General features: G+C 38.6%; 1 protein-coding gene and 1 pseudogene across 3 annotated transcripts; both read left to right on the forward strand.

Moving 5' to 3' along the window:
* Positions 1-23,253: 23,253 nt before the first annotated feature.
* On the forward strand, positions 23,254-60,652 carry LOC309857905 (ankyrin repeat domain-containing protein 26-like). 2 transcript variants are annotated; one of them, XM_082750624.1, is made up of 13 exons: positions 23,254-23,583; positions 25,546-25,660; positions 25,810-25,983; positions 28,540-28,646; positions 30,334-30,471; positions 32,560-32,627; positions 43,101-43,137; positions 48,566-48,641; positions 51,160-51,217; positions 51,325-51,524; positions 56,283-56,406; positions 56,708-56,766; positions 60,164-60,652. In XM_082750624.1, exons 1-13 carry the CDS (start codon positions 23,339-23,341, stop codon positions 60,392-60,394), a joined length of 1,632 nt encoding a protein of 543 aa, XP_082606750.1. In that variant the 5' UTR covers positions 23,254-23,338; the 3' UTR covers positions 60,395-60,652. The 2 variants fall into 2 exon arrangements, with proteins under 2 accessions (XP_082606750.1, XP_082606751.1); XM_082750625.1 differs by lacking the exon at positions 23,254-23,583 and adding an exon at positions 24,086-24,151 and having other exon boundaries at positions 60,164-60,651.
* On the forward strand, positions 43,190-44,574 carry LOC309857906 (RAD51-associated protein 1 pseudogene; annotated as a pseudogene). Its single transcript has 2 exons — positions 43,190-43,214; positions 43,481-44,574. The product of its transcript is annotated as an RAD51-associated protein 1 pseudogene (transcript).
* Positions 60,653-64,286: the final 3,634 nt, after the last annotated feature.

The raw sequence follows: 64,286 nt of genomic DNA on the forward strand, positions 1-64,286 counted from the left end.
GTAAGTGGAACTCTCTCTGGCTGGGGCCCTTGGCACTGAGCAGTTCCAACTTGAGTGGTGAGATGATGCAGGCAAAATGAAACGTTCTTCTTTTCTTGTGTAATTTTCTCAAGTGTTTTTGCTTTACTGTGTTACTAAAATTTCTTAAGAGGACTCCTGAGCTCTCCCAGAGCCATTTATATTCATGGATAGCTTTCTGATTATTGATCTTTGTGCAGGGATGGAGGTCTCCTACATTGATATTTTGGTGATGTCACTCCCAACTTTCCCAGATTTTTAAATTCAGTCCAAAATTTGTGAATCATTGTGCTATATAGTAACAGAGGGAGAAGTCAAGAACCATGTTTTATTGATCCATAGTTAGCACAATTCCTTATATTGACAGTCATTAAAAATTTACATTATTTACTTATTATCACTGTTACCATTATAATTAATTTTGGAAATTAAAGCTATACTATTTTTATTATTTCCTTTATCAAGCTCTAGAAGGCCATACCACAGTCTGAGGAGTCATCAGTGGCATCGCTGTCCATCAAAGTCAGCTAGCTTATCACCAGACCATCTCAGAAGAGCAAGAGAGGCCCCTGCAGAGCATCTATTTGACTCATGTTGACCCATTAAGAGTACAGTACAAGACTCACAGCATGGGGATGTCTGCTGGAGATCCCACTAAAGTGGAGACCTTGGCAAACACCATTGGAAGAAATAAGCAACAGGGGACTCCTGTTCTGAAGGTGGGTCAGTAAAAGGCAGCAGTGGCCACACCGAATCTGCATTGGGAATAGTGGGCCTCATTAAGCTACACTATTTAAAGATCCTTCCATATTTGCACTATTTAGACAGTGCCAGCAGCATAAACACTAAGAGTTTGAATCTGTCCATTCCAGCAAGACTGGAGGCTTGCAAAGAGTCCCAAGAATTTATCAGGGGAGCTAGGGTTAACAATTTTAGATTTGGGGGGAACCAATGTTCATGTTGTCATTAGATGGTTGAAGCAGTAATCTTACGAAGCTAAATGAAACATTTCTACCATCTATAGGTTCCAGGAAGTCCCCATAGCTCCCAATGGAAGACATGGCCAAAGAATTTGGATAGATCCTTAATTGGCCATACTTTTATGAAGGTTTGAAAACAACTCCCATAGGTTATCTAAAGTATTGGTTTGGTCAAAAGAATCTCAAGACTTATTTAAAAATTCTTCAGTTGTAGCACAAAAGTAAAAGGGGAAAGTGCAAAGATCTGAGGTAACAAAGAAATATATTTAAAAAAACCAAATATATGGATATATAGTAGAAAATGAAATTGTAAACTAGATCATACAGGGTGCTTTGTAGACTATCTTTAAAAATTTGTGTTTTAAGTATGATAGGACATCACTCAAAGATTATTTTAAGATTTTATTTATTTATTTGAGAGGGAGAGAGAGAGAGAGAGAGAGATCATGAGAGCACAAGCAGAAAGGAGAGTGAGAAGCAGGAAGCCAGAAGTGTGGCTCCATCCCAGGACCCTGGGATCATGACTTGAGCTGAAGTTACACTCTTAATTGACTAAGCCACCCAGTCGCCTGTCATTGAAAGATTTTAAGCAATAGAGTGGCATTATATGAATTTATGTTTTCAAACTTTGCCTTTTGGAACATAAGGAGGCCAGAATGTAAAGTGAAAGATCTTTTAGAAGACAATTGGAATTTTCCAGGTAAGGTATGTTGATAGCTTGGACTAGGGTAGAGATAAGTTATCTTTTCAGGTCTGAGTCAACTAGACAGTGCTAGATTGGACTGGGAGGCCCAGGAAAGGGGGAATCAAAGATGACTCCTAGGTTGGGGCTTGAATAGCTGAATATGTAATGGTATCATTTGCTGAGGTGGTGAGGAATAGAAAGGAACATATTGAAATGGGAAAGGGAAAAAGAAAGGGAGTGTTCCATTAGGGACGTAGGAAATTTGAAATGCTCGATAGACAGCCAGTTGGGGGTGTTGAGTAGTTTGGTCCATGAGACTGGAACTTGGATGAAAGTCTGACCCAGAAATATAAGTCAGCGTCTGTATATGGTCTTCCAAGCTATGCAACTAGATGAAGTCATTTGCAGAGAATTTGTATAGGGAAGAGGACCCGACCTGAGCCCTGAATCCCTGAAGCCCCGAAACATTTATTGTTTCAGCAGTAGGGAAGCCAGCCAAGGAGCCAGGAAGAAATTTTCCAAAAGGGAGGAGGAAACCAGGACTATGTGGTGGCAGAAAGACAGTGGGGTCAACATTGAATACAGTTGAGGGCAAGAAAGTCCCCATTGAATCTGGTAACCAGGAGGGTAAAAGCAGTTTCAGTGGCTTGTTGGGGAAAGCTAAGGAGCGACAAGGGAGATGAAGAAGAGACAGTGGGGTTGGAGGCAGGCCCGTGCCTCTCTCCTCTCCTTCAGGACGCTTACAGAAGAGGGAGGGCTGGTTTACCCATCAGTGGAGGGAAGGGAATTTCAAATTATTACTTCAACTGCTTTTCTTACTAGGTGATGGGGAGATGACTCAATTTTTTTTTAATCCATACATTGATAAACATTGAATGGGGCTGTGTATGTGCATATACGGCATGTTGTACATCATGCTGAGTTTGATTTAGTTTGACCAAATATTCTTTTAACTTTAAAATGTATCTTTATAGACTTCACCATGACAGTAAACATCTATTTAGTGCCTGCTGAGATTTCTTCTAGTTCAGCTAATGCTCTAAATTGAAATTGATCATAGCCCCATCTTGTGAACTTGTTTAGCGAGTGAAGGTACAACTGTGTCCTGTTCTCTGTTCTCTATCACTCTCTCTGGAAGACAGTCAAGGCTTTAGTGAGCTTACTGGCTATCTGGTAAATGAAGACAAATCCAAACATTTGGCCACTTTGCTTTATTTTTGTTTGGCTTATAATTTCAGTGATTCTATGTTAAACCCATAATTTTGTGGGAGAAATAGAGACTCCTGAGCTAACAGTGATACAGTGTGAAATCCAGACTCATTCCAATGTCAGGAGGCTGTAGCAGTTTCTAGGAAGTGTCAGAATTCTAATCATCCCTTGGGTTCTGAAGGTAGAAGCAGGAGGTGTGGCCCTTCCATGACACAGTCAGTTAGGGAATTTTCTGATTGTGTAAATGATTGAAACTTTTATAGAAAAATTTTAGAGATTAAAATTAGAAAATAGAAATCATTCACCATCCAATCACTTGAAGACAGTTGTTATTATCATTTTTGTATATTCTGTTTTGGAGCATAGGATTTTGGTGCTTATTTTTAAAGCCATTGAGATCATTATATAGAGAGAGCTATGTGTTTGATTAAGGTTTGAGGGCTTTGAGGTTATGTAGGAAGTTAGAGATAATCTATCCATTTCTGTTTGTGAATCAGGAACACAATGATATTCAGACTGGTTTCTCTAAAGCCAGGCCATGAGGATTCATATCCTTAGGAGTTTGCAGTGGCCTATTTTGTGCAGTGAGATTGTAATAAGTTTTTGCTCTCTAACTTCTCATGGACCCTGGCAAACACTTAAAGTCTTAGGCAACCTGAGATTTTGACTTTGATGAGTCACTGTGATTTATGGCCACTCTGACCACAGGGAAGTGGTTGTTTTAGATGTTGGTCTTGAACTAACTGGTGGGTGGTCATGGTGCCTAGCAGGGGCTGGCTTTAGAATTTGAATTATGACAGCTTTATTTTGAATGACACTGGTATTTAATAGCTTTACATGGTCTCACTGCCTGCAGACAGGGGGCCATCAGAACCTCAGTAACAAGTGCATCTGAGGCAAGGATTCACTCAAAAGGACAAGAGCATCTTGATTGGGGATAATTATTTGCTGCTTTTACAATCTGATCTTCAACCAGGACCACAGGCCAAGAATTTAATGCAGCTAATCAAGTGTATGAGCTTGATAACTAGCAAGCAAAGGGCTTGTGCAGGTGTGGGTTGGCTGCTCTCCTTTTGTGCTTTTTTTTCCCCTTTAGATTGTATTTGCTAAGATTTTATTTATCTGACAGATGGAGAGCACAAGCAGGTGGAGCTGCAGGCAGAGGGGAAGGGACGGGGAGAAGCTGGCCCTCAGCTGAGCAGGGACTCAAGCTCAGGACCCTGGGATCCTGACCTGAGCCAAAGGCAAAATGCATAACCAACTGAGCCACCCAGGCGCCCCAGTTAATAGTGTTTGAACTGAATTCAGAGCCAAGGGAGGAATCTATGGAGGGACTAAGCCATGGATATGCATGGTTTATAAAAGCCTTTAAGATTCATTCCCCACTTTGACATCCAGAGCCTGTAACATCTCAAACCCTAGAATGCGGGGTCTCCCGTAGAAATGACACAGGGATTTGTCCCACAAGGCCTCTAGAGGCACACTTCACCAATAGCCCCTTTATTTCAGGAACTTGCTGAAAGTGGTTCTCCTGCTGAAATAGTTCTGGCCATGAACATTCCCTGGGAAGCTGAGTTCACAGACCTAAGATGTTCCATACCAAGGGGCAGTCTCCACTGTGGCTCGGGACTAAAAACACCGGTTCCTGGGAGAGAGTGCAGGCCCTGTCACCACGTGGGAGCCCACACTGATGCAGAAAGATGGCCCTCAAGGGAAAGTGGAAACTGAACGGGAAGAGCTGCTTCTCAGGGTCTGATGCCAACTGCTTCCCTTGCCAGTTTAAAGGAAAAAGAGAGAGAGAGAGAGGATTATCTCAAATGACAATCCCTGAGAAAAGAAATGAGTGACTCCCAGCCCCTACCACATCCTTGTCCCACAAAAGTGGTAAATCTCATAGTATCAAATCTAACCTCTTTTGAGATATTCTCTCAAGAGTTTTAAAAATTGAGATATAAAAGGACTCGTTTACAAAAACCAGGCTCTGAACTGTAGAGAGCAGATGGTTACCAGAGGGGGGATGGGTGGGGGCATGGGTGAAATAGATGAAGGGGATACGAATACATTTATAAAATTAAAACAAAAAAAGAAAAGAGAGAGTGCACTTATGATGAGCACTGAGTAATGTATGGAAGTGTTGAATCATTATCTTATACACCTGAAACTAATTTAACACTATGTTAATTACACTGGAATTAAAATTAAAACAATAAAATGATTGAAATTAAAAATGACTGTGCCCCAATTAAAAATGAAGTGTGTAAACCTGGTGATTCACAGACCTGTACCCCTGGGGATAAAAATATATGTTTATAAAAAATAAAAAATTATATTAAAAAAAATGAATGAATGAATAAATAAATAAATATAAATAAAATTCATGGTTTAAAAATGCACATATCAGTAATTTTTAGTATATTAACTATCACTATTGCCAGTTTACCATTAACTAAAACCAGTAACAAATTCCAGAATATTTCCATCACACCAAAAAGAAACCCCACATCTATTAGCAGTCCGTCATATTTCTCTCTACCTCCACCACCTGGTAATCATTAGTCTACTTTTTATCTCTACAGATTTGCCAATTCTGGATAGTTCATATAAAAGGAATCATATAGGGTGTAGCCTTTGTGACTGACTTCTTTCACTTCAGCATAATGTTTTCAAAGTTTATCCATACTGTAACATGTAGCAACTCCCATTGGTTTTTAGAAGAATAATTTTTCGTTGCATAGATGAGCCACATTTGTTTATCCATTCATCAGTCGATGGCATTGGATTCTTTACATTAATTTTTGACATTTATTTATTTATTTATTTGAGAAAAAGAGAGACTGCAGTGGGGAGGTACAGAGGGCAAAGGGGAAGGAGAGAAGCAGACTCCCTGCTGAGCACTGAGCCTAGCTGAGCTCAGTGTAGTGACCCTGAGACCAGGACCTTAGGTGAAAGCAAGAGTTGGGTACTCAACTGAGCCACCCAGGTACCCCTGGATTGTTTTTGTTAATGTGTAGGTATGAAAAACAATTGCTGTGTAATTTTATATGCTTTAGATCCTTCATAGTGAGGCTGCTGAGCTGTGTGGCAAGCAAACAGACACAAAATCTGAGGTCCTGAAGTGCAGCCAGTCTAGAGAAGGACAGTCCAGGCTGCAGCGGCTTAAAGAATGAAGACATGGAAAATTCATCTAACCGAAATTGAGCAAATGAGCAGTTAAAGAGAATGATTACTTAGACTTTAAACTGAAATTGGGGACTTTAATTTTTGGATTCGTAATGCACATGGACAGCACTTTACCCCTTTGGGACTTCAACTAAAAGATTTTGGATTTTAATTTTTTAAGATTTATATCTTTTAATTATATCACTGTGAAATTAACAATGGGAGGTTTTTTTTAAATTGAATTTAGGAGTATCACGGTATGTTGATATATGATTTTTGGAATATTTTAATTCAATTTGGAATATTTGATTTCATTTTAATGTTTTAGTGCTGTTATCTGACCTCATTGCAGAAACTCTGAGAGGCTACGTTGGACCATATAGCTGGGCAAAATTTGGAATGGGAAATAGAAAAGAAGTGAACATTCATGTTTAAATTCAGAACAGCCACTGAGATCATTCAATTAATATACCATTCTGTCCCATTTCAGAGCCTAGAGAAAAATCCAATTCTATTAGCAGTAAGAAAGGTCCTAGAAAGTCCCAGAGAGATCCACAAATGAGTATGGAAGGGCAGTTATTTTCTTATAACAAAGATTTTCTTCACTATGATAACTGCGTATTAGTTCTATGCTAATAATAACTCATTGACTAATTTTTAGAAGAAATCTAAAAAAAAAAACAGAGAACTACATTTAGAATACAATTTTTAAAAAACACAGCGAAGTTAACTCTTCTATCCAAAGGTAAAGGAAAACTACAAGGAATGATGATTGTATTATCACTTACTCTTCCATCTGGGAAATGGAAAATTTCTTTTGCTGTAGTTTTTTAAGCAGTTAGATTACAGAGACATTCAAATGTGAAAAAAATAGTTCTGGATTTTCCTCTCCTAGCTGAATCACTGCTACTTCCACTGCCAGGAGTGTAAAAACAGTGAATGGACTTTGGCCCTTCAGTTTTTTCTCCTTGGGCCAAAGTGAAAGGTAAATTTGGCCATTCTTACAAGCATAGGCCTTGAGCCCTTTCCTGCCAGCATGGGAAAGAGGATGGAAACCAGCTATGCTCTTTCTGCCCCTGAGCTTTAGCACTGTGGGTTTTCCAGAATTTACCCATTTACTGCTCCTTTGCATACTCTTCTCTGGAAAGGAAGTCAGTTTTCCATTCCTGACATTATATCTTAATTTGGTGCAAGGTTGTGGTATAAGATTGGACCTTTTGTTTGTTTGTTTGTTTCATCATGAAAGACCTGTTCTTTACTGTTTTTATTTTTTAACTTCATGTCATTCACTTTTGAGAGTGATTTCAAAAGGGATTTCAAGAAGGGCACCTGGGTGGCTCAGCTGGTTAAGCATCTGACTCTTGATTTCGGCTCAGGTGGTCATCACATGGGTCATGATCTCATGGGTTGTGGAATTGGACCCCATGTCAGGCTCCATGCTCAGTGGGAAGTCTTCTTGAGATTCACTCTCTCCTTCCCTCTCCTTCTGCCCCCCCCTTGCATGCCTGCTTGCTCTCTCTCTATTTATTATTAAATAAATAAATTTTAAAAAAAGAGAGAGATTTCAAAAATGTATGCGTATATGGCCATTTTATCCTGAACTTAGGACACTTAAAAATGTTTCAAATCTCCTTTAAAAAAAGTCTGGAATATTTGTTTAGTTAATGTATGGACACCATGCAAGGTTCTGAAGCAGAATGTCATATACATTAAAAGCCATCTCTGGATTTTGAAGTTAGAGAAAAATTCTGCAAAATATCCCACATAGCTGTCTAATTCAAGTAGTGTTAGGAAGCTCACCTACTTTTTTTTTTCTTTTTCAAAGATGATTAAATATAACACAGTCAGAATTTCACATTCTACCTGGCATATGGTGAGTGTTCAACAAATGTTGGCTTTTATTGTTACTACTCTTTAATTTGCTCAGACACATGTGATCATCACACAACAATTTTACCCTATGCTTATGTAATACTTTTTTGCTTTGCTTCACTCTCCCCAACCTGGCTCTTTCATTCTTCACTTTTTTTCTTTTCTTCTTGCTCTGGTCAGTTCCACAATCATCCTCTAAGTCTGCTACTATTTCTATTCTCATTGTTCCTGTCAATAACTCCCATCAGGCAAATAGTGCAGATTTGTGTGTTTACTTAAAAAAAAGATTCTATTTATTTATTTGAGAGAGAGAAAGAGAGCACATGAGTGGTGGGGGTTGGTTCAAGGGAGAGGGAGAAGCAGGCTCCTGTACTTTATAGAAGCTAGTCCTATAACGTACAAATGTGTTTCTTCTTTTTTTTTTTTTAAGATTTTATTTATTTATTTATTTGACGGAGAGAGACAGCAAGAGCAGGAACACAAGCAGGCAAAGTAGGAGAGGGAGAAGCAGGCTTCCCAAAGAGCAGGGAGCCCTAAGAGGGACTCCATTCCAGGACCCTGGATTCATGACCTGAGCCAAAGGCAGATGCTTAATGACTGAGCCACCCGGGCACCCACGAACATGTTGAGGTATATTATTAAATTTTTTTTAAGCCTTTAACTTTTTATTTTTTATTAAATTTAAACATGAACTATTTAAATTACTGTATCAACTTATACTAGGAGGTCCTATAAGTTTAAATGCAGACCACCCAAATATTATTGCTTATGGGCATATCCCTTTAGTCTTCATGGACAGATGTGAAGTAGCAGAATGCCTTTACAATGCAAAAGGTCTGCTTCTGCTTTCCATGGCACATTTTGTATTCAAAGTAAGGATGCTTGTTAGTTAGCTCATGGCATTTTCCTTTAGTCTATAAGATGTGCAGCATTTGGGAGGAAGTCTTAGCTCATGCTCATCTTATGCCTTTGGTCAACCCAGACATTTCTGGGAAGAAGGATTTTAACACTTTTTATAGCATTACGTTTTCTGGAAGTCAACCTATACTTTCATGGACTCTTAAAAAATCCAGTCATGTGTTGTTTCCAGTGCTTGGAATCATCTCTCAAAGACATTTGCTGATTACCATTTTAATGCCTAAAAAATGTCGTAGAGCTCTTTTCCATGAATGCATTACCTAATTAAGATCTGTCTCTGATTCAAAAATCAAAGTAGAATCATGGAAACTATTTTTTCAGGAAATTAGATTTTCCTGGCTGAGATAGCAATAAGTCTGATTGACAAGGAAAACTCTCCACATGAACAATATTCTAAAGGAGGAGTATGAGGTTTTATCTGGGAATTTCAGAACACTGAGAGAAATGATTGTTTAAGGTGGGTCTGATTTTGGCAATGCTTCTTTAATATATTGAAAAAGTGAGATAAAATTTTTATTTTTACTTCTTTGTAACCACAAGATGGCACCAGTTTTCTATTTTTAAACGCTTGGCATTGCTATTTTTCATTTTTTTTTTTTTTTTTTACATTTTTTAAAGATTACAAGCTGTTTAGGGACATTTGGTTATAACTTTCCCTCAAATACGGGCTCATAGACTATAAGGCTAAAGTTACGGTATTAAATAAGAATTTGTAGGTAGAATAAGGTTTATAATATGCATCGCATATGCATGGGATTGATTGGTTTAAATGGTTGAAATCTCAGCCCAAGGGAAAGGAGTTTCTCTGGGGGTTTTGTAAGTGAAAGGGCATTGGGCAACTTAAACTGGGTTACACCACAAGAAGTCAGATGTAAAGTGGTCTTGCCCAGGAGTTCCCTGTCTGATCCAAGGGTATGAGCTGGCAGAGAATATAGGCAGGAGGAGAAGGAGGCTAAGAATGTCAGCTGTGCTGAGAGTTGAACTCTCCTAGAAATGATATTTTGAAGTGAGGGGAGTACTGAGGTTGTGTTTGAGGAAGGAGAAGGAAGAGATCAGTGTGCCTAAGCGTGCCTAAAGCAGAAGCAAAAAGTAGAAGGCAATTCCACTCACTTTTCAGCTCTGACCTATCTCTGTTAACATATTCTGGTTTAGCAAATTGTCCTGGGCCTACAAAAGACAAATGAAGGGAACCAATGGGGAACCAGCTACCTTCCTGTCATAAATGCTGTTGTAAGGCTGTTGTCTAGCTATAGTTCTAAGACCTTCCTGTCCTCACCGTCCCTTCATTCCCTGTTTTCCTTCTCTTCATCAGTCCAATTCCTTTTGGTTATAAGTCGTAGAAACCCAGTGCAAAGTAGCTTAAACACAAGGGAATTTATCCACACATGAGACTTAAAAGTTCAGGGTTTGAATAACTTCCAACAGCTGCATGTAGATGTTCCACTGTTGGTTCTGTTGTTGTTGTTTATCCCCTGTTGTCTTCATTCTTCCTCACATCTGTCCAGGTTACAGGATAGACTGCCCCAACTGCACTAGACGTTCACGATTTTCATAGCCATCAATCTCAGAAGCTATTAGTTTCTCTCCCAGTATTCCTACAAAGACCCTCATTGATGGGTCTGGGTTGTGTGTCCACTTAGCACAAGAATTATATGGACCACACAAGGTGCAATACTCAAAAGAAAAGGTTTATGGACAGATTATAAATGTAACCCATGCCCAAATATCGTCCTAAGAAAGTATCTGGATAGGTACATGGCCCCAGGCCAATGTTCCCAATGTAGTAAGAACTAATCTACTAAATGCAGGGAAAACGCACAGCTTATAATTATGGATAAGGACTAGATCTAAGTTTGGAGATCTTCAACCTAGGAGGAAAGTCTCTTAGAGAGAATTAAAGGTTTGATCTGTTGTTACCCTCTAGTATTTCCTGTTCTTTTTAGTCATTTACTTCTCTGGTAAGCGTTAACAGTGGGCAGGTTGACTTGAGAAGAATTTCTAGTCTCAGAGTCTCCTGAACTAAAATCAGTCTTTTTCCCTCTCCCTCCTTCTATCCCTCCCTCTGTACCTTCCCACCCCATCACCAAATGTGACTGGATTTCCTTTGACCCATTGTATGTAGGACTCGTTCGGAATCCTGGAATGATACATCCAACAGAAATCTTGGGACTAAAATTTTTGTGTTCAAAGCAGGGAATTGGAGATGTTTCCTTATACTGATGTGTGGTCATGTAATTGTGTCAATAATGAAAGCTCTAGATGTAGTTACTTTCATTAATTTCTATCTCACAAAGTTGTGTAGTAAGTGTTCTGTAGTGAGTGTCTGGGAAGATGGCTCCTGCCAAATCTGGAGAATATAAGAAAAGAAGTGTTCTTCTGGGTAAACATTCTTAGTGCCGGGTATTAGAAGCTTTTGTAGAGCTCAACAGAATACTTAGACGTTTAATTATATAGTCATATATTTTAGGTTAATTTTATTTTATAATGGGTTGACCCATTATATTAACATGATGACTGTGTTTTCTTGTGGAAAACTTGGAAACAGACTTATAATAAAATGTCCCCCTGCCTCCCCCTCACTATGAAAACTAGATTGCTTAGTTTGAAAGAATTGATCATAGTCTTACAATGATAGTTTCTACACTATTTTACACAGCATTCTCAGAGTATTTAACATTTACTCTGACAGCAAAGCTGTGGAAAGCTTCTATCTGAGCGGTATGAACCAAAAAGCAGGTAAGAAGCCTGACTTTAAGGACTAATTTCTACCCTGTTAATTGTCCTATTGGTCTTAAGGAAATGAGATAGACAATCATCCATTTTTAGTGGACTAAGAAGGCACAATGTCTGAAAAGTTGGCATGTATATTAGAAATTCCTTCATTAGGAATGATGTCCAACATCTTTTCAAGTACCTGTTGGCCATCTGTATGTCTTCTTTGGAAAAATGCCTATTCAGAGCCTCTACTCATTGTAAAATCAGACTGTGTTTTGTTTTGTTTGTCTATTGAGTTGTATGAGATCTTCATGTATTTTTGATATCCGCTCTACTCCAAGTCCTGTTTCTATGTTCCCTTTTCATTGACTGTCACCACCATTCATTTGGACAGGCTAGTTTTTCACTCATCCTATCGACGACTTAATTATATAATTTTTACTTTCGAAACATCTTTGGAATTCTTCTGTCAGTTTCTACCGTAGTCTGAATAACAATTTTTTTTAATGTGGAATACTGCATTATTAGCCTTAAAAATGGCTTTCTTGGATGCAATCTGACCTTCACCCTGGCAGAATAACCCTTTCAAATATGAATCTGTTGATACCACCGCTTAGAATTTCCCCTTTACATTGAAAATAAAGACTCAGTTTCTAAACATAAGTCACCAGTGCCTATATGATCTGGCCCCTCCCTTACACTCTGGCTTTCTCTGGCACCACCTCCCTCACTCCTCTATGCTCCAACCTCTCTGGCCATGCTCTCTCTTCCCAGAGAGTCTTCTCATATGAGGCTTTTCTGTCTGGATCACTCTTCTACCTCTCCAATACTTACCAGGTGGATTCCTATCTTCCGTGATATAAGCTCAAGCTTTAGCTCCTCAAGTCTGCCTTTGTGGACTTGCCTTGCAGCTCTTTCTTGGTGCTTATCACTGATAATTTTACATTTGCTTCTATTATTGTTGTTGGCCAATAATGCCTGTCTTCCCTACTCAATTCAAGCTCTACAAGGTCATGACTTATGTCTGCCAATCATTAATTCCATAGTCCCAGGCAAGAGAATGTAATAGGAGCTCAATAAATAGTTAGATGAAAAATTTCTTATATTGCTTTACACTTATTTTTCTATCTAAAAGAAAGCAGTGTGTGATTACTGTTAGGTTTGGGCTGTCTTGAGCATTGTTGTGAAGTGGTCAGCAGACCCTTCAATGGCATACATGAAAGGGATGTAGCAGGCTACTGGGTATGTTCTTCCAGAAGAGGTTGTGGGTAGAGTAGCCCAATTTCTCAGAAGAAATAGATGTTGCTCCCACCTTATTTCCTCTCTAGCCATGTAAAAAGCAGACTAAATGGAGCAAGTTAATTTAGCATAGTTTTAGATGAAGCCTCACACTATTCCTGGGATGGGATAGCATTATAGGATAGTCAAGGTGGTCTGAGATTGGCTGTGGACAGTTGCAATTAGTGTTCTTTCCATACACATTGGGAAGCATGTCGAAGTTTCCAGAAGTGTTACCCAAAATAAAAATCTTGTTTGCCTACTTAAAAGCTGTTCCCACCTTTTCTGGGGATGTAGAGCCTTTATTGCATTCCAGTGTGTAACCCTAACTCATGTGCCTTGAGAAAGATACAGTATCCAGATCCCAGCAAGAAATTCTAATCGATCTAAGCCAGTCACTGTGACCCGGTTTCCTTGTCAGTTATTGAATCTGATGCGGGCATGCCACTGCATGTGAGAGGCCTTCGTGTTCTTGGAGAAAAGGCTCTTCACTTGTTATCAGAGGCACCTGGATAAGCAGTCCCCCTCCTTCTGCTCAATGCTGTTGTGTGTGAATGGGGTCCTGAGAAGGCTACATCCAGCTTGTGACATGGGAAATAGTCTGCAGATGAGAGACATGCTGAGCATGGCAGAGAGGCAGGGTAAAAAGCTCTGAGCTGCAGCCTAGTTCTCCAGACTCCAGCCTCCAGACTGCCACCAACCCACCATCTGTCTAAAATGTTTTAATGTAATAATTGTATTCTTCTGCTTTCTTTTTCTTTTTTATTTTTTATAAACATATAATATATTTTTATCCCCAGGGGTACAGGTCTGTGAATCGCCAGGTTTACACACTTCACAGCACTCACCATAGCACATACCTCCCTAATATTCATAACCTCACTTCCCTTCTCCCAACTCCCCTCCCCCCAAAGCAAAGGAGTTTGTTTTGTGAGATTATGAGTCACTTGTGTTTTGTCTCCCTCCCAATCCCATCTTGTTTCATTTATTCTTCTCCTAGCCCCTTCCCTGCTTTCTTGTCAGTTTCTTGCTGTAGTATCCATTTGGCCTCTGCCAACCATTTTTCTGTTCTCATCTTTAAATATGGCACCCCCTCTGATCCTCTGCTCCGCTTGTTTCTTGGCATTTAAAGTCCTGTCATACAAGATCGCTTGCCATTCCTGACTGCTAAGGCCTGTTATTTCATGACTCTGTCACAGTGTTTATGCTTTGTGTTCCCTGTGGTTTAGAAATCCTATTCTCTGTGATGCCTCTCTTGACTTCTGAGGTAGCATTTACTTTACCACCAGACCTAGAACCTCTTTTTTCTTTTCTTTTTAAGATCTTCTTTACTTGAGAGAGGGAATGCATGCAATCAGAGGAGGAGCAAAGTGGGGGAGGGAAAGAGAGGGGAAAGAATCTTCAGCAGACTCCTTGCTGAGAGCTCAGAGCCTAATGTTGGGCTTGACCCCATGACTCTTAGATGATGACCTGACCTAAAACCAAAAGTCGAATGCTTAACTGACTGAGCCACCCAGGTGCTCCCAGACCTAGAATTTCTTTTCTTCTCTTTTCTTTTTTTTTTTTCTGTTTTTTAGACCTAGAATTTCTAACATAATATCAAAATGATTTCAAAAAATTAGTTATTTGTTTATCTCTCCCCAGTAGACTGAAAACATTCTGATCATTGGTTATTTATCTTTACATTTTCACAACCTATACAAGTCCAAGTTTGTAAAAGGTACTCAATAAACATTTAATAAATTAATGAGGCTTTTCCTCTAGTAGAGATAAAGGAGTGTGAACATCAAACCATTGGAACCCTGAGTCCACAGGTGACCTATTGTTTTCAATATCGTTTTCTTACAGAGAGTTTCTTTCTTAATTGACTGATGGAAGGGTAAGTTCCAGGGTTAGTTTCCTTGCCGTTGATTAGGTAATTTATTTTTAACTCTTAGTGTAATTCTTCTGATGGTCAACAAAAACTAGAAATTCTAGATTTTTTGAAGGGATTTTTATTGCAAGTGATCATTATATTATAGGGCAGTGTTATTTATATAGTAAGTCAGTACTGATGCCTTGTTTGTGTATTTAGGGGTTCCTACTGTTGGACAGGGGATCAGGTGTTGAAAGTTTGGACAAACTCATGAAAACCAAAAATATACCTGAAGCTCACCAAGATGCATTTAAAACTGGTTTTGCAGAGGGTTTTCTGAAAGCTCAAGCCCTAAGGAAAAAACCAATGGTAAGTTGATTAGACACCATCCATATTGGGGAAGAATACCTAAAAGGAAGTCAGAGTCCTACCTTTAAATGGTTACACATACTTTTTCCAACACATATGTACCTTTTCATTGGTTATATTCCATTATATTTGTAACTTAAGCTGTGTCAAAATGGAAATACCTGTTGACACTCTCCCTTTTCTCAAATGAGAACCAGAGTCAAGGACAGAAGCATGAGTTCCTTCATGAGGTTTTTGATAACAGGGTGCTGAAAGGAAATCATGGCAACTATATAAAAGAATGTCAGGTTCCAAAATTGCATATGATGGAATATGATTACCATCAATAACCATATTCTTGCTTTTCGTCAAGGTGTCATTTGTCATTGTTGTTATTTGATTTAATTTTTTTTTTCTTTTCCTCCTCCAGATTCTCTGAGATGAACTCATCCGATTCTCTTCGTTCTGCTGCTGTTTGGCATTTATGGACTCTTAAAAAATCCATTTTTATCTGGTAAAGTCTCTTTTTATTTATCTGACTTTTATTTTTAATCTTTTAAATACTCAACATTTTTTTTTCATTTTCTGCCTGAGACAGGAGAGAAGAAGTATTTTCTGTTTTGTTTTTGTTTTTTAAAGATTTTATTTATTTATTTGACAAAGAGAGAGAAAGATCACAAGTAGTCAGAGAGGCAGGCAGAGGTAGCGGGGAAAGCAGTCTCCCTGCTAAGCGGAGAGCCTGATAGCCTTGATCTCAGAGCCCTGAGACCATGACTTGAGCCTGATGTGGGGCTTGATCCCAGGACCCTGAAATCATGACTTGAGCTGAAGGCAAAGGCTTCAGGTGTCCCAGCACCTGGGTGCCCCAACATTTACTGTTCTGGTGCCACCCGTGTGCCCCAGCATTTACTGTTCTGGTGTCTAGGCCTTTCTTTCCTAAGTCAACACTTCACAGATTGGTTCAAATTGAGGTGATTTTTGCATTGAAGTAGAAAAGTTTTAATCTGTTATGGTTACATGCCAAGTGCATTATTAGGGCTCATTATATTTACATTGCTTTGTGGGTTACAAGAAAAGTTCCTTTAGACACTGTACGAATTTCAAGTTTTATTTTGAGAAAATAATTAATATTTTGTTAATGTTCCAAGGATTATGTTAGAGCAAAAATGTTAGCTTAGTGGTTGGTTTTCCAGACTTCTAGAAAGTTAAACCTGTCCAATTATAAAACTTAAAAACATGTAGAATAATTGTATAATAAGAATACAAAGACATACTAATAAATTTATGAAAAATTTATATATAATACATAAGTATATAAAAATTTGGGGCTCCTCGGTGGCTCTGTTGGTTAAGCATCTGCCTTCAGTTCAGGTCATGATCTCAGGGTCTTGGATCGAGATGTCTGCACCTTCCCCCACTTGTGTGCTTTCTCTCTCCCCATCTCAAATAAAATCTTAAAAAAATATATGTATCTATATATATACACACACACACACACACATATAAATTTAGTATATAATTAAGAATTGCCTCAAGTGATTCTCCTAGTTCTCACTTTACCAGTCTAAAATGAAGTAATAATGCCCATCCGAAGTAGTTCCTGTTGCTTTCTCAGCTATTCAGTTTTTACCTCGTGTTTTCTATGTTCTTTATGATTGGTTACCTTGAGAGAAAAAACTGATAACAATTAAAGAATAACAGTTGGTCTGGATCAGGACTTCATCCCAGAACTTGCATGTTACCCCAGATATTTTAAGTTTTTGTGGCATCAAAACTTAGATGAGATTTTAACATCCAGGAATATTCTTTTTTTTTCTTAAGATTTTATTTATTTGACAGAGAGTGAGTGCAAACATGGGGAGCACCAGGAACAGGGAGAAGCAGGATCCCTATTGAGCAGGGAGCCGGATGTGGGGCTCAGTTTCAGGATCCTGAGGTCATGCTTAACCGACTGAGCCATCCAGGCACCCCAAGAATATTCTTTTCATAGCTAGTCACCTTTTGTCTCCTCATTTTCAAAACACAACCAGTGTAGGGACACCATATGATCGATATTGGAGGGGTGGGGTTAGTTCTGGCTATTGTTTTATGTTTCTTAATATCTTATATTAAATCAAAATATATATCAAAATATGAAGTGCACTGCCTTATAATTTCTTATAAGGTTCACGTGGTTTGGCTATAAATTTAATTTGCATAACTTATAAAGTCTCACTGTGTAGATCCTTAAATAAACAATGTAGTGGGCTAAAACTGTTAGTGTCCAGTGTATATTTGCTCTGACAACTTGTGTAATTTTGGTATGTTAAGTGTTTTCAGCAAAACTCTAGTTTTGCTTACTGATCTTTTTTTTTTTTTTTTGCATCTAAATTTCTGTCTTAAAGACAATATTTTTGTCTTTTTCTCAGGAAATTAGAAATTGCTCTATTTACTCACTTACATCTGTTCAGTAGGGAAGTTTAACCAAAGGGGAGAGGTTTTAAGATAGTTTTGTAATAGTTCCCTGTAGTTGATCTGAAGTGTTTTACTGTCTTTCCAAGTTTTCACTGTCATTCTTAATGATATTATTACTGATATATATCATATGAGGGCAAGTAATAACAGTTGCTAGAGGAGGAGGCTGCATGAAAAGTGAAATAATCTTTTAAGGTATACACTTAAAAAAATATGCTAGTGCTAGCTTTTATATTGGGTTTAAGGCAGTGTATCTCGTGGTGTACATCCCTGACCAGTTGTATCAGGATAATTTAGGGTGACGGTTAAAAATGCAAACAGTCCTGGACCTTTTTCTAGAACTACAAACCAGAATTCTAGGCCATGGCCTGGGAACTTGCATTTATACATTTCTCAAGTGATTTTTATGCAGAGTTGAGTCTGAGAATGATTGGTTTAAATTTCTCTTGTTAGATATGATGAGGGAAGAGGGAAATAATTTTTCATTTTAAAATATTTATTTATTTGACAGAGAGAGAGAGATCACAAGTAGACAGAGAGGCAGGCAGAGGGGGAGGGGAGGCAGGCTCCCTTTCTGGGCAGAGAGCCTGATGCAGGTCTCAATCCTAGGACCCTGAGATCATGACCTGAGCCGAAGGCAGAGGCTTAACCCACTGAGCCACACAGGTGCCTCAAATTTTTGATTGGAAGGTGTAAAGATGTTATTTAAGGGGTCCCTGGGTGGCTCAGTTGTTAAGTGTCTGCCTTCAGCTCAGGTCATGATCCCAGAGTCCTGGGATGGAGCCCGCATCAGAAGCCCTGCTTGGCGGAAGCCTGTTCCTCCTCTCCCACTCCCCCTACTTGTGTTCTCTCTCTTGCTGTGTCTCTCTCTGTCAAATAAATAAAATCTTAAAAAAAAAGATGTAACTTTAATGTGAGTCATTTGTTCCTTCAACATGGTCTAGAAATCTGGAAGATGTAGTTTCTTTACTTCACTATGAATTAATGTATGTAAACTTAGATATAATTTTCTGTACTTTCTTACATCTGAATAATAGGGTGGTTGAAATTTTAGGAAACTAACAAATATATAAAGAATTACTTTTGTTCTCTTTAGTCTGCTTCTGGATAACAGGGATTGATTCTGCAGTAGATCCCGTCCACATGAAACATGTCACCTTTGAACATATTAAAGGAGTCAGTTAAAATGTTTACCCTGCACTCTTCAAATATTATCTAATTATATAAGACCAATATTTGATTTTAAAGGTATAAAATAGAAAATATATTTATTGGTCTCTACCTCCAGTTTGAGGCACTAAAACTCTTGTTATTCCCTAAATGACAAGAGTACTAAGTGCATCTTTGCTTCTGCAGCTTGGTCTTTGATGCTGATGTCTGACACAGGGCTTCCTGGGTGATGGCAGTGTCATTTGTATGAGGCCACTCTGGTGGACTCCTGGGTAGGGCTGGACCCTAGAAAAAATGAAGCCGTGATTAGAACCTTGGAAGTTTTAGCTTCGCTGCATATACTCCAGCCCTCTTTTAGGTATTGGGGCAGAAGAAATAAGTCTCTGCTGTCATTTATAACAGAAACTAAACCATGATATTGCATATGAGGAAATAATAATAGAGTGTGCTAAAATGTGATGAAGCATTATAGGAAAAATATGGAGCAGCATGAAGAAGACTGGGAGTTTTGAGGGAAAGATCACAATTTTATTTTTATTTATTTATTTTTAAATATTTTATTTATTAGAAATGCAGCTTGCATTTTCATGGTCTTTTTGTTTGTTTGTTTTAAACACCATCATTCTTACTAATGAACTTTATTTCAGAGCAGCAAATATTTTGTTAAATAAAAAGTGAGTCACTTCAAAATCTGAATAACTATAAAAGTATGCTTAGTATTAAAAGAAAGATTAACCCCAAATCTCAATCCTTTCAAAGTGAACTTTGAATTACCCTCCTGGTTATGGAAAGTCATATTTGCTTTTCATTCAGATTTTGTGAATATGAACATGTTGTTACAGGATTTACAGATGACTTTATTTAACTGAAGAGAATTATTTTAGAGCTCATTGTATTGGCCTTACAACCAGATTATATTCTTGAAGTGATTTTATTAAAATTACCTACAGTTTTCTAATAACTTTTAAGCTGTATATGGTCTTCATTGAAGAAGTTGATAGAGGGAGTTTGCTATACCGTATCTTGCCTCTTTTTTTGGGGGGGGGTAGCTTTAAATCTTGATCTAATTTCAAACTTGATCTAAATTCCAAACTTTGGTCCAGATTCATTATCCCATTTTTTAATTGGCCACTTCCCTTTCCCCTTTCTCTCCTCTTTCATCCTTCCCTGTCCCTCTCTCCTTCCTTCCTTCTCCCTGTGTGTATACATGTCTTTGTGTGGATGCATGTTTTTATTTTTCCTAGACAGACTTCTCAGGTAGAAATTGCTGGGTCATGTAGTAAGTTTCTGTTTACCTTTTTACGGACCTGATGAAATGCATCATTCTCCGTATCTTCTACAGCATATTCTTAGAGTCATTTTGATAAAAATGTCATTCTTAGAGTCATTCTGGTGTGAATGAAATAATATCTCATGGATTAACATACGGTTATCTACACTAGTGATATCCTCTCCTGTTTTATTGGCCGTGTGTATATTTTCTTTGGAGAAACATCCACTCAGAGCACCCTCACTGTCCCTTTTGGGTTGCCTTTTTTTTTTTTTTTTGAAAATTATAAACATATATTTTTATCCCCAGGGGTACAGGTCTGTGAATCACCAGGTTTACACACTTCACAGCACTCACCAAAACACATACCTTTTGGGTTGTCTTATTATGTGGTGTGAGAGATCATATATTCTGAACACAAGTTCTTTATCAATCTTGGTTTTTTTAAAATCCAATTGACAATCTCTGTTGAGTGGAGTGTTTAGTTAATCAGATTTAGTTTTGATATACTTGTTTCTACACTTCCCATTTTGCTTTTTCTTTCCTGTTTTTCTCATATCTCAGGAGATCCTTCTGTTCCTCCTTTTTTGAGTTACGTCTTAGTGATTGATCTAGGTATGACTGTGTGCATCTTGTCAGTCTACTCTAATTCTGGTCAAATGTAGGAACTTTGTTTCAGTAGATCTCATTTTCTTCTCTGTGCTCCTAGTGCCATATGTTATATCTGTGCATGTTACAGCAGCTCAACAATACAGTGACATAACTAGTGCTTTATAGACTCTTATTTCCACAGTCTTTCTCTGGAAATGTCATTTATTTTTGCCTTTGTTTTTTTAAGAATATTTTTACTGGATATAGAATACATGGTTACCTTTTTAAAATCTTTAATCATTTAGATTATGTTATCCCATAGACTCCTAGCTTCCATTATTTTTTTAAATTTTGATTTATGTTATCCCATAGACTCCTAGCTCCCCTTATTTTTTTGTAAGAAGTCAGCTGTTAATCATAATTTTGGTCTCCTTTTGTGATAGATTGGTTTTTTTCTCTTGCAGATTTCAAGGTTTTGTTTTTGTTTACTTATCCTTGATTTTAGCAGTTTGAACCCATGATGACATGTTTAGGTGTGGATGTGCTTTTCTATTTCCTAGTTCAGATTTACTGGGCTTCAAGGATCTGCAAATTAGATTTTCATCAAATTTAAGCAATTTTTGGCAATTACTTCTTCAAATATATTAATCCTTTTCTGTCTTCCTTCTGGGGGTCTCCTTACATATGTGTTGGTACACTTATCGTTGATCTGGTCTCAGGCTTTGTTCATTTTATTCATTGTTTTTTACCTCCCTCTCTGCTTGAGATTAATTTCTGATTCTTCAAGTTCACTGATTCTTCTGTCATCTCAAATCAGTTGAATTTTTGATTGCAGGTGCTGTATTTTTCAGCTATAATTCCCATTCAATTCTTTACTTTGTATCTTTTTATTTTTTTTATAACTTTTTTTTTTATTTGACAGAAAGATCATAAGTAGGCATATAAACAGGCAGAGAGAGAGGGGGAAGCAGGCTCCCTGCGGAGCAGGAGGCTGAATGTGGGCCTGGATCCCAGGATCCTGAGATCATGACCTGAGCTGAAGGCAGAGGCTTAACCCACTGAGCCACCCAGGCACCCCTGTATATCTTTTTATTGAGACTCTTCATGTGTTGTGTCATTTTCATCATGGTTTTCAAACTATTTCCATTAGTCTTTGACCATGTCCATGTAGCTGCTTTTCAATCTTTTAAATCTTTGCTGAATCTACCATCTGGAAATACTTAGATGGGTTTCTCCTTAATGCTTTTTGTAGGAAGGGCCACCTTTCTTGTCTTTTTATAATCTTGTTAAATTTCAGGTGATGTAGCAATTAGGGGTTCTGATTTCCACCCCAGGGGGTTGTCTTGTTTTGCTTAATAACTTGCCTCCAGGAAATTTATGAAGTCTGTCTCTCCTGCAGTGTGCAGCCATTGATGTCTCTGTTCATTTCTTAAATTTTTAAGTCTTGCTTCCTACATGTTGCTGCTGTGCCTGCATCCTTTCACATTTAGCCAAAGATTGGGCAGATGTTGTTTGCACACCCCATTATTCATGCTTTCTCCTCTGCTGATGGATCTGTGTGGGCTTCTAAGTCCATTCAACATTTGGGTCATTTTCAAGGCTCCCTGGTTTTTGCTTACTAACAAGCTTTTTGCTTCTTTGCGTGTATGCGCATGGCTTGGCAACCATGGGTATGTGGGTGGCTTGAACCAGCTTCAGTTTCCACTGCATGCCCTGGGTAAACCTGGAGCTTCTGTCAAGTGCTTATCACATTCAGATGGCTCTCTGACCTCTCAGAGCTTACAGTTAAGTACCTTGCTACTGTTACCTTGTTTTCCCCAAACAGCATTGCAACCTCAGGCTAGAGAACCCTGTCTGCTTAGCATGGAGGCCACCTCTTTGACTTACTCTGCCTCAGGTCAGTAAAGTCCCTTCTCTAAGTGACAGGTTTCTGGCATGGGAACTGAGAGCGCAGCACAGACTCACAAAACTCTAATCAAACTTCAGTAATTTTCATGAATAAACACTTCTTAGTTTGTTGTAGGTGTTCAGAGTCTTTAAAATATTATTATCCAGATTTATAGCCCCTGAGCGGCGAGCCGAGCGGCGGCCCCGCCGCCCCTAGCGGCGAGCCGAGCGGCGGCCCCGCCGCCCCTAGCGGCGAGCCGAGCGGCGGCCCCGCCGCCCCTAGCGGCGAGCCGAGCGGCGGCCCCGCCGCCCCAAGCGGCGAGCCGAGCGGCGGCCCCGCCGCCCCTAGCGGCGAGCCGAGCGGCGGCCCCGCCGCCCCTAGCGGCGAGTCGAGCGGCGGCCCCGCCGCCCCTAGCCGAGCGGCGGCCCCGCCGCCCCTAGCAGCGAGCGGTGCGGAGGCCCCGCCGCCCCTAGCAGCGAGCGGTGCGGAGGCCCCGCCGCCCCAAGCCGCGAGCCGGGCGGAGGCCCCGCCGCCCCTAGCCGCGAGCCGGGCGGAGGCCCCGCCGCCCCTAGCCGCGAGCCGGGCGGAGGCCCCGCCGCCCCAAGCCGCGAGCCGAGCGGAGGCTCCGCGGCCCCTAGCCCCGAGCCAAGCGGAGGCCCTGCCACTATGTGATCTTAGAGGCTTGGGCTTCGCACATGCGCTTTGGGCACCTTTAGGCGCTGCCCTTTATGCGCAGGCGCAGACACGCGGGATTCAGAGGTGTGCAAGCGCATTTGTGCTTGGCGTCATGGTTACGGTTGTTAGGTGCTCCAAGATTCCTAACTGTTGCTCCCTACGTTTGGCTTATCTCTAGCACTGGTGCTGGTGTCTAGAAGCGGCGAAGAGCCGAGCGGAAAGTGGAGTGTTGGTTAAGCCTGTAGGCTTTGCAATGAAGAAGTTTTTTGGTTTCCGGACTGCGAAGGTGCGTTCATCCCCGACCTTAGACATGGAGCTGATGAATGACTTGAGGGCATCGGTTCACAAGGAGGAAGTCACAGAGACCCAGCCCCGGTATAACATCCGCGTGAAAGAGCTCAAAAAGATCCACAAAGTTGCTGTCATGGACAACATATTCAAAATGCAGCGGTTGCTCTTGCGTGGGAAGAACGTGAATAAAAGAGACAAGAGGAAAAGGTAATAGGCATTAAGGGCCTGCTTAGCCAGAGGGAGTCATTTTGTGTTTATGTAGTGAACTTAGATTGACCCCGCCCCTCCCAGAGGAAATTACTTGCAAAGGCTAGATACAGGGGCAGGTCTGGCCAGGTGAAGACATCCAATCAGTAGGGTGCGCATATATCTACTAGGGTAAATTGAAATTCAGTTGGTCATCCATATATCTACTAGGGTAAATTGAAATTCAGTTGGCCATCCGTATATTTACTAGGGTAAATTGAAATTCAATTGGTCACACATAGAAAGCCCGGGCAGTTTTCTCTGTGTGTGGCAGACCTAGCATGATTGTTCAGTTTTCTCTGTGTATCACAATCTCATTGGTCACCTGTGTATAGCCCGGCTAAACGATCTCTAGAAAAGTCTGTCAGGCTGGGAGGGGTCTTCTCTTTGCAAGAGATAGCCCTGAGCGGTCAGTTTGATCCTGTCTATCTGGTTGTGGAGCTCCAGGGTATGGCCCACCGGGGAGAAGCTGGAGCAGCCACGCTCCCCAGGGCTAGAGTGGATGCGGGGACGCCCCTTCCCTCCACTGGTAGGTCGCCAGGGGGTTTGTGTCCCCATAGGCAGCCAGGGGGTTTGAGTCCCCCTAGGTGTCCAGGGGCTTCAAGTCCCCCTAGAAAATCCCCACCTGTGTCAGGACCACAGGCCTGCAGTTGTCTTTGTCTTGTTTTGTTGTTGTTGTTGCAGTAGCAGAAATATCTGCTATTTATTTATTTATTTATAATGGTATTAAATACTAATATTGATAATTGGTAATTCTTGATTTTCATATGATCTATAAATCTAAATATCTAATAAAATGAAAAATAATTTCGTTTATTATTTAATATAATGTATATGAAAATATGTCATATATAAATATATATTTATGTATAAGATATATAAAATATATATTATTTCATATATAAAATATATATAAAATACATAGTGTACAAAAATAAAACTGTTCCTGTTTATTTGAATCCTGAGCTTCCTTTGGCTTAAAGTTTCTTGAACATCAGATTGTAGATTTACTTAAAAAGAATTCTTCGTTATTTTAGTGCTCTTTTCCCATAGTGCTTTCAAGAACTAAAATTTATTTAAATGCCAACCATGTGACTAGAACTGCAGTAGAGCTGTTGTATGTATATACCATTATTTCATTTAACGTAAGGCACATTGATTGTGTGATGCCCCACCATATTGTATACCAATAAGAAATCTTTAAAAATTCTGCCAATTATAGTTGTAAGACAGTTTGAATTATAAATCACATTCCAGTGTCAGAGATACTAAAAGGTGACAAAATGAGCCTCCTAGAATCATTGATATATAGTATTCTTGTGAATATTTAAAACATACCTGAGAAATAGGCATAATTGTATCACTTTACCTAATGGGAGTGTTGTCTTTGTACAATAGTAGCAATAGTAACAGTCATAAAAATAATATGAAACAAACTTTGCATAGATCCTCATTTAAGCATGGTGATGAGGTCTTGTGAGATAACTATCCTTTACTTTATTTTTATTAGTTTTTAGTAATCTCTGTAGCCAACGTGAAGCTTGAATTCATGACCCTTGAGGTCAAGAGTCACATGACCTTCAAACTGAGCAAGGCAGGGAACATGAGATAACTGTTTTTCTCTCCACTATTTTGATGAGGAAATTGAGGATAAGGCTGAGCCATAACTATTAAGTTTAAATCCTATTAAACCCAGGTTGAGCTGAATCCTGAGGTCAAGCTCTACCTCGTCAGATAGCCTGCTCTTTTATTAGTATAGTGAATGATCACTAATAAATACTGTACTTTCTTCAAAAGAAAATGAAATCTTTGTTTTTGAGTCAAAGGAATAAGATGCTACTTAAAGTTTACAATTACATGAATTAATTGCATGTTTTGAAATCGTGCACTATAATTTCCTAAAACATTCTTTCACTCTCATAGGACGCCTCTCCATCTGGCCTGTACCATCGGCCATGCTGACATGGTAGATTTTCTTGTAGAGAGGAAATGCAAGCTTGACCTCTATGATGGAGACTGTAGGACTCCTCTAATGAAGGTGTGTGGTAGCAGCTGTGTCTGCCTGAGATGGATTTGATTTAATTACTTAGTATGAAAATCTATTGCAATTAAGTGTAACATTGTTTGTAGCATGCTTGCTTTAAATTCCCAGAATTTACACTCTGTTTCTTGGGATACTACTGACAGGCTGTACAATACCAGGAAGAGGCATGTGTAACTATTCTTTTAGAACATGGTGCTAATCCACATCTTACGGATAAGTTTGGCAATACTGCCCTCCACTATGCTGTTGCTGGTGAGAACACATCAATAGTAGAGAAGCTGATTTTATTCCATGCAAATATTGAAGCAAGAAACAAGGTACATCAACATTATTTATAAAGTATTTGAAATTTTAAAACATATATATATATAAATTTTTTAGCTACAAAACATTTATTTACATATTTATTCGTATATGTAATAAATAATAAATACTGAATTCTATACATCAAGTCCTGTACCAGGGAAACAACTCCAAAGCCAGGGCAGGGAGGACTAGAGAACGATGAAGCCCACGGAAAGGGCAGAGTTCTGTTTCCCAGCCGCCCTTCCACCCCAGGAGGAGAATCTTCCCATTAGTGCTTGGGAGTGGATGGTGGGCTCAGAGCCCACAAAGGCTTGAAGGCCTGATGGGGAATGAGATGATGATGGAGGCTGGGTGCTGTGCAGGGGCTTAGGAAATGGGTGCTGCTGGGAAGGGGTGGGAGACCATGACCTAGTGGGGTAACTTGGGTGAGTGCGAGTGGGAGGAGAAAGCAGCAGGTTGCAATCCCCGGGCACTCCAGGCCCCAAGGTTCTGAAGATGAGAGCACGGGGATCGGGTCCTGACATCCTCCAGGGGCATCTACTTGTGCTCATAGCCACTCTGCCTGCCATGTCCCGCACTGGGGTCTCCCATTTCACAGAGTAGTTCCTGCTCAGCATTGTGTAGGTTTTCAGGGTTAGTAGCTGTGCATGGGGAGTCGAGGGGGACCACACTCACTCTTCCATTTGTTATTTCTTTGACATGCCTTACCTCCTACCACTGCCCTTAAGGAAGCACTGTTGGTTGACATAGGGTCAATTTTTCATACGTACAACAAGCTCAAGCATTCCCTCAATGAAAATATTTTGAAATAACTTCATTGTCTAAGATTTCACTTTATTTTTATTTTTTGATTTTTTTTTTCTTGAGTGCACTTTTTGGAAATACATTTTTGTAGGGACTGTAAAGAAAGAAAGCAGGAAGAAAGCACATATACAGACTTATAAGAAGAGAAGCATGTTCTTCACATAGCAAGAATTTTTATGCCTCTATGCTTCTAACCCAAGTAGTAATTCTGAGTAATTTTACATGGAATATGCCTTATTCTGCTCTAAGACTATGATCTAGTTATAGGGATAGAGAAGTGATCTATGTTTCTATCATTCAGTTGATATTCATACTAGTCTTTGATACATTTTCATTCTTAAATGCAGCAATTATCTACAATTGATTATAGTTATTAAGTTTTTGTTGACCCAAGTGTTGGTTTTCTTCAAGTTCTGAAAGAGGCCGGCTTTGGCTCACAGTGCTGTAAACTGTCAGTCAATTATTCGAAGTTTTAAGATTTCACTTTAACGAACTTTTTTTTAAAGAAAGATTTTATGTATTTGAGAGAGAGCATGAGAGCAAACACACATGAGTAGGGAGGAAGGGCATAGGGAGAGGGAAAAGTAGGGGAGCCTGATGCAGCGCTGGATCCCAGAACCCCAAGAACATGACCTGAGCCAAAGGCAGATGCTTAACTGACTGATCCACCCAGATGCCCAAGAGCTGCTCTTTTAATATAGAGCCCATCTCCTTAGTGACCCATTTGGAGCAAGAGAGCCTTATGTTGACATCTGGGATCCTGATACCATTGATAGAAGAGAATCAAGCATGTTGGTATAACCTGGAAAAAAGCTTCACCTTTATTGGAAAGCTCTCGACACTGTATCCCTGAAACTAATTTCTGAAATGTTAATGTTTGCCATGAAAGTATTGTCAAATGGGGATAAGCAAATTTAAACCGGTTTCTTTTGCACTAGAGATAATGTGCAGTTCTGTAATATTTCTCAAACATAAAGGAACATTGAATCTTTCTATTGAGGCACAATCCTCACCTTCCTGCAAAGTATATGTTCTTTGGAATATAATTTAAGAAACACTACACCAGAGATAATCATTTAGGCTGTTAACTCAGTAAAAATACTTTAAGCTTTTAGAGCTATGTTTTAGAGTTTGGAGATATAGAGATAAAAAATAGTCCCTTCCTTCAAGAAGCTCTTGGTTTCGACGGGTGCAATAAAATAAGTAGTGTATACAGTGATAAATACTGTGAGAGAAGCCGAGATTCTTGGAACTGGTCAATGTTTGAAGTAAGATTTGGAGAATGACTACAGTTAATCTGTTGAAGAGGTAGAGGAGGACTATTTAACTGAATTTATTTTATTTTTCTCAAAAATATTTATTTATTTGAAAGAGTGAGAGTGGGAGAGAGAAGTGAGCATAGGGGTGGGGCAGAGGGAGAAGGAGAAGCTGACTCCCCACTGAACAGGGAGCCTGACGTGAGGCTGGATCCCAGAACCCTGGGCTCATGACCTGACCTGAAGGCAGACCCTCAGATTGAGCCACCCAGGTCCCCTGTGGAGGGCTATTGCAAAGAGAAGGAGCAGCTGATGAAAGGGGGTGGTGAGGGGTGGGGGGGGGTAGGGGTAGTCGCAGGGGGTGGGGAAGATGGAGGGCTGGGGAAGTTGGGGGGTTGAGAGTACTTATATATTTGTTTAAGGTTAGAGGATACTTTATAGGTTTTAAAATTCAGTATGGAAGTATGTAATTTTGTAAATTACAAATTGTTTTTTTCACTTTTACAGGTCGAATTCACACCATTTTTACTTGCTGTAATTGAAAACAATCATGAAATGGTGGAATTGTTAATTAGAAAAAAAGCAGATGTACATGTGGTTGATAAGTTTAAAAGGTACAGTAGTTGTGTTTTTTTTAACCGTATATTGTCCTAGGGTGGTATAATTAAGTCAGAAAGAGTAACATAATAAGAAGAGGATTAATTTATAATTATATAGTGAAAATGTCAACATGTCATCAGTTAGGCAGAAAGCAATTATTCTGATGGGGCAACATGAAGAACAGTATACACAGAATTTATATTCCTTCCTATTATTGACTGATGTGATCTGTAGTCCTTTTTTTTCTGCCATATGATTTTATGTTACCTAAAAGGGTTTCATATTAGTTTTATTATAAAGTGTGCACTCCTTTTATTTTATGACACAATATTAAACTTCTTAACCCTTTTATAGTATTTTTTAGAAACTTCTACTTAATATAAATTCTCCTTAAAAGATGCATATTAAACATAAATAGGAGTTGTTTTATCTTTTGGATGACTCCTTGCTTTAAATTTTTTTTTAAAGAATACTGATGTTAGGTGATCCCTAAGTGATTATTAATTACTATTACCAGATAGGGTGGGCTTATCATCCTTTTTCATGTCATATATATATATATATATATATATATATATATATATATATATACAGAGAGAGAGAGAGAGAGTTTTCATTGGTAAGGGTAGAAGGATGAAAGATAACTTTCATCAAATAGATTTTTCTTTTTGTGAGTACAAATCATAGGTTGATGATAAAGAGAAAAGAGATGGACTTTAGATAGACACAAGACTAGGTTTAATTCCTTTCCTACTTGCTGGATATGTGACTCTGATACGTTCTCTGATATGAAAAGAAGGATAATATATCCTTCAAGGGTTGTGTGTAAATAATATTTTATATATATAGTATTTAATTTACTGCCTAACCATGCTTATTTTAGTACCATTAACTGCAACTATGACTCTTTTATTACTGTTAGTATGAATGCTGTTATTTTAAGCCTTCAAGTAGCGTTTTTGTTTTTTTTTATTTTTAAAGATTTTTTTTTTTTGAGAGAGAGAGAGATAATATGAGCAGGGGAAGGGGTTAGAGCAGGGAGCCAGACATGGGGCTCACTTCTAGGACCCCAAGTTCATGACTGAGCTGAAGGCAGACGTTTAAATGACTGAACCACCCAATCACCCCTGCATATAACTTTTTTTAAAAAAGATTTTATTTATTTATCTGACAGGCAGGGATCATAGGTAGCCAGAGAGGCAGGCAGAGAGGGAGGGAAAGCAGGCTCCACACTGAGCAGAGAGGCCAATGTGGGGCTCGATCCCAGGACCCTAAGATCATGACCTGAACTGAAGGCAGAGGCTTAACCCACTGAGCCACCCAGGCACCCCTGCAAATAACTTTTTATACAGACCTGTCCTCTAGAAGACTTGGAAATACACCGAATCAGCTTAAGGAAAAAAAATGGGGAATTCTTTTTTAAAATCTTCACTCGTTCAGTTAAGTGACCTCAGCATAGTTTCTTGTTCATCAAATGACTTTAAACTAGCAACTTCTACTGTCATACCCAGGTGGGACAAGAGGCTTCTCTTTTGCCTTTTAATTTTAGCCATGGAGGTAATTTACAAAGATAAACACTTGAAGTTGTTAATGGTCAATTCTGTACTGACAGGAAAGATATTAACCTGGTAAAGTATATGAAATTTGCTGTTTAGATAACCCTAAGTTCCTAAGGGTGAAGTTATGTCTCTGTTATTTTAGAACAGCCCTCATGCTTGCTGCACCCTCTACATCTCCAGATGTAGTCAGGCTTCTTCTTCAGCAAGGTGTTAATACCTCTTCTCGAGATGAACGTGGATGGACGGCAGGAGACTATGCTCTTTTTAGTGGATTTGATGGGTAAGTGTTTACATTAAAATGTTAGTTATTACTAAAGTGAAGTTTAAAATAATTGAACTCTTAGTTCTTATGTAACAGATGAGCGTTCGTAGTTTGATTCCGGCAATTTGGGGACTGTAGTGAGTTAGCCCATGTCACTTGCCAGAAACCAAGACAAAGGCTAGACTAGTCAGCATTAAAAATGAGTGTGGGATTTTTTTTTTTTTAATCTCAAGACTATCGAGACCTTTATCTTTAGGGACCCTAACTGTATCTGTTTCATTCCAAGGATAACTGTTATGCATGGGGTACAAAGAATGTTACATTTGTGTGTTTACTCCTTCCTGCCTCCCTCCCTTCCTCCCTCTCCTCCCTCCCTCTCCTCCTTTCCTTTCTTTGTAGATTTCAGTTATAATTATTTCAGAGAGGGGCAGAGTAGGGACAGAGGAAGAAGCAGATTTCCTGCTGAGCAGGGAGCCTGATGTGGGTCTCAATCCCAGGACCCCAAGACTGTGACCCGAGCTGAATGCAAATGCTTAACCAAGTGCCAAGTGAGCCACCTAGGTACCCCAACATCACGCCCCCCCAACTAGTTACTTGGGTCCTGAGATGCTCAGTTTAGTAGAAAGCCCTATCCTTTTCCTTGAGGGTTATCTCCTATTCTTTCCCCTTTGAATTTTCCAAGAACCTAAAGAGTTCCCAAAGACCAAAGAGACCATCCTCTTTCTTCAAGTCATTTGGAGGGAAAAAAGGACATTCTTATCATTGCCTTGTTTCCTTTGATTCTATTGCTGCAATATTGCTGTGTGGTGCCTTCTTGACTAAGTGGGTTAAGCGACTGTCTTTGGCTCAGGTCATGATCCTAAAGTCCCAGGATTGAGTCTCCCCAGGTGGGCTCCCTGCTCAGAGGGGAGTCTGCTTCTCCTCCTGACCCTCCCCCCTCTCATCTTCTCTCTCTCCCTCTCTCATTTTCTCTCTCAAATAAATAAATAAATAAATAAATATCTTAAAAAAAGAAAGAAAGAAAAATATAATTAATTATTTGTGAGAGAGAGAGAACAAGAGCATGAGCATGAGCAGGGGGAGAGGTTGAGTAGGGAGCCAGATGTGGGGCTCAATTCCAGGACCCCAAGATCATGATGGAGCTGAAGGCAGACACTTAAATGACTGAGCCACCCTGGCACCCCTGCAAATAACTTTTTATACAGACCTGTTCTCTAGAAGGCAATTTTTTCCCCCTGCAGTCTGGTTATGATTGACCTTTGCTCCCAGGAAGCCCTTGCTGATCCACATTCCCCAGTCTCCATGGTGACCCACAATGAGACTTCAAAGTCACAACATTTTTTAGTTTACGACATATGCTTATATGCTCAGCTGTTATTCCAAGGCACCAGCACCCTGTTCTGGCTGCCGGGCCCCCTGGCTTTAGCCACAAACACCCTTCCCTTCACACTCAAAAGTCTTACGTGAAGCCCATATGTTTGTGCTGACCTTCATAATGAAGTACCACTTGAGGATTTTGCTTGTCTATCCTGCTAGCAGATGATAGTTGGGACCCTTCTAAGCTGTTAAAGAGGTTCAAATAATGCTACAGGAAGAGCCTGGGCTTTCCTTTCTCCTTTGTTACTAGGCCTGTATCTCAAGCCTGATTTAAATCCTGCAGAGCGCCTTTTCTTATGAGGTGATGAAAGGTGTCATACTGACCTTCTTGGAGTGGTGGGCATCATCTTTCCCAAGAGGCCATGTTTTGGGTAAAATATTTCATTAAATCCTCTTAACAACATTGTGAAATAAGGCAGTAAGATGCCTGTCTTATAGAGGAAGACTTGAGATAGAGAGAAGTGGCTCCTCCAAGAGCAAATAGCTGTGGTTAGAGAGTTAGGACCACTGAGTTCAAAACACGTTCCATTATGGCAAGCTAACACTACTAATTGCTAAATTACTACTTCATGACTAGTTCACCTTACTTTGAAGTATATGGGGTATTTTAAGTTTTGATATTAGCTCTGATATTATTTCAAATACACTTATGAATTTGATATATTTGGTAAATATTTTTCATATCAGTATTAAAATAGTAACGTTGTTTATCACCCTTTTTATATGTAGCAATCACCAAACAATTGCCAAACATACAGAAGAAAGACTTAAAAATTTTTCGCAAAATAACAACCCAGGTAAGACTTTTCAGAGTGAAGTACTTTTGGTGGTCACATAGATGAAGTCAGAGTAAAAAAGTTTTGATAAAGAAAGAACAGTGGGGGAAAAAAAAAAACCTGAATGTGTAAATTGTATAAGTTCACTTTCTTGCTTTCTTTCTCTTTCTCTCCCTCACCTCTCAATTTTACTTATTTGACAGAGAGAGAGAAAAGTGAGAGAGCACAGGCAGAGGGACAGGGAGAAGCAGGTTTCCCACTGAGCAGGGAGCGCAATGGGGGGCTCAATCCCAGGGTCCAGGGATTTTGACCTGAGCTGAAGGAGGATGCTTACCCAACTGAGCCACCCAGGAGCCCCTATTTTTTTTTTCTTTCTTAATATCTTTCTATTGTTTTTTAAATTTCTTTTCAGTGTAACAGAATTCATTGTGTATGCACTCTACCCAGTGCTTCATGTAATACGTGCCTTCTATAATACCCACCACCTGGATCCCCCAACCTCCTACTCCCCACCCCTTCAAAAGCCTCAGATTGTTTTTCAGAGTCCATAGTCTCTCATGGTTCATTTCCCCCTCCAATTTCCCTCAACTCCCTTCTCCTCTCTGTATCCCCATGTCTTCCATGTTATTTGTTATGCTCTAGAAATAAGTGAAACCATATGATAATTGACTCTCTCTGCTTGACTTATTTCACTTAGCATAATCTCTTCTAGTCCCGTCCATGTTGCTACAAAAGGTGGGTATTCATCCTTTCTGATGGAGGCATAATACTCCATAGTGAATATGGACCGCTTCTTCTTTATCCATTCATCCATTGAAGGGCATCTTGGTTGTTTCCAGTGTTTGGTGACTGTGGCCATTTGTGCTATGAACATTGGGGTATAGATGGCCCTTCTTTTCACTACACCTATATCTTTGGGGTAAATACCCAGGAGTGCAATTGCAGGGTCATGGGGAGGCTCTATTTTTGATTTCTTAAGTAAACTCCACACCATTTTCCAAAGTGGCTGCACCAACTTGCATTCCCACCAACAGTGTAAGAAGGTTCCCCTTCCTCCACATGCTCTCCAACACATGTTGTTTCTTGTCTTGCTAATTTTGGCCATTCTAACTGGTGTAAGGTGGTATCACAATGTGGTTTTAATTTGCATCTCCCTGATGGCTAGTGCTGATGAATATTTTTTCATGTGTATGATAGCCATCTGTATGTCTTCATCGGAGAAGTGTCTGTTTATATCTTCTGCACATTTTTTGACATGGTTATCTGTTTTGTCTGTGCTGAGTTTGAGAAGTTCTTTATAGATCCTGGGTACTGTCATTTGCAAATATCTTCTCCCATTCCATGGGTTGCCTCTCTGTTTTGTTGACTCTTTTCTTTGCTGTGCAGAAGCTTTTGATCTTGATGAAGTCCCAAAATTTCATTTGCACTTTTGTTTCCTTTGCCTTTGGAGACATCTTGAAAGAAGTTGCTGTGGCCAATGTTGAAGACATTACTGCTTATGTTCTCCTCTAGGATTCTGATGGATTCCTGTCTCATGTTGAGGTCTTTTGTCCACTTTGAGTTTATCTTTGTGTACGATGTAAGAGAATGGTTGAGTTTCATTCTTCTACATATAGCTGTCCAATTTTCCCAGCACCATTTATTGAAGAGACTGTCTCTAAGCCAGCATTAACCAGATCCCCAAAGCCAGCAAAGACCCCACCAAAAAGGAGAATTTCAGACTGATATCACTGATGATTATGGGTGCTAAGATTCTCAACAAGATCCTAGCAAATAGGATCCAACAGCACATTAAAAAGATTATCTACCATGACCAGGTGGGATTCATCCCTGGGTTGGAAGGATGATTCAACATTTGCAAATCAATCAATGTGATAGAGCAAATCAATAATAGAAGAGGTCCTCACAGTTGATGCAGGAAAAAGCATTTGAAAAAACTCAGCATCCATTCCTGATTAAGACGCTTAAAGTATAGGGAGAGAGGGAACATTCCTCAACTTCATAAAATCTGTCTATGGAAAACCCACAGTAGATATCATCCTCAATGGGAAAAAGCTTGCAGCCTTCCCGTTGAGATCAGGAACATGAAAAGGAGGCCCACTCTCCCCACTCATGTACAACATAGTATTAGAAGTCCTAGCAACAGCAATCAGACAACAAAGAGAAATAAAAGGTATCCAAATTGGCAGTGAGGAAGTCAAACTCTCTCTCTTCGCAGATGACATAATACTTTATATGGAAAACCCAAAAGACTCCATCCCCAAACTACTAGAACTCATTCGGCAATTCTGTAACATGGCAGGATACAAAGTTAATGTACAGAAATCAGGGGCTTTCTTATACACTAACAATGAAAACACAGAAAGGGAAATTAGAGAATCAATTGCATTTACTATAGCACCAAGAACCATAAGATACCTGGGAATAAACCTAACCAAAAAGGCAAAGGATCTGTACTCAAGGAACTGCAGAACACTCATGAAAGAACTCGAAGACACAGAAAGATGGAAGACCATTCCATGCTCTTGGATCAGAAGAATAAACATTGTTAAAATGTGTATACTGTCTAGAGCAATCAGAAGGCCATTCTGATCAAAATTCCATCAGTATTTTTCAAAGAGCTGAAGCAAATAATCCTAAAATTTGTATGGAATCAGAAGAGACCCCAAATTGCTAAGGAAATGTTGAAAAAGAAAAACAAAACTGGCTGCATCACATTTGATTTCAAGCTTTACTACAAAGCTGTGATCACCAAGGCAGCATGGTACTGGCATAAAAACAGACACATAGACCAGTAGAACAGAGTAGAGAGCCCAGATATGGACCCTCAACTCTATGGTCAATTAATCTTCGACAAAGCAGGAAAAAATACACAGTGGAAAAAAGACACTCTTTTTTAAAAATTTTTTTTAGTTTATTTTCAGAAAAACAGTATTCATTATTTTTTCACCACATCCAGTGTTCCATGTAATCCGTGCCCTCTATAATACCCACCACCTGGTACCCCAACCTCCCACCTCCTTAATATCTTTCTTAATAATCCAGTATTCAGAATTATTTAAGAATTTAAATACTGTCATGAACAATAAGAACAAATCCATGAGAGAGACTGGACTCCAGGAAATAAACTGAGGGTTACGGAAGGGAGGGGATTGGGGTATGCGGGTACTGGGTGATGAGTATTAAGGAGGGCACGTATCGTGATGAGCACTGGGTGTTATACGCAGCTAATTAATCATTGAACACTACATCCGAAACTTACGATGTAGTATATGCTGGCTACTGAACATAATTTTTTTTAAAAGTACCTCAGTGTGGACAACAACAAAAAAGGAAGTTAACTTTAGGCAATTTAAAATACAAGACATTATTGTTTGAAAAGAAATTCATTATTATAGTCATGACCCCTAAAATCCCTTATATCTTTGTGTCAATAAGAGAAAGATTTTTAAGTTAGTATGTTTTATACTTCCTCTTTAGGCATATTAAAACAAATTGAACTTGTTATGTAAATGGATCTTTTAATTTTTTCAAGTGGATTACATTTAGTAAATATTATTACATAGTGATTTGTCTCATTAAAAAAGGAGCTATCCTTAAAAACTGGGAACTCTACAATACATTCGTGGTACCATAAACAAATGGCAAAAAATATGAACTGGAAAACTTAGCTAGTATGCAGCAATACCAGGACCCTGGAATCATGACCCGAGCCGAAGGCAGAGGCTTTAACCCACTGAGCCACCCAGGCACCCCGGGATAGTGTAATTTTGTTAGAACATGATACTCTGTTGCCATTAGTAAAGAGATTATCATAATAAAAATTCAAATGGGGCAGCTGAGGCTCAACAGATTATACTAAAAGCAGAAAAATGATTCACAATAACAAAAATGCTACCATTTGTCCCTACATATGGCACCTAGTGTTGTACAATCTGAAATGCATGAAGAAACATTTAATTTAGTAGACTTTTATCAAAGAAAATCTGTAGGTTGGTTCGGTTTTGCAATTTACTCATTTTCATTTGTTCACTTAGCAAATAACTATCAAGTGTATTTTAGCTACTGTCACTCTGATGTAGAATACAGACATTCAAAAAACACAATCCTTGCCCTCCAGGAGTTTGTTATTATCATTGTCATTTTTATTATCTACTCTATTTTTACTACTTTATTTTAATTATTTAGTTTATTCCGTGCTTACTATAGGCCAGAGCCCCTTCGTGTTTATAATTCTCATTGTTAGGTTTTTATTCGTATTTAATATGTAAGTCAATAGTATGCAGACTGAGTAGTAAGTTTGCCAGGTAAATAAGTAGAATAACCATGTTTAACAGGAGGAACGTCCATCAAGATTACATGTTTTGCAGAGGGAACAGCAGTGCAGACGCTCAGATGTATGAGTGAACTTTGGAGCACTTATGAGCAGTTCAGTTTTGCTGGTGCAAAAAGTGTGCTATGGGAATGGTTGGAATGAGTGAATACTTAGCTAAGGCAAGCTAATGAAAGTTTTTCAGTACCATAGAAAGGTGTAGATCTTACCATGTAGACCTTGGGAAATTTATCAGGTTGAATGCTTTAAGCTGCAAATAACAGGTGACTTATAATAGTGACTAAAACAGGGCCACCTGGATGGCTTAGTCAGTTACACGTTGACTCTTAGTTTTAGCTCAGGTCACAGTCTCATGGGTCATGAGATCAAGCCCCACATCCCACAGGGCTCCATGCTCAGCATGGAGTCTGCTTGACGATTCTCTTCCTCTGCCATTCCTCCCATTTGTGCACTCTCTCTTGCATGCGTTCACTCTCTGTCAAATAAATCTAGAAAAAGCAAACCAAACCAAACAGTGACTAAAACGGTCAGAACCAGAATTCTTTTGATGGTTCAGTGATGTCTCCAGGATGCCAGTTGTCTCTTTTTAGCTTTGAGGTTGGCAGTATTTTATATGTCCTTTCCTGATTGGCTAATTAGCAACAATATCCAGTGACTGGAAGGACTGTTTTTCTTTATATGTTTCTTTTCTTTTTTTTTTTTAAGATTTTTTTTATTTATTTGACAGAGAGAGACAGACAGAGAGGGAATACAAGCAGGGGGAAGTCGCAGAGGGAGAAGCAGGCCTCTTTCTGAGCAGGGAGCCTGATGTGGGGCTGGATCCCAGGACCCTGAAATCATGACCCGAGCTGAAGGCTGACGCTTAACAACTGAACCACCCAGGCTCCGCTATATGTTTCTTAAAATAGGAAGAAAACTCCGAGGCTTGCAGCAACTTTCCTCTAACATCTTATAAGCTAGGTTATATCACATGCTTGTTCCTAAACCAACCACTGGTAAACCAGGTACTGTGATTAGCTTAGAATAATCTTTTTTTCTTTTGAAGCTACGGTAAGGCGGCTTCGTGTTTGGGACAATAAATATCCAAATAAAGTTGTGGTTTTCCAGCAAGAATGAAGACTATGGCATGGTTATTGGGGAGGGAGCCAGCAGTACTTGATGGAGCAGTACTTCACTGGAGAATGTGAAGCAGAAGGGTAACAAGATTAGATTTGAATTAGGGTCTTCTGGTTGTGGCACAAAATAGTGATCACCAAGATTTTTCTCTAAAGGGCCAGATAGTGAATATTTTAGGCCCTGTGGTTTTTCAACTACAACTACCACTATAGTGTGAAAGCAGCTGTAGCAACACGTAGGTGAATAGCAAGAGCCAACCATCTGGTTCTGTAAATAAAGTTTTATGGGGGCACAGGCACATGACTGGTCTGACTTGGCCTGTGGCCATAGTTTGGTCAACCCTCATGTGGAGGATAGATTGGAAAAAAACCATGTAAAGAGACTGGAAGATAAAGGACGCTTATATTTCCTTAGTCTAGTATCAGTCCATTATGAAATGTTCACTCCTCTATACTCAAAAAGTCAGGAGGCTCAATTTATTCAATTTACAATGTTGTTCTTTTCTAGGCCTTATATCTTTCTCATTTTTTAAAAATTTAAAACTTTTCAAAAGATTTTATTTATTTGAGAGAGAGCACAAGTGGGGCAGAGGGGCAGAGGGAGAGGGAGAAGCAGACTCCCCATTGAGCAGGGAGCCTGGAATGGGGCTTGATCCCAGGACCCTGAGACCGTGACTTGAGGGGAAGGCAGATGCTTAACTGAGTCACCCAGGTGCTGCCTTTCCCATTTGTTTTGCTTAAAAACTTTTTATTCATTTAATAAATAGCAATACTAGTTGGTGGGGTTATTTTTTTTCCCCTTCTGGAAGTCCTCAATTAAGAGCTCATGTTTGTGTAGGGCAGTGGCAGGGGAAATATAAAGCAATGATAGAAAAGAAGTATAGTTAATACAGTTTCATGATTATTGAATGTAGAAAGAGGAGAGAGGGGGATGCCTGGGTGGCTCAGTCATTAAGTAGCTGCCTTCAGCTCAGGTCATGATCCCAAGGTCCTGGGATGAAGCCCCACATTGGGGTCCCTGTTCCATGGGAAACTTGCTTCTCCCTCTCCCACTCCCCCTGCTTGTGTTCCCCCTCTCGCTGTCTCTCTGTCAAATAAAATCTTAAAAAAGGGGAGGGGGAAGAAGAAATCGTAGAAGAGTCATATCTTTCCAGGTTGTGCACTAACATTTAAACTTGCCCATGAAGAATGAGTAGGACTTTATCGGAGTGCAGTGGGAATAGGGAAGACCAGGGATTTTCTGTATATGTTGAATTTGATGGAATATCCATGTAGAATATTTTTAGTAACTGGATAATTGAATACTAGGAGTTTCTAGCTGGAGACAGAGCCTCAAGTTTGTAGGTGCTGATTTGAAATAAATTGATTAGAATTATTAGGCTAAGTCATAGCTTGGACAAAGATTGAGCTTGTCCATGATGGAAAACATATAGAAATAGACGAAGGCCAGTGAACAAAGCCTGGCAATACCAGTATATAAAGTGTGGATGGAGGTGTAAGACTTGGTAGAGAAGACTGGGAAGTGGCTGGGGAAACTTAGGAGAGGAATTAGAGGAAATGTTGTTGAAAAATTTGAAAAAAAATATTTCATGGAGTATTAATTGTATCAAAATCACTAAAAAAAGTTGGATTTAACTTTTAAAAGTTCTTTGGTGGTAACCTTTTCAAAAGAACCATTTTTGAGTTGTAAGGTCTGTTATTTATGTGACTGGACTATTCTGTGTTCAAATATGGAAAAATAACACAACAAGTGTTATTTTTTCTAACTGCAGTATCTACCTGGACAGGGTCAAGGGGATATGGTCTGGCCTGGTGAGTAGACTGGCCAACATTTTTCCATAATTGTCAAAACCTAGGGGTCAAGTGTGAGGAAAAGTGTTGTCTTTCTTACCTGTTTTGTGTAGAGATACTTGAGCTTTTCTTCAAGTCCCTGATACACTCTCGTGGATGAATACTAGGACAAAAATCTGGAAGCAATAGGCAGGAAGCCGCTGTCAGGCCCTATCTCTGAAATGGAATCACGATGCAGCTGTCTTTTGACAGTTTTAAATTTGATCAGAAATACTTTATACAGACCTGCAGTTTGGGAGAAACTGACCTCTGTTAAGTATTTTATTGCAGAAAACTAGTATAATATCAAGGAGGAAATATAACGTGATATGCTGAATATACCAGTTGTCACTTGCTAGGGATTCTGTGTCAGTAAAAAACGTCAGTACTGGACTATTTTTGTTAGTGCTGTCTCTCTCCATCCTCTTTAATTTGCCTTCTTCTTATATCTTTACTTTTACTGCTTCTTTCTGAATTTTATCTGTAAAGAAAGCACTAAGGAAAACTGTCTTGGAATCTATCACTATTGGAACACATTTCTACTATATGTATATTTCCTCCTAAGGTAACAGGCTACCCCATCTAAAATGTATTTCATATTTTGTTGTTTCTTGTGCTTAACTTCTTTGTACCTGTACCACAGTGACAGAGTTAGTGATGATGTTTAGCCAAGATTGAAAGCATTTTCTGGATTATCGGAAATTTTTACCTGATAACAGTTTTAATGTGACATGCTTTTGTACTTTTTCAGAAATTGGTAAACTATGGCTTAACAAGAATATGTGGCCAAATAGATTGACAAGTTTTTAACCATCTATGTATAAAAGATAACTCACTTTGTTTTCCCCCAAATGAATTCTGTTGATCTCTAACGATCAAATCCACTATTTTCAGGCTGGAGTGGATAACTCATCCTACATTTCGAATGTAGTATTTCTGAGTTTTTGAGCAGATTGTCAACAACTGCCTTTAATAGGTGAACTGTTTCTAATTCTATAAGAAATTAATAAAATGAGTGGAAACAAAAAACCTCTAGAACCAATAGTGTGTTATTATACTGTGTATGATATATTTTTCTATAAATTTTTATATATTTTATATATATATAATATATATATTTTTTTTCTATAATTATTCCTTATCGATTCATAACTACAATAGAAGTGAATTAAGCCCTATTTAGTTGCAGAAAATTTATGTGACCTTTTAGTTTTTTTATAGGAACTTTTATACTGTAGGACATATTGGTAATCAGCAGAATTCTCTTTTTTCCCCAATTAAAATACGATTGTTGCTTGTTTCACATTATTTTCTGACATTATTTCATCTATTCCTTTTATGCCTTTATTCAAATGGATATAGAAATACAGTAGTCCCCCAGGAAAATTCTAAGAAAAACAGATTCAAGGAAAGGTATTCTGTGAAATAACCTTCTAACTGTAATCGTGTCTTAAAACATCAACCTTAATCATAAAAATTGCATATGATGCATTGGTATTAGAGGCTCCCAAAATGACACCCAGGTTTGGTTATTCACTGGAGGAACTCGCATGTCTCAATATATTTGTACGCATGCCTGCGGTTATTACAGTGAAATGATACAAAGCAAAATCAGCAGAGAAAAGGTGCATGGAGTGAAGTCTAGAGGAAGCCAAGTGCAGGCTTCTAAGAATCCTCGGCCTATGGGTGTGCTTAATTCCTCCAGCATTAAATCACGACAACTCGTGTGAGATGTCGTCTGCCAATACAAGAATCTTATAGATACTCAGTGCCTGAAGTTTTCTTTAAGTGATAATCATGTAGGCATCTTCTCCCTAGCATATATCAAAATTATGGTTCCCGGAAGGAAATCAAATAGTAAATGCTTGATAAATCACCTGGTTTGTACCAACACTTAACAGTCTCAATGGATACCTTTTCTTTTTTTCCTTCACAGTAAATAGACCTTATTTTTTACAGCATTTTCAAGTCCATTGCAAAATATCGCAGAAAGTACAGAGAGTTTCCATTTACCGCATGTTCCTCTACACGCATAGCCTTCTTGTTGTCAACATCCTGAACCACAGTGGTACATTGTTATATTTATATTAGCTCATCTTTATCATCCACAGTCCATAATTTACATCAGGGTTCATTCTTGGTGTTGTACATTCTATGGGTTTTAACAAATGTGTGATGACATGTATCTACCATGTGGTATCACATAGAATAGTTTCACTGCCTTAAAAGTTCTCTGTGCTGTGCCTGTTCCCCTTGTCACAACCCTTGTCTCCTAACTTAAAAAGTTTTACTTTTACCAGAATGTCATATAGTTGCAATCATACAGTGGATATCTTCTCGAATGTTTAAAAAATTAAAATTCCGAGGTAATTGAATATAGTGATTCAAGATAATCTTTGTCCTTTGTTATGTTCATCAGTGTAGGATCTGATGACATATGCCTTACAGACTGAAAAAGTGTGATTTCTACAGATGTTTGTCACATAGTGGGGAAGGTTGAGAACAATGACATCATATCCTGCTACCTAGCACTAATCTTTGGTACCATTCTGGTCTAAGAGTTGGATCCAGATAGACTCTCCAGCAATGAAAGTAGGTCGACTCAAGAGGTTATACTTTATAGAACCAGAATTACTAAAATCACTAAAAGCTTTCATACTTACCTTGCAATTGGAAATAAGGCCAGAGAGAGTCTGTTTGCTATGTTTTGCCATGCTGCAAAGTAGAGTGTCTGTAGACCAAACTTTGTGATGAGGTGTTTCACCCTAAACTTAACAGCCCCTGCTGGAGATCTGGAGAAGTTCTGTTGTGTTACAGCAAAATAATTATAGTCTCTTTTAACTGTACCTCATAGTGAAAGTCCTGAAGAATCCAGAAGAATCCTGACTTTGTCAGTCTATGAGGATGATTCTGCTAATGACACCATTTTCTGTTAGTCTCAAGGGTTTGGTTAAAATTGTGGTCAATATAAACATCCACTTGTAGGTATCAAATTCCAATAAATACCATTCTTTTCTTCCATTTGGTAAATGTAGAGGAGAAAGTAACATTTTTTAGCGAGTTTACTGCCTACCAATAGTATAATTAATATTCACTCCAGTGTGGTTGCCAGGTTTGGTCCCGAAGAATACTTTTTAATACAACATCAGTCTCGCAATTTGAATATTCTGTATTTTTCTGTTGTTGATTTAAAATGTACTTTGCTTTTTTCTTTAGTGGCGAATAAGACTTCTGAAGAAGACTCTTTAAGCAGGTAGGATTTTTGTGGATTTTTTTTTTTTAACAAATTCTGTGTTAACAAGGGAATGCAGAGAAAAGCATTTGTTGAGAGTCCTACTGTGTGTTAGGCACTATATTATGTGCTTGACATTTATTATTATATAGTCATTACAATAGCATCACAAAGTAGATGTGCTGTTACAGCCTATTTTTTTATTATTTAGTCAGCTGTGGTTCAGGAACATTGATTAATTGACCTATGATTCTATAGTTAAAGAGTAGCAGACCCAGAAACCGCCACTGCTGCTAACAAGAGCTTGAACACTGTGAATTTTTGGTCTTGGAGGGGGCCATGGTGCCCCCCCATGAGGCCTAAGAAACTAGTCAGTTACTCAGTTTGAAAATTCTTCAAATTTTCAAATGTGATGATGACTTTGTTTCTGCAACCACACCTTTGAATTAGAAGCCCAGAACAATACCAAAAGAGTTAATACTAGAAACAAGAAAACCTAAACTGAAGAATGTCCAGAAAGAAGATATCCCACTACAAGAGAAAACACCTAAAAAAGGATGGCTTTAGGTGACGAACTTTACCAGCGAGACTTAGAAGTGGCGCTAGCTTTATCAGTGAAGGAACTTCCAGGGGTCACCATTGATGTGGGAGAGGCTCGAGATACAAGCACCAAAAAATGTGGCAGCAGCGAAATTGGGATAATGACTAAGGCTCCCCATCTCTCCGATTGCAGTGTAGCCAGTGATGATTTAGATTGAGATAAGCTTACCGAGGGAGATGATATGTGCGGTGCTGAAGGGAAAAGAAAAGCAGCATCAAAAGCTGTGGTACAGCAGAGGAAGAGTCTTTAGGAAGGCAGTCATGGCGGTAGTGCTGACGACTCTGAACCAACCCCCTGGTGGAGAGTCTGAGGATGAGTCTGATTTTAGGGAGAGTGAAGATGATGATGCAAACTTCACTGTGGGAGAAAATAAAGTGGAAGAAATTAAAAAGAAAGAAGTGAAAGTAAAATCCCCACTTGAAAAAAAGGAGAAGAAACCTCAATCCAAACATGATCCAAAGTCACTTTGGAAGTGACTTCAAGAGACTGTGCTCCAGTTGCCCTGAAATCAGAATCTCAGCCTTCACCAAAAAAGGCTTTATCAGTGAAGAGGCCACTCGGAAACCATTACAAATATGCAAACCTTCAGCTGGAAGCAGAAAACCTAAGTAGATGCCACCAGCGCTGTCTGGAAGTAGCAACAGCAGCAGCAACAGCAGCAGGAGCCCACTGGCAGGGGTGTCTGTTAAGTCTCCAAATCAGAGTCTCTGCTTTGGCTTGTCTAGATTAAAACAAGTGAAACCTTTGCATCCAAATGCTGCTAGTAGCTAAGTGTGGTAGTCAACAAAGGTTTGATTAAGAGAATAAGAGTTTTACAAGTGTGTTTATATTTGAATTGTGTTTCTGTTGAAGAAGTATCATAACATTTCTGGAAAGAAGACATCCAGATGGCCAACAGACACATGAAAAAGTGCTCCATATCACTCGGTATCAGGGAAATACAAATCAAAACCACAATGCGATATCACCTCACACCAGTCAGAATGGCTAAAATAAACAAGTCAGGAAATGATAGATGCTGGCGAGGATGCGGAGAAAGGGGAACACTCCTACACTGTTGGTGGGAATGCAAGCTGGTGCAGCCACTCTGGAAAACAGCATGGAGGTTCCTCAAAATGTTGAAAATAGAACTGCCCTATGACCCAGCAATTGCACTATTGGGTATTTACCCTAAAGATACAAACGTAGTGATCCAAAGGGGCACGTTCACCCGAATGTTTATAGCAGCAATGTCCACAATAGCCAAACTATGGAAAGAACCTAGATGTCCATCAACAGATGAATGGATCAAGAAGAAGTGGAATATATACACAATGGAATACTATGCAGCCATCAAAAGAAATGAAATCTTGCCATTTGCGACAACATGGATGGAACTAGAGCGTATCATGCTTAGCGAAATAAGTCAAGCAGAGAAAGACAACTATCATATGATCTCGCTGATATGAGGAAGTGGTGATGCAACATGGGGGCTTAAGTGGGTAGGAGAAGAATCAATGAAACAAGATGGGATTGGGAGGGAGACAAACCATAAGTGACTCTTAATCTCACAAAACAAACTGAGGGTTGCTGGGGGGGGTTGGGAGAAGGGGGTAGGATTATGGACATTGGGGAGGGTATGTGCTTTGGTGAGTGCTGTGAAGTGTGTAAACCTGGTGATTCACAGACCTGTACCCCTGGGGATAAAAATATATGTTTATAAAAAATAAAAAATTAAAAAAAATTAAAAAAATAAAAAAATAAAAAAGCAAACAAACAAACAAACAAAAAAGAAGTATCATAATATAAACAAATCCTTTAATGTTAAAAAAAAAAAGAGTAGTAGACCCACGAATTGACTGTCAGCCTGCATGACTCCCACATCAATTCTTTTGTCCCTCAGCAGCACTGAGGTTAAGGAACAGATCCCAGTCAGATCAGCTCAGAAAGTCAGATTTAGTTATGTGTTTGCTGATTTAGAGTTTTCCTAAGAAACCAGGTTAGTCCAAGCATTTGTTCTATTATATTTGACAACTAGTGATAACTAGGGGTAATTAGTGCAGTGGCAACTAGTCTCTTGTTTTTACTGTCCAAGATTTTAGGATGGCTCTCATTACCTATGGCCATAGTACATAGCTTTTACATAAGCATGACCTAATCAGGCAAGTTCTTAGATAAAGAGATGTCTGCTCTCCTTGAGATGAATGCTTTTTCCAGAAGTGATGGATATGTAATCTAGGTGTAGGCCATGATACGTTAATTAATTTTATCATCTATTTAGAGGATATTTCTAAATGATTCCTGTTTACTGACTTCCCCATCTAGTTTTCCCTTTAGACTAGTCCCTTGACCAGTTCCTTGAAGCCTTTTCTTTTTTTGTAGATTTTTTTCCTTTTCTCTCTTGACTTTTCTATAATCTTTTCTTGTATTTTTCTTTTTTCTTTCTTCTCTGCTTTTCTTGGTGTTTCTTTTATTCCATTAATTTTTTCCCTTTCTGCCAGCTAAGTATTCTCTGTTTTTCTGTAGACAAAATCAAAAGCACATAGAATTTCATGATTTTAGGGCATCTTAGAGATGAATTAATCAAAATACCCTCTGGTTCTACAACCTGTGTTTAACATCCTCACCAAGTGATTATTTAAATGGAGAATTTGAAATGCAGAAGAGACTAAAGTGACTTACTTGGATATTATAAGTGACAGAAATGATATTTACATTCAGGTTTTTTCCTTTTTTCCTCATCTTAATAGGTGAATGTTTTAATAATAGAAAGATGGGGAGTGGGTCTAGTGAACACAGTGAAGGTGCGTAAGGAAGGAATTGGCAGGAGAGCTCGAGTTTCAAGAATAACGACACTGGGTTGGATGGGAATAAGAGTTTTAGAAAAGATGTCAGAATATTTGGGCTTATAAGTTAGATCAAGATGGCTTACAGAAATGAGGGACACACACACACAGAAAGGAATGAAGGATATGGGATATTGGGAGTTTAGAAAAGCACATTAAAATAGAGGGTTCAAGAGAGTCATGAGCAGTTTTTTTGTTGGTTGGTTGAATTGAATGAACTAGCATACTTCAGGTTTTCTGTTGAGAGGTATTAAAATCATTTGAGCCACAGGGAAGGCTTTTTACAGCATATAGGAATGCTGTACTACTACTACTTCCAGCCCAATCTTGGATTAGATCCTCTCGAGTAATGGGGGAATGGAGATTCTGAACCACACAGATATATGGCCCAAGGTAGGGGTCTCCTCACTCCACCTCTTTTTCTAATACTCTGATGTCCTTCCCATGTACTTGTAGGGTTTGGTGGGCTAGGACTGGCTGTCAAATCAGTAACAGAGCTTCATTTGGGTAGTTGGTAACATGTCTACATTGCGATGATTACAAGGATGACTTTCAGTTTAGCAGGAAATGGCTTCTACTCTTGATCATTTGATGCTGTGCTTGTTTTGGGAATCTGCTTTCATAGGCTAAAGATTTAAAAGTTTGGAGGGTACCACTGAGCCCTGCACTTGTTGTAGGGCTATGCTGTACTTGTATCCCTGTGACTTACTGTAACTGGAATCCTGAACCTTCCATTCCCCTTTACCCATTTTGTCCATCTTCCCACCCCATTCTCTTCTGGTGATACAGAATTCTCTGTATTTCTGGGTCTGTTTCTGTTTATTTTTGCTTTTACTGCTCTTGCCTCAGGAGCAGTAAAAGCAAAGCAAACTGTGGGGACTACATCAAAATCAAAAGCTTTTACACAGTGAAGGGATCAGTCCACACAATGAAAAGGCAACCTATGGAATAGGAGCAGATATTTGCAAATGACATAGCCAATAAAGGGTTAGTATACAAATAAAAAGAACTGATAGAACTCAGCACCAAAAACACAACCCAATTTAAAAATTATCAGAAGACATGAACAGACATTTTTCCAAAGAAAACACACAATGACCAACAGGCACCTAAGAAGATACTCAGCATCACTCAGCATCAGGGAAATGGAAATCAAAACTACAACGAGATAGCACTGCCTACCTGTCAGAATGGCTAAAATAAAAAACATAAATAACAATGTTGGCATGTATGTGGAGAAAAAGGTATCCTCTTGGATTATCGGTGCGAATGCAAACTAATGCAGCCACTGTGGAAACAGTATGGCATTTCCTCCAAAAGGTAAAAACTGAACTACCCTACAATCCAGTAATCACACTATTGGGTATTTATGCCCCAAAATAGGAAAATACCAATTTGAATGGATACATGTACCCCTATGGTTACTACAGCATTAGTTATAATAGTCAGCCCGAGTGTCCATTGAGAGATGAATGGATAAAGAAGTGGCACATATATATACAATCGAATATTCAGCCATAGAAAAGAATGAAATTTTGCCATTTCAGTGAAATAGAGGGAACTAGAGAGTATTGTGCTAAGTGGAGTTAAGTCAGAGAAAGACAAATACCATATGATTTTACTCATATGTGGAATTTAAGAAACAATAGAAATGAGCAAAGAAAAATAAAACAACAAAAAGCGAGAGACAGACAAGGAAGAAACTGACTCTTAACCATAGTGAACAAGTTGATGGTTACCAGAGGGGAGATGGGTAGGGAAACAGGTGAAATAGGAGCTAAGGGTTAAGGAATGCACTTGTCGTGCTGAGCGCTGGGTGATGGAATTACCAAATCATTATATTGTATACATGAAACTAATACAGCACTGTGTGATACTGGAATTAAAATAAAAACTTAATAACAAAAACAGAGGCTAAAGTTCAATTACATCAAGAAACTTCATTCAATAAATAAATAGATGACCTTTCACTTGATTTTTCTTTTTCATTAACTTGTTTTTGTTGTATATTTTTGCTCTAAAGTATTTCTGTTAAACCTGGTGATGATAATGCTTCATGGCCTACATCAGATGATGAAGACTTAAGTTTCAATATGAAGGTAATATACTCTCTTGTGAAATTAATTTTTCTGCTCTGAATTTAGTTTTGTGTATTATTTTCTCTTAAAACTTAGCAGTGGCCTGCCTATCATCATTTTATGTTTGAAGTGGAAAGTTGGTCAGAACAAACCACTTTATAGAAATATGACAAGTTGAATTTTTTTTAACTCTGTTAAATATCAAAGTTAGAAAAAATGGGCTGGAAATATATAATGACAGGAAAATTATATTGGGAAAAGCTTTCCCATGATGGAGGAAATATGACATTTGGTCAAGGATAAGGATTCTTACTGTGAGTTTTAAATTATCTTATCATGACTTTTCTTTCTTTTCCTTTCTCTTTTTCTCTTTATCTCTCTTTCTCTTTTCTTCTAACATGACTTTTATAATACTCATTCCTAAATGAATCTTTAGTGGACCCAGTTATTTATTACAGATTGTTTTTTCTTGGACATTTTTTATTTTGGTAGCATACAGTTTTATGAAAGGTTTTTTTTTTTTTTTTTTTTTTTTTTTTTTTTTTTTTGCTATTTCTTTCCCTTGTTCTACATTTAGACCAAAATAAGATTGGAAATTGTGGAAATTTAGAAATTTAAATTCTACTTAACACATTCTACTGTGTTTTCAAAATAATTCCATAAAGAGTTTAGTTAAAACTCTTTATCTAATTGAAGAATACACGTTTTGCCTAAAAAAATAATTAACACTAGAAGCAGAGGCTTTTCATACCCATATGGTAAAATGTCTAATTTCAGAAATCTTTTATATTACAGTTTTTCAAAAATATCTACTCATAATCTTTGTATCAGATTCTAAGATTCAAACTTTTAGACACTTTATATTTATTTAAATATTCATGTTAAAGCTCCTGCATCATGGGATGCCTGGGTGGCTCAGTTGGTTAAGCAGCTGCTTTCAGCTCAGGTCATGATCCCAGCGTCCTGGGATCGAGTCCCACATCGGTGCTCCGCAGGGAGCCTGCTTCTCCCTCTGACTCTGCCTGCCACGCTGTCTGCCTGTGCTTGCTCTCGCCCTCTCTCTCTCTCTCTGACAAATAAATAAATAAAATCTTTAAAATAAAATAAAATAAAATAAAATAAAAAGCTCCTGCATCATTATAAGCTATTGGATTTTAGGAAACATAATTGTGCATCTCCTGGAACACCTAGAATAAAAGCTTGCTTGAAGAATTAATTTTAATATTTTTTGAATGTGAATTAATGAGCAGACAGATGGAATTCTGTATAATGGAATGTTATATAAATAATGTAATGTGCATAATATGTCATAATTAAATATAAAAAATTTTTGAAATACATAATTTAAAAATTTATATTCCCTCTTCATGTTTAGGATTTATAAGTGCAAATGAATTATGTTGAGGAAATAAATGAGAAAGAAGGTTACAATCTATTTTTTACTATTCTTTAATTGTGAGCTTAGAATTTTAGATAGAGAGTCTTTTTTCTCCTGTATTTTTTTTTTCCTGCTTTGTTGAAGATTATTTGACCATAGAGTCGAGGGTCCATATATGGACTCTATTCTGTTCCACTGGTCTATGTGTCTCTTTTTGTGCCAGTTCCATGTGTTCATCATCATTAGACATCAGAGAGATTCAAAGCAAAAACACATTGAGATACCACCTTCCACCAGTTAGAATGGCCAAAATCAAGAAGACAGTAAACAACAAGTGTTGGAGAAGATGTGGAGAAAGGGGAAACTTCTTACAGTGTTGGTGGGAATGCAAGTTGGTGCAGCCACATTGGAAAACTGTGCTACCCGATGACCCTGCAGTTGCACTGCTGGATATTTACCCCAAAGATACAGATGTAGTGAACAGAAGGGCCATCTGTACCCCAATGTTCATAGCAGCAATGGCCACAGTCGCCAAACTGTGGAAAGAACCAAGATGCCCTTCAACGGTTGAATGGATAAAGAAGATGTGGTCCATATACAAGATGGAGTATTATGCCTCCATCAGAAAGGATGTGTACCCAACTTTTGTATGAACATGGATGGGACTAGAGGAGATTATTCTGCATGAAATAAATCAAGCAGAGAGAGTCAATTATCATATGGTTTCACTTACTTGTGGAGCATAAGAACTAACATGGAGGACATAGAGAGATGGAGAGGAGAAGGGAGTTGAGAGAAATTGGAAGGGGAGAAGAACCATGAGAGACTATGGACTCTGAAAAACAATTGGAGGGTTTTGTAGGGGCTGGCATGGGAGGTTGGTTGAGCTTGGTGGTGGGTTTTAAAGAGGGCACGTATTGCATGGAGCACTGGGTGTGGTGCATAAACAATGAATTTTGGAACACACGCATCTCTCATAATCCTCACCCCAGGAGAAAATGTAGGCTAATAAATGGCAGAACTGAGATTTGAATCTACATTTGAATGATTCCAAAACCCATGTTCTTTGTGTAATGGTGCTCATTTGACAATGGTGAATATTATAATTATTTTACCAAATGTGTTATTTGTAATCCTTAATACTATTAATTTCTTTTCTAGAACACCTCAAAACCAAACTTAAGAAAATTAATGAATGCTTCTCAGCTTTTCAAGAAATGTAAGCTGTTTGAAGACTTGTTATGCACTGATTTTTGTCCATTCTTGTGTTAGTAACTTGAAATTACAGATATTTTCATATACTCTTTATTTTGTTTTTTTACTAAGTGGAAATAGAACTTGGCCTTCTATCACCAGGAGATAAAACTTTATCTGAGCATGATAATTCTGAAAACAAATGTGAAGATACAGTTGGTGTTTTTTCCAAACCATCTGTTGACATCTGTGACTCTTCTCCTCCTGCTTTGCCATCGCCTGATTCTATTCTAAAACCTCCTTTCACATCGTTAGGCCTTGGTCTTACAAAGGTAAGTTGTTTCATTTTAAACTTTTTCCCTGTTCATATTTTATCGTCTTGATCCTTCTAATGAAAAGAATCTTAGGAAGAAAGGGAAGTCCTCAAGATCATAAGAGAAAGCAGTGTCATACTGGAAGAGAGGTAATTGGATTGAGATTTATAAAGTCTGGTGGGAGTGAACAGTTCTTAGGTATGCCATTATGGGAGGAAAGAATTACAGAGCAACTGGAAAGAACAGCTATAGATGGAATATGAAGATGAGGGAGGAGGTGAAGGGAAAGAATTCATTTAAGAAGGGCTAGATGACTGTAAAGCTTGCAGAGTTGAGAGAGATTATTATAAAAACACAATAGCAGTTGTGGGGCTACGGGACAGCAGATACTCTACATTATAAAATATGGTAGAAATTATTTTAAGTGGGAATTAAGAAAACGGAGTCAGGTAATTTAAAAAAATGCTCACTCATCTGAATGATTACAGCTTATTTCTATGAAGAAGTGGAAGAAAATTTTATTCTTACTTTTAAGTTGATAAAGTGTGATATTGTATATGTAATTTAGCAAAACCTGTGTTTATAGATAATGCAAAGTGAAATCTGTTTTAGGCCTTAATCAGACTTATTATGAATTTTGAATTTTGGCCATCATCCTTTTTTTAAAAATTTTTTCAATTTATTTATTTTCAGAAAAACAGTATTCATTATTTTTTTTTACCAACCCAGTGCTCTATGCAATCCCTGCCCTCTATAATACCCACCACCTGGTACCCCAACCTCCCACACCCCCCTGCCACTTTAATCCCTCAGATTGTTTTTCAGAGTCCATAGTCTCTCATGATTCACCTCCCCTTCCAATTTACCCCAACTCCCTTCTCCTCTCTAACACTCCTTGTCCTCCATGATATTTGTTATGCTCCACAAATAAGTGAAACCATATGATAATTGACTCTCTCTGCTTGATTTATTTCACTCAGCATAATCTCTTCCAGTCCTGTCCATGTTGCTACAAAAGTTGGGTATTCATCCTTTCTGATGGAGGCATAATACTCCATAATGTATATGGACCACAACTTCCTTATCCATTCATCCGTTGAAGGCCATCTTGGATTTATTTATTTTTCTGTGTGTGTGAGAGAGAGTACAAGAGCAGGGGGAGGGGAAGTGGAGAAGCAGACTCCCTACTGAGTAGGGAGCCTGATGAAGGACTTGATCCCATGAGCCTGGGATCATGACCTTCATGAGCTGAGGGCAGATGCTTAACCAACTGAGCCAACCAGGTGCTCTTTCTTGTGGCTTCTAATTTATGTACTGTGTGGTGTAATCTTGGAAAGTTTTAGATCTTTTTGAGAATAAAGAGAGGAGAGAAGTAAACACCTTACGTAGTCTTTTCATTACGCAAAACTGAAATTTATGACTATGTAAGTGAGGTTCTTAATCTTTATCCATTAAATGAAATAAATTTTAAGGTGCAACACACTTAAAGAAAAAATATAATTTTTTAAAGATTTTATTTATTTATTTGACAGACAGAGATCACAAGTAGGCAGAGAGGCAGGCAGAGAGAGTAGCGGGGGGAAGCAGGCTCCCTGCTCAGCAGAGAGCCTGAAGTGGGGCTCAATCCCAGGACCCTGGGATCATGAGCTTAGTTGAAGGCATAGGCTTTAACCCACTAAGCCACCCAGGTTCCCCTAACATCTTGTTTTTTGATTCTGATTTATTTTTAATTGTATCTGCAATAGACACATGCACACAGATCAAATGAATAAACTAACAATTTATAGTTTTTTTCCTAATATGAACTAGTTGTCATTATAGAATCATAAGGAAGCAAAGGTTGCTAACAGAGTATACAGAATTATTTCTGGAAGATGATTTTTACTTTTTCAAATATCTCCAACAGTGGATACATTTTATATTATCAGGAAACGTTAGTATTCATAGCTATTAGTTTTGGGGGGTTCTTTTTAAATTTAAAAAATTTTAAGTAATCTCTATACCCAGCATGGAGATCAAGAGTCACACTCTCTTCCCACTGAGCCAGCCAGTAGCTCCATAGTTGTTAAATTTAACATGTGAATTCTTTCATATCTGAAATCCAGAAATGCTGGTGATTTTTTTTAAATTTATTTTTGTCCCTTTCTTCTTTCCTCATGTGAATATTGGGTCCTGCTTGATAATGACACATGTATTTGGAGACTTTAAAACCTTCAACTTGGATGATCATAATTATTATTATTTGTTAAAGATTTTATTTATTTATTTGACAGATGGAGATCACAGAGAAGCAGGCAGAGAGAGAGAGAGGAAGGGAACCATGCTCCCTACCGAGCAGAGAGCCCGATGCGGGGCTCTATCCCAGGACCCTGAGACCATGACCTGAGCCAAAGGCAGAGGCTTAACCCACTGAACTACCCTGGCGCCCTGATCATGATTATTTTTTAATATTAGATTCTTTCTCTGGTCATTACCTACTGGTGAAATATGCTGTTCACAGTGGAATAAGAAAACCATGTGAATTTTAAAATAGAGTTTTATATTTTTCTCATATATCATAGTAGTACTTAAAAATGCCTCAGAATTTTAAAATCCTATTATTTCTTTTATATAATAGAAATCTTTTAAGATTAATTTTTAAAAATGAGTATTCCTACAAAATCTTGGTGTTTTGCAGTTAAATCTTTATTAATCTTTTTTATAAAATTTTATTTATTTATTTGACAGACAGAGATCACAAGTAAGCAGAGAGGCAGGCAGAGAGAGAGTGGAGGCAGGCTCCCTGCTGAGCAGAGAGCCCGATAGGGGGCTGGATCCCAGAACCCTGGGATCGTGACCTGAGCTGAAGGCAGAGGCTCAACCCACTGAGCCACCCAGGCACCCGATATTTATCTTTTTAACATCATGAGTAATGTCATTTTTCCTACTCCAAATGTATTTGTCTAGAAGTTTCTTCATAAGTCTTCTGGGTGCCTCAGGATGTCTGGGTGGCTCAGTTAGTTAAGCATCTCTCTTTGGTTCAAGTTTTGATCCCAGGGTGCTGGGATTGAGTCCTGCATTAGGCTTCTTGTTCAGCGGGTAGCCTGCTTCTCTCTCTGCCTGCCCCTCCCTCTACTTGTACTCCCTGTCTCCAACAAACAACTAAAATCTTTAAAAAAAAAAAAGGGCTCTGGGGTGCTTCAAATTTGGTATGTCCCAGATTGAAGACATTCTATCTGATGCTTTCTTCTTCCCTGGCTTTTTGTAATCTGCTCTGTCATTTGTTTTCCACATCCTAGTAGATAGCACCACTGAAACACTGAAGTAGGAAAAATCCTGGACTCCAAACTTCCCTGAAATTACTACATCCAGGGACAATTCGGTGGCTTGCTCGGTTAAGCATCTGACTGTTGGTGTTGCTCAGGTCATGATCTCAGGGTCCTGGTATGAAGCCCCTGGTCGGCCCCCATACTGAGTAGGGAGTCTACTTGAGGATTCTCTCTCTTCCTCTTCCTCTGCCCCTCCACCTGCATGCACACCCACTCCTTCTAAATATAAATAAATTAAATCTTTTAGAAAAAAACATCACATCTCTACCTTTGAATCCAATAATACATTATATGTTAATTAATTGAATTTAAATTAGAAAAAGGGGCACCTGGGTGGCTTAGTCAGTTAAGGGTCTGCCTTCAGCTCAGGTCAGGTTCTGGGCTTGAGTCCCTCGTTGGGCTCCTTGCTCAGTGAGGAGTCTGCTTCTCTCTCTGCCTGCTTCTCTTCCTGCTTGTGCTCTCTCTCTCTGACAAATAAATATAAAACCTTTAAAAAATATTAAAAAGCAAAAAAAGAAAAAATCACCACATTCAGTCACTCTCTCCATTCACTATTTTGTATCTGCTTCCCATTTTTCATATCTGAATATAATTCCCTCTCTCTGTGTCCTATAATTTGAAATCCTCTTCTGGCTTGGGTTCCTTTTTTTTAATTCAAAGATTTTATTTATTTACTTGACAGACAGATCACAAGTAGGCAGATCGAAGAAGAGAAAGCAGGCTTCTTGCTGAGCAGAAAGCCTGATGCGTGGTTCAATCACCCGCATCAGGGATCATGACCTGATGATCCCTGAGCCAAAGGCAGAGGCTTTAACCCACTGAGCCACCCAGGTGCCCCTTGGGTTTCTTTATGTTCATCTCTACATTGCTATGAGAGTGACCTTTCTAGAATATATTTGTGGTGATGTAACTCCTCTGCTTCTTTAGTGGATGCCCATTACCTGAAGGAGAAAGTTTATATTCCAGCATCACACTTGCCTTTTTTGTTTCAGTCCTGGTTTTCCAATTCTGTCTCTCTATCCCACTCCCAAAAATTGTGTTCCAGTTTTGCCACCTTCTGTAGCTATAGTCACTTACTGTGTTATTCCATACGTCATCCTTTTGCTTATTCTACCTTTTCTAGAATGCCCTTCACACTGTCTTTGTGTAGTCTCTCTCTCCAGATACAGCCCTACCTTTGCAGCATTTCCTGAGCTTCCCATATACAACTGTTTTCCCCTTTGTGCCTTCACTGTGCTTTATTCACTTCACCTGTAGAACTAGTAAATGATACTCTTCTGTTCTCGTTTTTGTCCATCTCTACCCCTACTAGGATACATGACAGTCTCTTTTATTTATATTTCCAGCTTCTCCCAGGATAGTGCCTATGACTTGATGGACGCATTTGTCTTTCTGAGTGAGTGGGTGAGCACGTGAATTGATGTGATGTTTTCTGAAGTCGGGCTTTTGTTTTGTATTGTTTTTATAGGAAGGAGAGGAGCGGCCAGGGATTGGAACAAAGGACGATGGTATCACTGAAAGTGTTCCACAAGCACAAACAATTAATGACTGTTTGACTTCTGCTGACAGGGCAGGTAAAAATGATAGACATGGTAAGTTAGTGAACATCTCCACATTTTTTTCTAGGCCTAAATGCTAGTATAAGAAATATCACAGTATGTAGATCCAGTTATGTTCCCCCATTTCATTAAGATATTTTTCTTTTTCTTTTTGCTGTCTTTCTTTTTAAGTATACCAGCTTTTGGTTCCTGAAAATTCTTCAACCCTCTGAAAATCTTTACTGCTTTTACTTTTATTTTATTGAAGTATTCATGAAGGGGGCATAGGCTTGTATATATGTTTAAAATTCATAATACATGTTCTCATTAATGTATCTGTGACTGTATTTTATAGTTATGCTGTCAGCATTAGGATTTGCAGAACAAAATGAAGAATCACCTTGGGATTCTGAGGTACCGTTTTATTATTATTTTAAAATAAAAGCAAGGAGTGATTTTCAAACGTAAAAGGGATGCTTAGACTTTACACTCTCATCTCTGCATTTGCCTATAAAAACTATTTCCTTATACTTTTTACCTGTAATTGATAAAATATTTCTGTGCTAAATATAATAATCCAGCAAATATAGTTCTATTAATTTACAAACTTAACCTAATGAAAACTGTGTAGTAGTAGTATTGCAGAAAACGGAGGCTTAGACATGATTAGGAATTAGTTTGTGTTTTGAAATTAAGTTATCTAAATAACCAAAAAATTACTCCAGGCCAGCTTGTGGTCAGATATATGATTCTGTGGTGTATATGGATGTGCAAAACTCCTAATGAGATCTAGAAAGAGTTTAGATTTTAGTTTTTCACAAGTTGGAATTTGAAAAGATGATACCTGGGACTTGAAAGTGTATCTATCTATCTATCTGTCTATCTATCTATCTGTATGTATGTATATGCATATGTGTGTATCTATGTAGTTGAGAGAGAGAGTTAGTGAGTGGGAGGGAGAGGGAGAATCTGAAGCAGACTCCAGTCTGAGCACAGAGCTCAACTGAACCATGGGGGGCCCCTGAAACTATTATATTTGGATTGTTAAGTAGATTTACAAGGAGCATTGTGATTATAATAAAAATTATAGTAATATAATGGTATTAGTGGTATTATTACCACTGGTTTAGTGGTGTTTTATTTATTTTTAAAAAGATTTTATTTATTTATTTGAGAGAGAGAGAGAGAGAGAAAGGGAGCATGAGTGGGGGAGGGGCAGAGGGCAAGGGAGAAGCAGGCTCTCCACTCCCCATTTCTGGGGCTCTATCCCAGAAATGCCTAGGCATCCCTGGTTTAGTGGTGCTTTCAATAGGTAAAAACTATTTCAGATAGTTAAAATAGTATGCCTTGAGTATCTTTGTGGCAGCCTTACTTACAGAAACGTAAGTGTAAGGTAACGATGACCTTTTCTAAGGTGACAGACTATGGAGGGAGCTTAAAAGGGCCTGATCTCTTAGGACAGGTAGGTGCTATACAGTACGGCAAGCACTGTGTTTGAAGTCAAAAGATACAGTGGCATCCAGATTCTGTCACTTGGTAGCTGTGGGATCCCAGAAAAACTTGTTTAACCTGTTTGAATGTCACAGACCTCATTCATAAAAATGGTTCTAATACCTACCTCTCAGGTATGTGTAATGAACAAGTATGAAAACACTTTGTAAACTGTTAAGGGCACTATAGAAACATGAGACAAAAATGATCACAGCAGTATTAGTGATTTACTAAATATCGAGGACCCTTTTTTGAAATGTGAAGATTTCTGAAGGGCAATAAAATAAATAGCAGTAGTGTTAAGAAAAGAAGGGGAAAGTTAGAATGGGCAGGTGGATTTCTAATTTGGGCTATGTTAAATTTCAGTGACATTGTGTTAGGTATACAGTTGACCCTTGAACAAGATGGGTTTGAATTGTTTGTCCACTTACACTCAGATTTTTTTGATACAGTACAGTACTGTTAATGTATTTTCCTCTTCCTTATGATTTTCTTCATAACCTCTTCTTTAGTTTATATTGTAGGAGTACAGTATATAATATATAGGACATACAAAATGTGTTAATTGACTTTACGTTATTGATAAGGTCAGCATTAGGTTATAATTTACTCTGACCTTCCGTGCTTAGTTTACAGAGTCAATATTCAAATGAGGATTAAGAAGTAGATGAGATCTACAGATCTAATGATCTCTACTCTAGAGATCTAAGGTCTTCTATTTAAATATTTTGGTTTTTAATATACACTTTTGCTATTTTTAAGTCTAATTGCTTTTGAAGTAGGAAGTTCAATAGGAGATGAGTAAAGTTTTGGGGGAATCCAAAGTTATATGTGAAGTTTGGACTGCACGGCTATCAATGCCCTTAACCCTTGCATTGTGCTAGGGTCGATACCTAGAATAGTGACTTGGTACTTGAGACCTCCTCAGTGAGCTTGTTGTTGATACTTTTAGAGAAAAAGAAAGAGAGAGCATGTGAGAGGGGTGAGGAGGGGCAGAAGAAGAGAAACAGAAAGATTCCCAAGTAGGCTTTGTGCTCATTATGGAGCCCAACATGGGGCTTAATCTCCCAACCCAGAGATCATGAACTGAACTGAAATCAACAGTCAGTTGCTTAACTGACTGAGCCATATAGGTGACTCCTTAGTGAGATTATTTTAGGTGTTTTGAACTTAAATATATTTGTTATTGAATACCAGCTATATACCAGGCTGTACAAGTTGAGGGGTTAGGCTGTAGTGGTTGATGCAGAAAAATGAAGAATAACAACCCACTGTAAGTCACTGTTAGTGGTTCATATAAGAAAATAGGAATGTTAGGTTAGGGAACAGTGGGGGAGTTTGCAGTTAGAATGGGGATGAGAATACAAGCAGAATTTTGTTGGTCAGAAACAATCTCTCTGAGTGTGGCAAGAGCTGTCAAGTAAAGGATGAGAAGGACCAGTTGTGTGAAGGTCTTGGAGACCTTCTAGACATTCTAGACAGACAGAACCGTGGATCACACCTGTTCATCATTTCACTCTAATGTCTTGGAATGACCAGGAAGCAGGAAGATCCACCCCATTGTCATAACCATTGGTATTATTGTTGTTTGTAGAAAAGAAAATGGGTATACTAAAATAAGTGCCTGGTACCTTTTAGGTAATTAATAAATAAATGTTCTTATTATTCCCTTATGAAAGCTTATTATACTTTTTGGAGAGTTTCATACCTATATCTAAAACTTTTTACTATTATTTAAACATAATTTCATGAAAAGTTTTTCTTCCTACTTTGGCATTGCATTTAACCATTATCATGTCAATAAAGTTTCCAAGCCTTTGTTTATACAAATGAAGCAGCAGTTACCACACTGTATTCTTTATACTCAACATGATCTACTCCAAGGTTTCTTATGTCAGGTGTCCTATTTTTACATGGAAAAAGGTTCTGCTGTTCGGAACAGCTTAAATTTGTAGCAAATATACTTACTAAAGAATTTATTTAAATACATATTTTTAATATCCTTTAATTTGGTGGGGAATGCAAAGGAGAGTTAGGTGTTTTGTTAGTTTCTGTGGAAATGTACATATAAGTCAGTGTTCTGTCCAAGAAAATATTTACTCTAGCATTTGATGCTCAGTTTACAGCCGGTGGCCAAATGAAGATTAAACATTATATTTAATTTAGAAAGCATATATGAGTTTTTAAAATGTTTTGGTTTTCAGTATATGCTTTTCTTATTTGTGAGTCTGATTACTATGAAAGTAGGAAGTTCAGATATTTTCTTAGAAAAGGATTAGGAAATCTTTATGCAACTCATTTTTGTTGTTCATTTTAACAGAGTAATTCTGAGAGTCTCCCAGAGACATACCTTGATCATTTATCTGGGCATGCAGATCAGAAAGGGGAAAGTACATTAAATGAGCAAGTAGAAGGTAAGACTTGTATTTTATTAAAAAGTCATTTGATAAAATATTGGTGTAAAATGGGAGCACTGACATATTTCAATATCCAAAGAAAATCACCTATTGAATTAGAGATAAAGAGAAAGATTGAAAAGGTGATAAGTTGAAGTCTTATCAGGTGTCAGTGTCGGTAACACATGAAATTGAGGGTGCCACAAAGGAGCTTACTTAGTGGTTTCATGTCAAGGTACTCTAAGACCAAAGGAACGCCAGGAAATAAGTGGAAAGGATAAAAAGGGTGACTGACGAGAAAGTCAAGAATACGGGGAGTAAATGAAGGACAATAAGCAGCTGTCAGAGTGGAAGGTGGTAAAGTAGAACAATTCTTTATTTTTTATTTTCTTTTTAAAATTTTTTTATTTTTTATTAACATATAATATGTTCTTAGCTACAGGGATACAGGTCTGTGAATCTCCAGGTTTACACACTGCACAGCATTGGCCAAAGCACATATTCTCCCCAATGTCCATAACCCCACCAAAATAATTCTTTTAAATGAGGAGCAGACTATTTGAAATGCAGGAATAATATCAGGTGAGCTTCCAGTACCAAAACCTGTCAGAGTAGGATACCGAAATTTTCCTGCTCTTACTGCTTTCCTCATGGTTGGGAAGACATTCAGGACTGCCCTAGTTGATGATGCAGAGCGATGTTCTAGTCACCAATAAGTGTGTGTATCTTAATGGCATAAAAATGGTGGTACTTCATAAATAGTATCATTGAGTGCAAAGTAAGAGTATTGGAAGGAAGAAGGAAGGAGGGTCAGTTCGGGGGAAATCAAGGAAACTTTAGCCATGATAAGAAGTCCATTAGAAAGCTTACGACTTTTAAGACATTTCCAGTTTCGAAGAATTGATAGTGATGCACATAAGGCTTGCTTCTAGAAGGTGAAGTTAAGGTAAAGGAATGTGGTAGCAGATACAGTATGGACTAGAATTTCTCCAACTTTAGTAATCAGAGCCCTTGCTAAAAATGCAGATTGTGAGCAGCAGGTCTGGGATTCTGCATTCTGACCTCTCAGGTGATGCCAGTGTCTGTGGTCCCTGTGTCATGTGCTCTGTAGCAAGGGGTTTCTGCAGAGAAGTCTGGAAGGGCCAGTGGATAGTTCAAGACACCATGGGATCAAGGAAAAGCATTATTTTGTTTTTATTTGTGAGCATGTTTTTAGCTAGGGGGGAGCAAGGAGATGCAGAAAGAGAGGTAATAGATGTGAGATACTAGTGCTGAATAAAGAGGAAAGAAGTGGTGAAGATAAACCCTAGTAAAATGGGTGTAAAAGCAGAACAATCAAGACCATAGATCCAGAAATAACTCTGTTTTTTTTTTAAATTTATTTATTTATTTTTATTTTTTGATGTTTTAATTTTTAATTTATTAATTTTTTATTTTTTATAAACATATATTTTTATCCCCAGGGGTACAGGTCTGTGAATCACCAGGTTTACACACTTCACAGCACTCACCAAAGCACATACCCTCCCCAATGTCCATAATCCCACCCTCTTCTCCCAAACCCCCTCCCCCCAGCAACCCTCAGTTTGTTTTGTGAGAAATAACTCTGTTTTAAAGATTTATTTTAGGGAGAGAGAATGAGAGAGGCAGTGAGTGATTAGGGGGACGGGCAAAGGGAGAGGGAGAGAGATGCCTCAAACAGGTTCACTTCTGAGACTAGAGCCCGATGCGGGGCTCAATCCCAAGATGGTGCCATCATGACTTGAGCCAAAATCAACAGCTGGATGACCAATTCGCTGCTCCACCCAGGCGCCCCCAGAACTACTTTACTTAATGGCTTATAAAACAGTGGTACTTCCTAAGTAGTATCATTGAGTGCAAAGTAAGAGAATTGGAAGGAGAAAGAGAGCAGGGTCAGTTCGTGGGAATCAGGGAAGCTTAGAAAGTTAATGACTTTTAAGACATTTCCAGTTTTGAAGAATTGATAGTGACGAACATGAGGCTTGCTCTAGAAGTTGAAGTTAAGGTAACAGAATGTGGCAGTGACTCAGTATGGGCCAGAATTTCTCCAATTTTACTGAATCCTCGGAGACCTTATTAAAAATGCACATGGTGAGGGGCGCGTGTGTGGCTCAGTGGCTTAATCCTCTGCCTTGGGCTCAGGTCATAATCTCAGGATCCTGGGATTGAGCCCCACATCTGGCTCTCTGCTCCGCAGGGAGCCTGCTTCCACCTCTCTCTCTGCCTGCCTTTCTGACTACTTGAGATCTCTGTCTGTCAAATAAATAAATAAAATCTTTCAAAAAATAATGAACAGTATGACCACAGGTCTGGGATTCTGCATTCTGACCTGTCAGGTGATGCGATTCCAGTGGTCCTTGGGCCATGTGCTGCATCGCAAGGGTGTAGACTTCCACCTACAGACACCTGGAAAGGCCCTGGATACTTCAAAGCACCACAGGATGAAGGAAATCATTATTTTCTTTTTATTTGTAAGCATGTTTTCAACTTGAGAGGAGCAAGGGGATGTAGAAGGAGTTGTCATAAATGTAAAATATCAGTGCTAAATAAGGAGGAGAGAAATGGTGGAAGTAATCCATAATAAAAGGGGTGTAAAAGCAGAAAAATCAATACCATAGTTCCAGCAGTAACTCTGTTGTAAGGATTTCTGTATTTACTCTATGGAGAGAGAATGAGAAAGGCAGAGAGTGATCAGGGGAGGGGCAATGAGAAGGGTAGGGATTCCTCAAGGAGACTGGCTTCCAAGCCTGGAGGCAGATGTGCGACTCTATCCAGGGACCTTTTGATCATGATGGGAGCTGAAATCAAGAGCCGGATGTGCAATCTGAGGCTCGATTCACGTGTCCTCAGAAATTACTTTTTTTTTCTTTTTTTCAGAAATTATTTCTGAGGAAGGGGACAGTGATGGGAAAAGGGAAAAAGACAGGCACGTTAGCTGAGAAGTTTTGGAGTTGAGCAGGAAACTCCAGAGAATTCACTTGTGATGGCCTCAGGGTATTTGCACTAGAACAGATTTAATCACAGCAGCACCACAAAGAATACTGAAAGCAGATGGAGTGCTAGACATGGGGTAAATCATAGCCACATATTCATCCTCCTCAGGTCTATTGGACATCAAAGATACAGGTTATGTTGGTATTTATTATTCATTGCGATTTGGAAGCTATGGCTTTTTTTCTGTAAAGATATTTAATTTTTTGATAGGATAGCTGTTTCCAAAAAACCTTGAAAGACTGATATGATCTACCAAACCAAACTCCTTTTGGAAACTATAGAATTACAGGATTATTCCCTAAATGTTAAAATTTTTATTATCAGTAGGTGTGACACTAATTCTGAAATACCTATTTTTTAAATTTTAATAAATAGAATATTTTTTAAGAAAAGAATTAGGAGAAAATAATTTCTTTTAGGCTTTTTTTAGCATTCACTTGAGAGTGGGTGGCAGGATTATATTTAGATGTTTGTGCCCAGCTGGGAATACTAGGTAGAGGTCTAAAGATTGCTTATTGAAAATAAAGTTTCTTAGCCTTATTTTTATAGCTTTAAATTTACAAGTATTGGTCAAATTATATTCAATGTTACTAGAAAAAGCATCTTCCCAAGCCAAATATTAAAATATTTCCTATATTCTCTACAACTTTATTTAGAGTTGGCTTTCCCAGCAATAATGGGAATCACTGAGAATTTAGTATACAGTACCATCTTCTCAACTATGTACGCATTGTCTATCTCCTTGTTTTATTATTTTTATTTTTGTTTTAGAGAGCAAGAAATTGGGTAGGGAGGGAGGGAAGGCAGAAAGAGAGGGAGTGAGAGAACCCTAAGCAGCAGGCTTCATGCTTATCATGAGGTCTGATGCGGGGCTCGATCTCATGACCCTGAGATCATGACCTGAGCTGACATCCAGAGTCAGACACTTAACTCACTGAGCCACCCAGATGCCCCTTTATTGTTGTTGTTGTTGTTGTTGTTGTTGTTTTTAATTATTTTATTGATTTGAAAGAGATTGAGAGAAAAAGTGGG

This window comes from Mustela nivalis (genome assembly GCF_964662115.1).
Source record: "Mustela nivalis genome assembly, contig: HAP1_SCAFFOLD_1524, whole genome shotgun sequence".
Taxonomy (NCBI): domain Eukaryota; kingdom Metazoa; phylum Chordata; class Mammalia; order Carnivora; family Mustelidae; genus Mustela; species Mustela nivalis.

Bases quoted from the DNA above. Each gene is read 5' to 3' on its own strand.
- LOC309857905 (XM_082750624.1), top strand. From the start codon at position 23,339: ATGAAGAAGTTTTTTGGTTTCCGGACTGCGAAGGTGCGTTCATCCCCG. The intron at 43,138-48,565 runs GTAGGATTTTTG...TTTGCTCTAAAG, and splicing joins GAAGAAGACTCTTTAAGCAG to TATTTCTGTTAAACCTGGTG. The intron at 56,407-56,707 runs GTAAGTTAGTGA...TGTATTTTATAG, and splicing joins AGGTAAAAATGATAGACATG to TTATGCTGTCAGCATTAGGA.